Consider the following 72,089-nt stretch of genomic DNA (forward strand, 5'->3'; position numbering starts at 1 on the left):
AAATATTATTTGTAGTCAGGGAAAGTGTAAATTAATGCTCAACATAGGTCAAATATTATTTGTAGTCAGGGAAAGTGTAAATTAATGCTCAACATAGGTCAAATATTATTTGTAGTCAGGGAAAGTGTAAATTAAAATTTGGAAGATGCTATAATTACAAAAGGCATCTGCTCACAAAACATAGTTTGCCATCTGAACTAAATTAAAACAACGTTCATGGAAGAAACTGAGAGTGGTGATGATGCATATTCATGTGGTAACATAGAAGACAGAGATCTTGAAAATGACCCTGCTACAATTTTCATTGTGAGATTGAAAGCCTCAAATCTACCATCATCACTTGTACAGACCATTATTTGTGACACACAAGTATTGATAGGCAATTTTGTTGATGATGTGGAGAAACATATATCAGACATTTTATAGTCATGAATGTTGTTACCGAAAAAAAGGGATCCAATAACCCATTTTATGTGCCAACGTCTCCAAGGAATTACAAAATGTGTAGGTTTTATATTTAAATTTCAATTCCCATTACAGGTACCATGCTCCAATTTATATACATGCAATGCTTTTTTGAGAAATGTTACATGTTCTTACGTAATACACACTAACTGGAACAGGGAAAAGGAAATAAGTAACAGGGAAACCTATTTTAGCCCTCCAAAACTGGATGGGAAGCTGTGGATGGCACTATTAAACCTTTGTTGAAAAAAATTACCCCTAAAACTTAAGTACCTATGCTCTAATTCACAGATCAAAAGAAGAACCTTTCAGTCTTCATGCTATCAATAATACTACGAGGTGTGAAGGGTAAAAGGGGCAGTAGGTTGGCACAGCAATCCGTGAAAAGCTTCATCACTGTTCAGCCGGTAAGTAGTTTATTCAAAAAGGTAAAATTTGTTGGAATCATGCATGAATCAATGAATTTTGTGATCTTAATTTGGAATTGCTTCATGATCTGATTCCCTTTACAAATAAGGTATATTTAATTTGACAGAGATCATGTAGTCAACTAGTAATAAACTTTATGTTATTTGTTTCCCTTTCATGATTAACTTTTAAGAAACTTCTCCACATTAGAGGGTCTAAAAACTGTACAAATCATCCATTTTTGAGAGGTGAATAAACAGACACAACAATTACATCATAGTTTCTCAACCCTGGGTCATTGAGAATTATTTTCCTGGGTGTTGGGGGGGGGGGTCTGTGAGGGCAGATTGGTTAGCAGGGTTGCCAGCCATCCTGGAAAATGGGAGCAGAACCTTTAAAATTAGTTTCCCTTTTTACAGTCAGGAAAAGTTAGGGAATTTGAGAAAAATGCCTAAAAAATCAGGGAAAAGCTAGGGAATTTGATTGGCCCAAGAGAGCAGTCAGTCTTATATATTGGCTCATGTCCAAATTGTGCGAAGACATATCACACTAGAAATAGGTTGAACTAATCATCTGAGTGGTCAGAGCCAACCAGGAGGCGCGGCTCGATTTCTAATCCCAGCCGTGTCATACCAAAACTGTTATCGACCTTCACTGCAGAGTCTAAGTATTTGGTTGAGGAACAAGAGCCAAAGGGCACTGTGGTTCCTTGCTTGGGGTATATGACAATACACATAATATTATCAAGCAAGATTGGGCTGAAATAGTCCAAGTAATTGTGGTCCTACATGTTCCCATAAAAGTAACCAACACTGTAGCAAACACTTTTGTGATCACAAAATACGATCGGATTTTTGATGAAAAGGCACTTTTGAGATCTTAATATGGCGTCGAAAATGTTAGAAATATAAGAGACCTACAAGCGTGTCAACAGATATGATAACATTGGTGACCTCAGATGACATGACCTTTAAGTTTCAAAATGTTCCACCACCCCATTCACTTGTCCCAAAATATCAAGCATGTCACACCTTGGCATTGAGATTTAATTGCATTAAATGTCTAAAAATGAACTTTGAACTTGTATACATAACTTCACACACAAAGGTCACCGGGAGGTCAACCAATTGACATTTTTGATCGGTGAGACCTAAATAGAGCATGACTGTAAAAATACATTTTTTCTTTGCCCATTTTCTCCCCCCAAAATACTACTTTTTTATCATTAATTGACCTTTGGTGACCTTGTAACTACTCCAAAAATATCAACCTTGTCACACCTTGCAACTGGGAGATATTGCATTAAATGTCTGAAATTAACTTTCACCTCATATAACTTCGCACACGAAGGTCACACGGGGGTCAACCCATTGACATTTATGATCAGAAGGTACCTTTGACATCTGAAAAAAGCATCGAAACTGTAAAATTCCACAAAACACGAAAAGGTCACCAGAGGTCAAATTGAGGTCAAGGGTCACCCAGATGTGGGTGGACAATTAGATTGCATTGAAGCAACTCCCAACCCAAACGGAGAATTTTTTCTCAAGTTATCGCAAAAATACTAGTTTTTATCATTAATTGACCTTTGGTGACCTCGGATCACATGACCGTTAAGTTTGAAAATATTCCCCTTTACCATTTGCAACTTGTCTCAAAATATCAACTGTGTAACACCTTGGCACTGGGAGTTATTACACTAAATGTCTGAAAATTAACTTTGACCTCATATTACTTAACATACAAAGGTCACCTTGGGTCAACTTATTGACATTTTTGATTAATGAGACCTAAATAGAGCATCAAACTATACAAATTCAAACATTTTTTTCTTAGCCCATTTTCTACACCCAAAATACTAGTTTTTTAACATTAATTGACCTTTGGTGACCTCGGATCACATGACCGTTAAGTTTTAAAATATTCCCCTATACCATTTGCAACTTGTCCAAAAATATCAACCGTGTAATACCTTGGCACTGGGAGTTATTGCACTAAATGTCTGAAAATTAACAGTTTTGACCCCTAATTGACCTTTGTTGACTTGGGTCACATAACTGTTATGTTTGGAAATGATCCCTTACCCCATTCAAAACTTTTCTCAAAATATGAACTGCATCAGAGTTTGCACCGGGAGATATTGCAGGTTTAATGATTGGAGTTTTTGGACCATAATTGACCTTTGGCGACCTTTGTGGGCACCAAACACGATTGGGATCTTCTTCTCACTATGGGTTATCCATTCACCAAGTTTGATCATGATACATCATATTCTGTTGAGATATCGTGTACACAAGCCAAGCATCACATACACACACATGCCAAGTTGAATGCATAAAGTTCATAGCTTGGCAAAAGTCTACCCCTACTTCATTGACAACTTTGAAACCTGGGGGCTTTCCAAGTCTAAGGCCTCACTGAGCAATGCCTTAAAATGGTCTTATGCATGACTTTTTCCATGAAGTTGCATAGCTTTGTACATCTATATATGTTCTTCAGTTAATGATTACGAAATTTTCTCTGTTGAAAATCACACAATGAACAATACATCAAGTTTGGATTTTCTTGTTCATTTATTGAATGAAATGATACCGAACTACTACTGATTGCTGACAAAGTATGGAAATACAATAAACATTGTATTCTTGTAGTTTAATACAAAGTTTCTTATGAGATAAACATTTAACTTTAAAATACTACATGACATTCTACATGTTCGTATGTTATTTCAGGTCAATAACAGCAACCAGCATCTGCTAATCACATCAAATGAAGTAAATAGGTTATTTATCATTTTGTGGTTTTTCTAGTTGTCTACATTAGGGCTACAGGCTATTACATATCTATCTGTGTAGTGTTCTGATGCGTAATTTAGTGCTTCTGTAAAACATCCTAACATATCAGCAAGCTGAAACAAGATTGAATAACTCCAACGCCGAAATGCTTACTAATCGCTTTGTAAAGGTAGATTGTCATTTTGTGCGATATGTAAATGGTTTTATTGAACTATTACTGTCAATAACACTATGAACTAGAGCACCAATAGTACAGAAACTTGAACAGTAGCAACAATCAGCTCAAAATGGTCCCTAAATGGTGTTTTTCACCTAACATTCCTAAATAATCCTCACATGAAGGCAAGAGCTTGATCACTATGATGAACTTTGATTAACTATTGACCTTAATTTCATGAACATTGCATAGGAAGCACTACCTAACAGACATTTCAACTAACTTTCTTCAACATCATCAATATATTATTGTATACAATTTGTTAATACACTATACTACACTAAATCATCATACTAAGACTATGAAATAGATATTTCAAGATTGGCCGTGCTGAGGTTGCCATTAATAGCCACTAGTTTCCCAGCACATACTTTGATATTTATCGTGGCTGGAATTACTTGCATTAGTCTATCTTCCATGGAAAGCGTTGCATCGAAGTACTACTCACCAAGAGATGCAAGCATAGTATTCATTATTTCCGTTGTTGCCTCATAAGTATTGATGTCTTCGTCTACTTGGCAAAGCAGCTGATAAGTTCCGTCTTCCACATCAAACGCTATTATGGTGAGTGGCATGTCTTCATTTGGGGGTGTAGATATGTAATTAAAAAGAAAGGTTTTTGTATAATGGTTCCGAAATCAGAAAAAGCTAGAGCACCAATCGTGCAGTAGCTTGTACAATAAGTTGTGTAATTACTGATAATTTTCTTCAATAGAAAAATCAGCATATATATATAACCAAGCAGAATTGAATTGAGAATAGGTCCTTATACCCTTCATAATCATTCCTTTATAGCCTTATAACATTTGCCCCCTACAAGACATTTGACCTTTACTTCTTGAACTACCCCAAAAGGAATATAATCAACTTTCATCAACATCCATTTAATCTGTAAAGAAGCATGTTGCTGCATGGATTTAAAGAGTGAACCTGAGATGATCTTTGACCACAAATTCTGAAAAATCATATGAAGCTATACTAAATTATCACCAAACTCAATTTTTGCAAAACATTCTATGAAATTGCTGGAAGAAGCATTTTAAAGATTGTGAAGTATTTTCTACCTATCCCAGATGCACCGTTGGGAAAAGTGGTTAGAGGATACCCCCATTTTGACCTATTAACCTTGCCCAGTGGGCCACAACTCTGCCCATGTTTAATAATTTGTGATAGAATGTTTAATAGCTGTAGCATCCTTCTAGCATATGTCACACACAAAAGTTGTGAAGGATAGCACCATGCAGTTTGCATCTAAGCACTGTTAAAACAATTCAACAATTTCACTGGTTTAATCAATCTCAAATACTGACTCGTGTTACTATGTTCAGGCAAGTTAGTATTGAAGTGTTGGTTCACTATGCATGCATATATACCAGATAACGTACAAAAGCATGCCCATATATTAGGAGTAAGACCAATTACTTTACCTTTATTTTTGTCCTTGAAGTGGTGGAAACCTGCCTCTCGTTTTGGTATTCTGTTGTAACCACATTTTCAGCTGTCACAAAATCCCCCGGCTTCAATTGATGGGTGGCGAAATCCTTCCACAAGGACAGTTTTATGTTGTCAGTCTTGTCCTCGATTACTACGGTACGGACTTGCACATTTGAACCTCTGGCAAAAACTTGTCTTGGGGCTTCATCCTGTCAACAAAATAATGCAAATTTTTGTACTTGGAAATCCTAAAGTCAGTTGGAAGTTTAGTAAAGAGAACATATTTCAGTCCTGGTACAAAATGAAGTTTGATTGGTAGTATTTTGGAAGAAAAGTGATTATGGAAAGAACTAGGTCACAGAACTGTAAACATTTGTTGGTAATGGCAGGCTTCCATGTCAGTAAAATGGCCCCTTGTCACATGTTATAATTTAAACTGTGGTGATAGCTACAGTTCATTTCTGTCCATTTGCAATATAAATTTGACATGAAATGAAAGAAAAAAATCTTTTCAAGTGCTGGTTGACAGGGGGGTCTTTAAGGCTTAAGTGTTGGTCAGCAAAGCAAATAGTAGCCAATTCATTAATCATTCATCCCTAGAACAATAGATCTAATTAGGACAATATAAAATAAAGTATGACTTCCACCTGATCAACTCCAAACAGATTAACGTTATCTAAATAATTCAACCATTTATCATTAATTGGATTTCGATAACAATATTTCCATTATAACAATTCCTTTGACCATAGAGATCATTCAACCAGTACAGCTTGTAAGAATAATTTTCCACATTCAAAGCCACATTCTTGAAGACAGGCAAGGAATACTGTTTGAATCGTTAAGTCACCTATGCAATGTTCATCTACTAAATCTCTTTTTAGAATAATCTACAGGTTGTAACAAAAATATGTCTACCAATCTTCCATCATGCAAACCTTTGACAATCATGTAGTTTAGATTAGTTTTGTACATAAATGCACATCATTCAGTGGCATAGGAAGGTACTTATGAGTGGGGGGCTGAAGACTGATGGCCGACCTGGGGGAGGGGTCTACGGGGAGGGTAAGATTTCTTTGCATTTCCAGGTGGCCTCAGATGCCATTTGGTGCAATATAGCACACTTCAACCAACCCACTCCATTTTGTATATAATTTTGCATTTTCACCTGGCCTTAGATGCAGTTTGGTGCCCCAAATGAGATTTTTTTCTCATTTGGAAATGAAAAAGGGGTTTTCTGACTTGCAAAGCGGGGGGGGGGGCAGAATGATACTTCCGCCCCTCCATATTTTTCACTGGGGGACTAGCGCCCCCCAGCCCCCCGGTTCCTACGCCCTTGACATCATTATTAGCTACCTTTTGATGGTGAGTACCTGTACAGAACAACATTGTAGGAATGGAGTGAGAAATTACTTACTCTTATAACTTTTCCTGTAATTGACTGCATTGATTTTATCGCTGATTTTTTCACAGTTGGAATATCTGAGGGTGGTGGAGTAGGAGGTCTCAGATAATTTACTGCCTCTCTCAAGACAGTGTCGTCAATAGCCATGGTCGGTGCCCGGTAGATTTTAGTTTGAGGTTATTATAATGGAATCCGGTTTTGTAATGTAGTTTTTTAGGATAACAGTAGCATTCTCTTTGACGTGTTCTGTTTTCGATACGTCAAATGTCACTGCTTTCATAAAACCTGTACTGTCACACAGTACAAAGTTTTGCATTTTTTTTTCACACCATCCTTGGTGTAGGTTGTGGGCGGCAACATAGATGGCACGACACACTTCAATGGGAGTTCAAACGGTTGAGACTTCCCTCTCATCTCCTTGATCTTTGCTATGGTGATCATCTGTGTAAAGAATATAGAATAATACAGAATTTGAAGACTGACTTCATTAAACACTCAATGAGCACTAACAATAACTAGTGTTTTGTGTATATTAAGTTTCTATTGTTAGCATCTTTTGCATTTAATCACCTTTAATTATACAAAAAGTGTCAACATTTCAAATGCACCTACAAACATTGACATTATGTCAGTTTAGGTTTATTTAAAAAAAAATCTTTTAAATATCTGCTGATGCTCCTGGTTGCAAATTTGCAACCTTTGTTCAGCAATTATTATACCATTATATATGTGTATGGTGCTTATGGCATGCTATTAATGAGGTCACAGGTATGTAGGACGAAATCTGCAATTGCAAGTTACAATATTCGAATTTGTTATGGTGCTAGTTGTCTGAATTTTTATGTGTAAATAAGAGGGGGGGGGGGGTGGATAACTGATAATGACGGTTATTAGTCATACTCTATAGGTGGATGGGCTATTAGGAGTAGAAAAATGTTATTGTTGTGGTGATCATGTCATGACTGTTAATGAAGTCACAGGTCAAAACAAATCTTACAATTGCAATAACTGTGCAATTGCATGATTGGATTTCTGCAATATTGTTAAGTTGCTATTGGTTGATAACTGACAAGTGCTTGTATATATGTGTTCAATGTTACAAAATGCATATTTATGAGGGACAGTGCTTATCATTATTTACTTGAATATTTGTATGCACGATATCCACAACAAGGAAATGATTTCAACATACTTGGTGTGCACATGTCTCATGAGTGACCATATCATATATTTGAATGAGGTCATAGGGTCGAATATGAACATTTTCAAATAACTATAGGTGTCATACATAAGGTCATACTTGATTTGATGCTAGATAATAACTGACCACACAGATCATAATGATGTAATTGTAATGTTATGTTTATTATTACGGAGGTGTGTAGAGGAAGAGAAGTCTGATGCAATGCATGCAATCTGGATAAAGTCTTTGGTTATGATCCGACCAGTGTTTGATCTATTGATCTGCATAAGCAAACATTGACTGCATAAGCAAACACTACTGCTAGCTAACCAGTAGATGCACATATGCTTATAAATAGTAAACATAGTTAATGTAATATGCATTAATGGAGGTTTTGCAAGGAAATCCATGTTGGTTTGTGATCACTGCAATAGCTCTCAAGAACTCCACTACCAATTATTTTACTTGTAGCAATGTTTGTGTAGATGTGATCTAAGCATGAGTTATAATCTGTTGTAGGAGTAAGTATAAGTTGTTTGTAGTTGAAAGTTTTTGTTAATAGACAAAGAAGGCTGTTTTTGTCTGGTGTGTTTTGGAGCATGTCAACATTGAAATCACCAGTAATCAATGTTGGTTGTGAGTGATCTATGTGACCTAACAAGTTATTTAATGCACCTTGGAATTGCTGCATTGGCACTTTTTTAGACCTGTACACTACTGCAATTTGAAGACTGCCAGCAAGTGTTTTTTTTTTTTGGTAAGGGTAATTTCAACATTGTTTATATTCAGTGTTTGCTCCGACAATGTTGTGAAATTATTCTTAGTGTAGATTACAGTGCCATATGGGGAGTTTGAGAGAGGAGCATGAGATGGGATGTTTTTGAATAGTGTAAATCCTTCAATGTACAGCTTATCATTTCTTATTGCTTCTGATAAATGGCATTCAGTGAAAAGTAGAATATCAGCAGATGTGATTGTGGTGTCAAGTACAATGTCAGAAATGTGTTTTCGTAATGATCTTGTATTTTGATGGATGATTGTGGTGTTGCTGTCAATTGGTTGGCTGTTGATCTTCAATAATCTTGTAGAACGAAGGTCTTTTACTTCCTTGACAACCTTTGGATCAACATTTATATTTGCAGGGTTAAGATGAAGTACGTATAAGCCATTCAGGGAAGTGACTCTACTTAATGCAACATAGTGGATGTGACATTGTGATCTAGCACCTGACATATCAACAACTTTCTCTTTCATTGTGTCTCCTTGACATCTATGGACTGTCTTTGCAGTTGCTGGTCTAATGGGAAATTGTTTTCTCATAACTTGTGCATTTTTGTTACGGCCAATTCTAAATTGTCGACCAACTTGAGATATTGGTGTCCATGATGGAGCAATCTTAGAATTATACAGTTCTTTTCTAGCATGCCGACAGGCTTTACCTACAGAAATGTCATCAAATTGTATCCAGATAATGTGAATAATATGTACATTCTCTACATACTTGATAATACCAGTGGCACCATTAATCATTCCATCTTCAAGTGAAACATTGAGGCAGAGGTCAACTCTTTGATCAATACCCAAGGATAGTTCAGTGAATAATCCCATTGTCTTTTGAGGGTTGTTCGGTATGCAAGTCAGTATTTTTTGTTTCACTGTGTTTGGAATATCACCTACAACAACATCTTTTGATCTAACTTTCAATTTCAGAGTGTTGAGTTTGGAGAAAACTTGATCATTGTGTGCATTAACTTTCATGTTTGTCTGATAAAGATGTATTTGATGGAACACTGTCAACTGTAAACTGTGTAGTGTTCAGCAGCTTTAAATCATCTTCTGTTTGATTGCCTTCTCTTAGTCGGTTTAAAAGTTTAGCAAAGCTCTGGTCATCCTTTTGTCTCATGATTTCAGTCAGTTCAAAGGCCCTAAAATGGTCTTTCCATAAATTAGATGCTAGTGGACCATAATCATGAATTAGATCATTAAATATCCATCCATCAAACACTGGCTTGAGTTGAAAGAGATCACCAACAGCAATAATGCTTACTCCTCCAAATGTTTTCTTACTACCCATTATTTGCTGGAGTCGTTTATCTATGTATGTAAGCATTCCATTACCAACGATAGATATCTCATCAATAAATATGATTTTCAAATTTCGGAACTTCACTCGAAGTGAGTTCAGCTTGTCTGATGTTAATGCTTTATAATGGAATCCTTGACTAGCTGGAATGAGTAAAGCACTATGAATGATACTGCCTTTAATGCCATAAGCTGCTTTGCCTGTTGGTGCCATTAGAAGAATGTGAGTATCATCTGGATCACTTCCAGGCTGGCTAGAATAGTATTTCAAAAGTGCATTATGTAGAGCTTTTAATACTTGAGATTTTCCTACACCAGCTCCGCCAGTTAGAAATGTGTACAGTGGTTCTTGCTTTGTTTTACACCAATGCAGTACATAGTAGAAAAAGTCTTTCTGCTTTTTATTGAGGCTGCGTACTAGAGTTCTATATTCTGAATCAGGCATCATACATCTTAGGGTCTTCATTTTCAATATCATCAATTGCCTGTTCAATGATATCTCCACTGTGGTTATATTCTGCTTCCTTGTCTTTAATCTCGGATTGAACCTGAAGGTATCGTTCTTGGTACGTATCACATGACTCTATGATCTTGTTTTCAGATCTCCAAGGAAAAAACAACATAAGCTGTTCTCTGTAGTATTTTTCAGGGTCAGTTTCCTTGTTAAACCGAACATATCTGATGATCTTGGCTTTGTTTCTTTTCTTAAATTTCAATGCACCAACTGTGTAGTATTTGACCTCATCAGTACTTTGCATAATTTCAGTCATAGGTCATCAGCATTATCATCTGAATCATAGTCATCGTTACCACTATCTTTGTTGAGAAGTTCAGTCATATGAGCATCATCATTATCATCATTGTTAGTACAATCGTTAACTCTTGTTGTCACTACTAATATCATACCAAGCTGCAAAGTCTGCTAAGCAATAATGATGAAGTGCTTGAGGTCGGACAGCATACTTCCTGATAAGTCCCATACATTCAATATCTGTTGAGTTATCTGGCAACTGATGAATATATTTCAATGGTTTGATCAGGATTCTTCGATTTTCTGGTGGCGAGGTGTTCACGAACAGAAATTGCCCGGAGGCTTTCCTCAGTGACATTTGCAACACCAAATACACTGCTTCTTGAGCACTCATTTCAACATGATTTAGGAACTTGTTTCCAATGTGTCGAACTTGTTGTTTAATGTCCATGTTTCCTTCTCTTGCTTCTGTTGTTGCACGCTGCATAAGGTTACTCATACCTCTTTGTCCTTTGCTAATGTAAGATACAATATACATGGCACATGCATATGGGTCCAATATGTATTGGATGTCCATATTAGCTTTCCAAGTTTCCAGCAAAACTGAATTGTAACCATTAATTCTGACCTCTCATGGTGATCTTTTGAGAAGGATTTTGTCTGATGTTATGGATGAACGAATAGCAATAATGTAGTCCTTTTCTGTGGTTTCCAACTTTGCCAGCATATCTTCAAATGTGTCAGTAATGTCTTCAGCAAGTTTAAAATCATCCAAGTAAGCTTTTATGCACTTGTACAATTCTGCAGTTTTGTCATTGCCTTTATCTTCCAATGGTGTTAGAATCATGGTTCTAGGCATTGGTGGGATAGGAAACCCAAAGCGGCAAACACCTTGTCTCTTTTTCCTGCATGGCTGTGAGATTGCAAGTTAACAGTTTGGTTGACTGTGTCCGGAGGTTTGTTACATGTGACATATTGATCAATAAAGGACACAATATCCGTAGCTGCTGCATTTCCATATAAAGGTGCATCTTTGACCCAAACGAGCATGTGAATGTGTGGGGAACCTCTCTGTTGGAACTCTACTCTGTAGAAATGATCAATGATCTCACCAATTGGATGATATGACCTATCCATGAAATCATTCAGGAACCTGCGAAACATGTAATCAAAGTGTCGTGCACATGTAACAGGGTCACTCTTGATAAGATTAGACTTGTCATTCCAATTCATGTTTAGTAGTTCTTCATCTGTGAAATGTCTGTTATTAACTGTTCTTCCAAGGATTTTGAGTAGGTGAAGCCACCTTGTTTCAGCAGCAGAGAATGATAGAAACCATGTTGGGATTCCAAGTTGTCGAATCATCGCAAACAATTCTCTCTTGGACTTTTCCCAATAGGGAGGGGATCCTCGTAACGTTCGGAATACTCTAAATCCTTCATCTAGAGTCAAGATTTGATTGACAGTTCTTTCCCTGTGTTTTCTTCTTTCGCATGCTAAGTGTAACTTTCTGCTGTATTTGGTTTATTTGTAGCTTCTTGGTTTTGTAGAATATGTTAGGGACAGATTTGGCAAATCGTCTATCTTTGTGACGCAATTCCATTTACATATTGTGCTATAGTGTACTTTATCTTTAGTATCACTTCTCGGCTGTCCACAAAACAATGTTGGGAAAGCAAGTATTTCTGAATTAGTGTCTTGAAACAAGCCCATAGGTCTATTTCCCTCACCTGGTGCTACACAATATGCAAGTTGGTTTTGTTCATCAAATTCTGGTGTGAGCATAGTATCTAGTGTACCTGTAGGTTGCATGTCATCATTTTGAGGTTCTGTCCAATCATCATCTGAATCTGGATCAATTTCATCTTTAGATTGAATTGAGGGAGTTGGTTGTGCTGGAAAATCCATGTTCTCTTTTGTGACAGATTGTTCTTGTGCAGGTTCTACGAATTCCTGCCAATCATCATCCATCTGCTGCAATGATTCATTCCATGTCTTATGAATTGTAACTCCTTCATCTCTATATAATTGACTGTTTGCAACAAGCCAATTTGCAGCATCAATTACTTTATTGGGCCTGACATTTTCATTTTGAACAGAGTGCTTATAGGAAAGTTTCCTTTTAAATTTGACAGGAATGGTCATGCTCTCGTCTATTCTGCATGGTAATGTCCTTATTGTACTTGATACATTACAAGCAACATTTACCACATTTCCTTTAACATTCAGTTGTCGTCCTTTAGGAAGTTCTCGTATTTGCTTGAATGGTATTCGAAGGGCAACTAATCTCTCTTCCAGAGAATGTAGTTGCAACTCATTTGGGACAATGGTAAGTCTGATATTATTGTCTAAGCTTAATGGAGGTATCTTGTCAGATTGAATATATTCCTTACAAGTACCACATATCCAAACTTTGTTGTCAATAATGGAAGAATTGTGTAAAGCAATGCATTCAGTGGAGTTTCTAAGTGTGTGTCCGAAGTTAGTCACACTTTCTTTGTACCATAACTGTTCACAACAACAGCACACATTCTGGACCAACTGCAATTGACTTCCAAAATATTTTTTGCAATTGTTGGATTGATGATGTATTCCTGGTAAATATTTTCTTTTGATACATATTGTGGGTCTGTTCTAGCTTCTGCCATTCGTGCTTTGTTTTTTTCTTTCTCTTGTATAGTGTATATTTTGATGCCACGGATAGTTTTCATTCGTTTTACATTTTGTTCTTTCTCATATTGAGAGTACTCGTCTTTTTGTCTTGTCTTTTTCATTCGTTTGATGTTTTGTTTCTTTTCAGTTTGACAATATTCTGTATTCTGTCTTGTCAGTTTCATTCGTTTGATGTTTTGTTCCATTTCTGCTTGATAATATTCTTTTTTCTTTCTTGTCAGCTTCATTCGTTTGCTGTTTTGTATCTTTTCTGTTTGACAATATTCTTCCTTTTGTCTTGTCAGTTTCATTCGTTTCATGTTTTGTTTGTTTTCTGCTTGAGAATAGTTTCTATTTTGTGTTATCTCTTTCATCCTTTTACTGTTTTCATACTTTTCACATTGACTGTATGTGTTATGCTTTCTCTTGGATTTAATCCTTTTTGCATTCTTGGCTCTTTCTTCTTGTTTATATGACTGCTTATTTGTTCTTAACTTTTGCATACGTTTGACACTACCGGAGTTAGCATGGTTGTTGTCGTGATGCAATTCATCTTTCTGTACATACTTTATTTTTTCATCTTTAAGCTTCTTCCACAAATTTTGCCTTTGTTGTTCCTCTTGTATCCGTTCTATAGATGTTTTAGGAGTTGAAGATTCAGGGTTATGTTTTACAAGGCAGAGATCAGTATTCTCAAAACCATATACAACATCATAATGATTACTATTTGTGTTTTCTAGATAAATTGCACGCTTCTTTCTATTCACATTGTCTGTGAAATTGCCAGAAGCTGGATATCGCAACCATTTCCATTGACTACCATATACAGCATATGTATATATGTCAGTTTGTAAAAGTTTGGCAGCAGCCATTATTTCAACTTCAGTAGACCATACTCCATCATTAGAAATATGAGTAGTCTGAATGTAGTCTTTCACAGAACACCAGGAAGGCGGAAGGTGGCATTCCTCAATAGCTTGGACTACTACATGTCTTAAAATATGATAATTAGCTTCTGAATTTGTTATTAAGAATGACAAACTTCTAAAGAAGCAATTGCCATCACCTGTTATTTTCCAAACATTACATGGTTTTGAAGTATTAACATACAAAATCGGACTGTTGATTTGCGGCCAATTTAAATTACAACTGATATGGATATTTTGTGTATATTGTTTCAACAGGTCAATCTTTGAAATACTCCATGCATTATTAACTGGAAAGAAAGCAAATGCATGAGTCTGCACTGAGTGCAAATTAATATCAGTTAGTGCATCAGTTGAATCTTGGACTGACACATCATCCATAATTTGGGTAGAGTTTGTGCCTGATTGACATTCTCGGTTAGTTCTGCTTTGTTGCATTTGTTGTTGATTTGCTTTTTTTCTTTGCTGGTAACTCCTTTTCTTTGTTTGTGGCATGACTGATGTTTCCTGTACCCTTACTATATAAGCCTACTTTTATATATTTTGTCGAATATGGCAATATTGAAATTGAAAATCTGATTGATATGCAACTTATACGGCTTGACTGATATACATGTTAATAGGCCAATTGATATGGGAGTTGATAATGTAATTGATATGCAAGTTGATAAGCAAGATGAATGGTTGATTGATATGCAAGTTGAACAGCTGATTGTTATGTAAGTTGATTGTTTGATTGAAATGCAAGTTTATTGGCTAATTGATGTGCAAGTGTAACGATATGCACGCTAAAAAGTTCATTAATATGTGAAAAGCTAATTGATATGCAGGCTAAGTGATATGCAAGTTGACTGATTGATATATAAGTTGAATGGTTGATTAATATGCAAGTTGAAGAGCCGATTGATAAGCTAGTTGATTGGTTGATTGACATGCGAGTTGATTTGCTGGTTGATTCCCAAGTTGGGTGACTAATTGGTATGCCAGTTCAATGGTTAATTAGTTGATATGCAAGTTGATTGGTTGATTGATTAATATGCAAGTTGAATAGTTGATTGATATGCAAATTGATAGGCTGATTGATATGCAAGTTCATTAGTTGCTTGATATGTAAGTTGATTGGCTAATTGATGTGCAGGTGTATCCATATGCAAGCTATCAAGTTCATTAATATCTGACTTGCAAAGCTACTTGATATGCAGATTGTTTAAATTTTGTTAAGATTTGTTCAAATTGTATTCAAGTTTGTTCATAGATGTTCCAATTTTGTTCTAGTTTGTTAAATTTTGGTTAAAATTTGCAAGATTATTCAAATTTGGTTTCAGTTTCATCAATTGTGTTTGATGTTTGAAATAAATTTAAAATTTTGTCCAAATTTGTTCAATGGTTGTTAAAGTTGTCAAGGTCATAAAATTTGTTCAACCTTGTTCGTATTTTGCTCACGGTTTGTTCAATTTTGTTCTAATATTGTTCACATTTGGTTCAATTTTATTTCAATTGTTCACGGTTATTCAAATTTGGTTCAAGTTTGTTCAAATTTGGTTCACAGTTGTTCAAAGTTGGAGAAATATTTGGAAGAAATCTCCAAATATGTTGAAGTTTGTTCAAATTTTGTTAAGATTTGTTCAAATTGTGTTCAAGTTTGTTCACGATTGTTCAAATTTCGTTCTGGTTTGTTAAATATTTGTTAAATTTGCAAGGTTAATCAAATTTGGTTTCAGTTTCATCAATTTTGTTCCACTTTTAGAAGAAATATCATCAATTTTGTTCCACTTTTTAAAGAAGTATAAAAGTTCAAATTGTTAGTTCCAATGTTCGTTCAAATTTGCTTCAAGTTGAATGGTTGATTAATATGCAAGTTGAAAAGCTGATTGACATAGAAGTTGATTGGTTGATTGATATGCAAATTGAATTGCTGATTGATACCCAAGTTGATCAGATAATTGGTATGCCAGATCAATGGCTAATTAGTTGATATGCAAGTTGATTGGTTGATTGATTGATATGCAAGTTGTAAAGCTGGTTGATATGCAAGTTGATAGGCTGATTGACATGCAAGTTCATTGGTTGCTTGATATATAAGTTAAGACTAGTTGATATGCAGGGTAAGTGATATGCAAGTTCATTGGTTGATTAATATGCAAGTTGATAGGCTAATTGATATGCAGGCTGAATAAATATACAGGCCAATTGATATGCAAGTTGATTGGTTGATTGATATGTAAATTGAAAAGCTGGTTGATATACAAGTTGATAGGCTGATTGATATGCAAGTTGATAGGCTGATTGATATGCAAGTTGATTGGTTGCTTGATGTGTAAGTTGAGTGGCTAATTGATATGCAAGATCAAATGTTGATTGATATGTTAGAACAAAAGATGATTGATATGCAAGTAGATAAGTTGATTGATATGCAGGTTGTCTGAATAATTGATATTCAGGCAAATTGATGTAAAAGTTGATTGGTTGATTAATGTACAAGCTAAGTTGATGCAAATTCGCAGAATGGTTGACAATAAGACTAAGTAAGTTTGGAGTATGACTAGAGTTCTTATGCCAAAGAGAAAGAGTAACAAATAACACAAAGTGAAGGGCAATAATAATGATTGATTGAAACTAAACTAAACTTACAACAGAGCAAAATGCTGGTTGACAATATTGTAAGACTGATTACCTTATAGGAAGTGGGCCAAGAGTGCAAATACAACCAGGAAGTCTAACAGGGAACCTGAAAAGAAAAGAAGGAAGCAATTTTGAATATTTGCCATGAATATATTAGTTTATGGCAATTCTCTAGCCCTATTGTTATATTTACCATAGATTACAAATAAGTGATGAAATGAAGTATTACCAGACTTGTTGTTAAACAGCGATGTAATCATGTAATTTTTTATGGCAATACATTGTTTAATGGTGTTAAATCAATTCTGAAAATGTTGAAATGCAACTGAAATTGTGGATAACAGATTTATCGTACAAAGTTTTGAAAGAAATCGTAAATTACTTGGCAAAGTATTCCCTAGTAGCCTTACTTGTGTTCAATTGTTAGACAGCATAGAGGGCTTGGTTGATGTGATCAGAAGAACTGTCAATATCTCTTGTCACTTCCACATATTTGGGAAGTATTTTCACAATAAACACCCATGCTCTATTTTATTTCTAAAGCACATTGATGGTTATTAGAAGTTCAAATTATTGTGGATGTCACATTTTGTGATTTGGTTGTTTTTAGAAACTGAAACAAACCCTCTATACCCCTTCCAAGAGGCATGCACTAATTGTGTCAGTTTACATTTGCAGAAACCAGGTAGCAAATAAATTTAAAAAAGTGTAATCCATAATGACAGTATTGAACCATACTTTGTAGACCTGCCAAAAATATATACAGCCTACATGATATATGACAATGCATGCGCAAGAAAATTGGGTCTTTTGAAGGCCCAGAATAATTAATAATTAGGAATGAATTAGTACAGAAGGGGACGGAATATAACAGAAGGGGATGGCAACCTTCAGCCATCCTCATGTTGTCCCCTTAACTTTAGGAAGCTGGATTTAAGACCTAAAATAAGCAGTAGTTACAGTAGAAGCGATGTTGTAGCTGTGCTCAGTGTTGTGTATAAGGCTATACTGTGTTACATTGATTTCAATAAGGTAAGAGTGGTACTGGAGTACCTTACCATTCTTAGACCTGTGAGGGTTAATTACAACTAGCAGGTGTATTTGTATGTAATAATCGTTGCATCAATAACCATATAAAAACATGCCAGTAAATTCTGTTGATAGCTGTAGACTATGCTGAGGGGAAGCCATATGGGGAATTCAGCTGTAAATTAATTGTTAGGGACCTATTGGGGGTGGGAGAGGGGTGGGGATGAGCCCCGAGGGTAGGATGAACAGGGGACTGGGAGACTGCGCCCTGAGTATGTATGCTAAGAGAGGCTCTGACATCTGATGCTGGCGCCGCCAATGGTGGGAAGGAATGGTAAGCATGAAACCAAATATTTAAAGCAGTGGGATGGGGCACATGTAAAAATTATCATCTTGTGATTTCTTCATTGATTTACAGCTCATTTTGTCAGTGCAGGTTTAGCTTGCTGGATTATTTTCCCTGTTCCAATTTTTTTTGGCTGAATGTCAAGATGGACTGGCAATATGTTTATTTAAAGTCTTTGGTAGACTCGGGCAGAATTCTAAGCCTGACCTCCCAGCTGGTTGACAGCCTTAAAAAAAGTGGAGCTTCCCAGAGATCTTTTCTCTTTTTTTTCTTTTCCCTAATCAAAATCCCTAAGGTCAAATCTGTGTCTTGAAACTTTTGATATTTATTGGGGCAATTAGCAGCAATATAATTTGAAGCAAATACACAGTCCAGAGGGTCACTAAATAAAGTTGATTGATTACACAAGCCACTGTAGGTGTAGTAACACATTTACTGTCTGGTATCTATCCACTGTCAGTTGATTCAGTTCATTGGAAAAATTATCATACATATCATTTATCATTAAATACCATGTTTAGTTTATACCCTAGTCTCCAGACAATAGAAGCTGCCAGGGCAAAATTCCTTTGGAGATGGTAGAGGGTCAATCATTCAAGCCTACAGGCAATGATAAGCTTAAAGTGGCCATGACACGAAAATTTCAAAGTCCTATATTTTTGGGATCCATCAAAGAATGTTCTCTAGAACATGTATCAACCATTCTGCCAGTTTAAAACTTGATTTTTCAAGTCGAAAATTGAGAATGAATTTACCCTTTTCGGCGTTTGAAACTTTGTTTACTCGAAAATTTTCCGATTCGCATGACGTCATGTGACGTCACGTTTTGAACACATTTACGATCCTCCGAATATACCATTCACGTACACAGTAGACAAGTACACATACTACTAGTAGTTACTAAACAAAACACCGATCACAAGTGCGATATCAAATCAAAATTTCATGTGAAATGGCGGATCCAGAACCAATTGCGGCAACCGAAGTTCAAAGTGATAATGGTTCTTCACTAGGCAGTGAAATTGGGCTATAATTAGAGTGCCCTTTCTCATATTCGAAGCAGAGAGTGAAGGCGATGATCATTCCAATATTGAACCGAACGTTGAGGGTGGAGCGGAGGTGTTAGAACCGTATCAGTTCGATCCTGTTAAACGAGCCGAAATTGAAGCTCCACAACATATCGAAGAAGAAATCCGTTCGAAACCATTGCAAGGAACATACAACGTGGTAAGAATTTATTAACGAAGCATTTAAAAACAAAATCCAGTCCATTTTGTGCATGTGTTGTTGGAATTCGCGGAACACCCTAAACCATATTGTGCGTTGTGTTACGGTAACTTACAACCCATATGTAGAGTGTGTAGTACTAGTTAGGGTTGTTGCATACTGAAAGTTTGGCTCGGGGATGTAAGTTGCATTATGCAGCCATGCTAGGTAGGCATATGTGTTATTTCATACTCATTATTACTTGGCTAGTACTTTGGCCTGGAGTTTTGCAAATCAATTTTCTGAAACAAAAGAATGTTTCATGATACACGGAAGGTGTAAAATCACAACAAATGTAACCATAACTGTACATTGTATGCCTGCTTGTTATTGTGGACATCATGGCCAACATTAATACATTTTGAACTTTCATAAATTTTTTCCCAGGCAGTACAGATACATAGCCTACGGTCAACAGGTTCAATGATACTTGGGGTTCCTAGCAAGACACGTCAGGGTTGTGCTACCATCATGTGCAGTCCAAAGGATCAGAAGTGATTTTCCAGCCAATGGTCATTACACTGGATTCAAGTTGCCAGGAGAAAACTCATTGTATAGGAAGCCTTGGTTGAGAAATTCCTCCAGGAACACCTTTTCTAAACTACAATTGTGTTGGATTATCAACCGTCAGGGTTCCCTCAGTGTTGATATATTGAAATTCAAGACTTTTAATTCAGGATGAAAAGGTTATTTTCCAGACCCAACATCAACAATGAAAGAAAAGGCATGTTTTGAAGCATTTGGACACAAGTATTGGCGTGACCATGATGTCATATAATATGTGCATATGGGAACGGGCATTGACCTTTTTAGGGGCATTTACCTCCCAGATGTTTGATTCGTACCTTTAATCTGGAAGCCAAAATATCCATATCACCAATGATATTTGACAGAAAAGTCATAATAAAGACCAATGGAGGCAGCAGAACTCTTGAATGTTTAGACTTTGTTTCTTCAGCAGCAGTTGGTTTGTTTTGTAGTCTTTCTTCAAAAACTCAGCAGTACACCCTGTTAATGGTCTTCGATTGTTTTAATGCGTGTGATGCTGTGTTTCACATTGCCCATCAGTGTTGTACGTGTCGTCGTGCTTGTGTAACATTTTTGCATGTGAGTTACTTCGTGCAGTGTTTCTTGGTTTAAATAACCCTTTATTGTATTTGATTCTGGATTATTCTAATTAATTTGTCACAACAATGATTGATAGCGATGGACATGCAACTGCTTTGTAGGCTTAAAGCAAAAAAAATCATGTAAGTTGTTTTCTTTTAACCTCCTTTGATGTCACAAATCACATTAGTGTAATTTAAGAATGATAATGTTTATGGAAAGTACAGTTCTACTTTTATGTCATATAATACAATGATTGTTCTTAATGTTAGTTCAGATTGTCCAGAATGACTGTCTAGAACTGATATTGAATAAATTTTGTTCAATGATTTAACACTTGAACTATGTTGTGTGAATTTTTGGCTCTGTGACTTTAAAATAAATCGCTTTGAGATTTAATTAAACACCCTTTGGAATAAAATCTTTTTACCTACCTATTTTGACCCATCCCCATTACCCCCACTCCCTCCACAACATAAAAAATGGTTTTCCTGGAATAGGAATAAGAAATTATTGCTATAACTAACTGATCCAGCATATTCCAGAAATAAATTGGGGCACTGAGATTTGTTCACAAGAAGATGTAACCCATTGCTTCTGAAGCTAACCTCATAGCTTATTAGTATACAATAGAGCAATGAAGGGGGTGTTAATTTAGATGATCACAGTAAAATCTCTTCGTCTATTGCGACTTCAGTGTAGTAACGCTAATACCATAGTACTACTAGTGCTCGGCGCGCTACCTCCTAAGGATCGCCACTTGCCCCATTGGAGGTTTCCTGTTCCCCGATCTGGTCTTCAGAGTAGTTTTTTGCGGATTACTTGACAGAAGAATGACTCTTTTATGTGGAACCGTTAAAGTCCATTTGTTTTATTTCATAACAAAAAGGAGGGATCGTAGTATGCTTCCGTGAAGTGTTCGCTTCATTCGGAGCTGCATACTGGCTAGGCCCAGTGAAATCGGCGCTGGTGTTGTGCACTAACTTGGTCATAATCGCCGTGTTTTTTTCGTCCTTCAGCCATGGATGAAGGCTAATTGCATGGGTAATGATATTTATGCAGCCCCCAACAACACAACGGACCGGCATTTCTCTCGGATAGTTTACAACAGTTGTAAAACAAACTTGAAATTTCTAACGATATAGCGTAATACAGTGGTTGTTCTCTCAGTGTAAATGTGCGTGTATATGGAACGGTATGATCGTCGCGTATCCGATACATGCCTGGGCTTTGCACGTGTGTTCCTAACATGACGTCATCATTGTCTTGTTGTGAAATCGCATTCTCAGATATCTATTTTCGGATGCGAATATTAAAACGTTAATTACTAATTAGTCCTTGAGGTTTTGAAGGTGTTGAGGATAGTTTTGAACATAGATTTTCTCATAGATTCAGAGGAAGTTACTCTCGATGAGTTGGATTTTTCGTGTCATGGCCTCTTTAATTAACATTCCCTATTATATTATATGACTGACTAAAAATGAGTTAGTTACAGTGTATTAAGAAGTAGAGTAAGTATTCTGATTTCTCCAAGGATGCAATTAACACCAGGTTTCCTTCATCAGTTCATTGAATTTCAGCAAGAAACATTGAATTTGATTTGTATTCATAATCAAGTGTATGATTTGAGTCACCTAATTTTCATACAATTTAGTTGAATAATTTCTTAGAGGGGTACATGTGTCAACATTTTTTTACAGTGATCGTGTGTAATTTGGTGGAATCAGTTAATTCCAATAATTATATTGTTGGAATTGTAAACCTGATTCTACAATTTTTATGAGTACCAGATCCGAGTGGGGGGTTGAAAGGGCAAGGGAAAAAATATGAGGGGAGAAATAACCCACTCCCCCTATAACGCCACCACTGTATCTCACTATGTCCATGGATAAAGAAGTTAAGTCATGTCCTCGGTACCCTGTGTGTGTGAAACGTCTAGGTGCTATGTCAGAGGAGCTATATATATTGCCTATATATATATATTATTAAGTGGAAAATAGAAGGGATATAAGTTTTTATTGGAGCTTGGTATTACGTCATGTTTACCTTGTCTGTGGTTAAGTATCAAATTCATAATGTCACCATAAAATTCATATATTTACTATAGGTGATCTGTCAAAAATTGATACAAACATTCAAATAACCAAAGAAAGTACAGTAATACCAGTCAAAAGTCACCCAGATGCAGGTCAACTATTGGATTGCAATAGCTAACTCCCAACATTAATGTCCAACCATGCATGCATTTTATCAGTCATCACTGCTGATAATAATCTGAAGTGGAGACTTCTGCTTGACCTCTCAAGTACAAAAGTTAGCAAATTGTCCAAAAGTCAAGTTAAATATTTGGATAAAGCATGAGGTTTTTCACCAGTAGCAACACCTGCCTAAGTAAACCAGGAAGGAGTTTTTTTTGGGGGGGGGGAAGGGGCAACGGGAGACAAAATAGATTTTTGGGAGGTGTATCGTGTATCAAATGGGGACAACTGTTAAATATCTAACCTTTGAAAATACTGCAATTTGAAACCTGATTAGAGAAATTTTAATGAGTACTAGATCTGAGTGGGATTGGGGGGTGGGTTGAAAAGGGCAGGGGTAAAAAATCTGAGGGGACAAAGGACCTCTCTTCCTGGAGGCTGATGTGATTTTCTGTGCACGTAATGATTGGTTTACGATTTAATTTGTTATCTAGAACACAACAAAACTTTTCACTGCAAGGTGCCTTATACACTTATTTTGTTAATACTCTTACTGAACAGACTTTGATTTCACAGTATTCAAGTTATTCACTTTCAGTCTAATATAAAATGATACTGGGACAAATGAACTTTAAAATAATATGTCCTAAATAACGTATACCTACTATACACATCTGAGGCATCAGGGCCGGATCCAGGGGGGAGCTGAAGGTTGTACGCCGCCCCCTATTTTTTGCAGAGCAATGTATTTTTGGCCAAATTAAATTTGACTTCAAATGATGCTAAATGTTGCACTGGATTGCACCTAAGGGTACTTAACTATTCAAAAATTTAACCAAAGGTAGCGGGACCCCTCCTCTCTTAGACCCCTCCCCTAGGACTGCAATCACTGGAGGCCACGCCACACTTTTCCAGAAACCTGGATCCTGGCCCTTGCATGATTTGTTAATGTTCAAAGATTTGTATAATTGCCAGCTAAAATGTCAGATTAAGTTTATACATTTTGTTAGACAGGTTTAGGTTTTTCTACCGAAACCCCTAAACCTAAACCTCGCCTGTAGATGTATCTTCTTTTTGGTTGTTACATCACCAATGGTAATGAAGTTGCAGATTTAGCAATAACAATCTTAATATTGCATGATATGCTGCCTCAGTAGATTTTTTTAGTGCCAATAACATTAGTCAGGTCATGGGGTCAAACATCCACATTTTAAAATTGTAATAACTGTGCAATTGAAAATAAGAAATTATTCGAATTTGACCTAATACCAAATGAGCAGATGATTGATTATGATCATTTTTGGTCCAATTGTTAACAGCTATGGTCATAATTATAGAGCCACCCAAAGCCTTTCTATACCAGTTAGAGACACTGGATATATATGAATATGGATAACTGATCAGATTGTTCGTTCAATTGATTGTTGAGAAAATTAAAGAGGGTGAGTTTGGGGATATGGCTATGGGGATATGGCTACGTGGTCAGTAGATAAGTCATAGTGTAGTAGATGATGCGTAATATGTTTAGTTCTTATATCATCTATATTATGGCCCCTAGAATCAAACATCAAATTGTTAGAAATTGCATATTTGCTATGTTAAGTATTAAAGTTGCCTACAAGTCCATAATTTAATTGGCAGAATTTGATGATGTTGAATAAAAGAGTTTATGTTGGTGAGAGAACCAGATCCTAATCTGCCGCACAATGTTAAACACAGCCAGCTTGGTGACCACATAACATAATTGCTACTGACACATTTGTGAGGTTGTATTGAACATGAAATAAGAATATCAAGTTACAATATTGCTATCCCCATATTATTTATACTCGTACTATAAACTTGCTAAGCTTCTTGAAATCCCTGATTAAAGTCTTCATACAATATTTAGAAAAGATACAGACCTCAGAATAGCACAGTGTGACATAAAACAGGTAATAGTAGTCACTTGTTTGATAATTGTACAGACCTGCAGCTACACTACAACCTGAGTACAAGCCTGTATCCTTTGGATACATGTCTCCTGTGTGATTAGCCATAAACATTTTGGATAAATTGTATGAACTATCATGTTTGTTTTTTTATTAACTACTTGACTTTGAGTATGATACTGGTTACATCTCTATGTTCGGACGTCTCTATATGTTCCGACAATACCAAATAATTTGTGGACTATATTTTTGTTTACCCAAATTTTTTCGGACCGAGTTTTTTCAGACCAAATTTTTTTTTGACCAACATGTTTTTCGGACATTTTTTCGCTCCAAAATTGTTTTGGACCAAAATATTTTCTTTATACTACAATTTTTTTACCAACAATTTTCGGTCCAAATTTTTTTGTACCCACATCTTTTTGGACCAACATATTTTCGGACCAAATTTTTTTGGACCAACATGATTTCGGACCAACATGAGTTCGGTGATTCCGATGAAAATGGGGGTACATATAAAAATTGAGTCCCCAAAAAAAATTTTTTATCAAAAAATTTACTCCCAAAAACATAGGGATGTCACCATGATAATAACCTACATACTACTTATAGATTAAAAGCTACAGTAGGAGTACTTTAGACTGAGTAGGCTGTTAGTAAGTAATATCAATATTATAGCAATAGTACTTGACCAGCTGGTTATACTTCAAAGTTTGTTTTTTCACAAAAGTAAACTGATCATAATTCCATTACATGCAAAACAAAGGTATTACCTTACTGCAGCGACGCTAAACAAGTTGAAGCATGAAGTTGAAATGAAGTTAAGTGGACTGTTGATTGTCCCGTGGACTGTACTGAAGGCTGTATTATCAGTCTGTGTCACTTTCAGAAGTCAGCAGAATAAATTCCTGAAATTGAAATTCAATTACGATTTTCTTTAACACTGATCAAAAAAGGCATAATCAACAGCTATAAGACTCAGTCTAAGAGCAAGAAAGTAAAATTGAAGAAAATGTTCATGTTGGAAGAGCTACCTGAATGCAGTGCTATGCCTATGTGTTGCCGGGTATGACGGGTGGATGTGCCCTCTCCAGAAACATTGTGCCTCCTCCCCCCAGATGAGATGTGGAGTGTTAAAAAAAGTATTCAAACCAAAATTTAATTTTCTTAAACAATAAATTATTTAAAGTTGCAAAATATAGCACAAGATTGCATCTAAGGACCCTTGATTTATCCAAAATTTCTCAAAAAAAAAGGATTAATTGCTATTTTTGGTATAATTTTTTATCTGTCTCAACTAAAAACGTAATTCCAGACAGATTAATAACCCCCAAAAATAAGGCAATTCTTGAACGTAAAGTTACGTAAAGTTTCAAATATAGCACCAGATTGAATCTAGAACCCTTAATTTATACCAAAAAATATCTAAAAAGTCAAAGGATTTATTTCCATATTTCTTCTTTTATCTGTCTCAATTAAGACGAAACTTCAGACAGAATAACCCATAAATAATACAATTCTTGAACATAACTTATAATTGAAAGTTCTTGAAGCCTAACTGTATTCATTATGAAAAAATTAGAAAAGAATTGTTTACATGCTCCATGGAACAGTATGGTAGTTGCATACTTCTAGACTAACCTAGTACTAATATTACTAGTAAACTAGACTAGACAGTTCTAAAAACTTGTAAATTGGTTGAATATACTGGCCCTGGTTCCTGCCAACACTGTATTACTAGAAATTACAAATTAAAACTTGAACTGAAAGCCTAACTATTATTATGAAAGGATTTTAACACTAATAGTACTAGGCTAGCATACTTGACTAGCTGGATATACTTCAAAGTTTGTTTAGTCACAAATCCTGATTCCATTTCAAACTTATCCAGTATCCAGTAATAAATTTACATTAATATACATTTATATTAAATGCAAAACAAAGGTACATACCTTACTGCAGTGAAACAGAACAAGTTGAAGTTGAATTGAAGTATTAAGAAAGTACTTCAAGAAGACTGTCCTCTAAGCTGAATGCTGAGTTATAGATGTAGTATTGTTGAGTCTGGCTCTTTCTGAAGTCAGCAGCAGAGTGATCACCTGTTGTTCGATACTACTTTGTAAGTACTACTTACTAACTCCCAATCAGGTCACCCAGGGGATCTGGTAGTTAGAACTCCCTGGTAGTAGGGACACCAGCATCTTCTCACTCAACACAGACTCAAATTGAAAACCCAAGCACTCTATCATTAGACTCCTTATAATTGATGATAATAGTTTCTGCATTATACCCTATCAAAGGGTCAAGTTGGTCCAGTACACAATCAAGATGGATGTTTGTATAAAACATCTGTGAAAGTATGATTAATGATTATGGGAAAGTTGAGTATTTCATGTCCCTTTAAGGGGGAGGGGGGATAATATATTGGCCTGCAGTATGGAACTTCATTGGAGGTGTAACAAAAGGAAATATTTTTACTGACCATGTTTATATGCATAGGTATTGCAACTGTTATTTGTTTCACAACTCGTCCCAATACATCAGCCATGTTGGACTTTGTCAATTAAAAAATTAACATCAGTGGGCATTTTTCTGTCAATTAATAAATTAACATATAAGTGGGCATTGTTTGCCCATTAGTGACCTTAAATGACCTGACAGTTTTTATCAAAAATGTTCCTCTCGATGATGTGCATTCTATCCTAAAATTGTTATGTGCTCTAATATACACACACAATGTTATTGCTAAAAAGGTATTAAAACTAGCCTTTGGAACCTCATAACTTGAGAACCTGATGTCCGATTGAAGCAGGAGTTGGTTTCCTCTACATAGCACACAAAGCTGTATCTCATATCAACGTATTGACAAAGTTCTTTTCTTTGCCCCCTTTTCCAATGAAAATGAGCTTATTTTTCAAGATTTGTCCTTTTAACCTCATAGTAGGATGTAGTTTGACACACTGATTCAAAAAAGTTAACATGACAAGTCTGTACGACCATCCTAACCACATGTGCTTATTAAAACCAACAAAACCTTTAACCTCTGATAATTTCGCACAGGAATGTCACACAGGGGTCAACGCATGAACAATATTGATGAAAAGGTACCTTTCAGACCCAAACATGGCTACGAAATTTGTATTAACCAAAGGAAGCAATGTAGGTCGCCTGAGGTCAAACGTCACACAAATACAGGTCGACTATTGGATTACACCTGTACTTATTAAAAAAAATGGTCTCTTATAACTTCGCACACACGAAGGTCGCACAGAGGTCAACCTGGGACAATTTTGATCGGAAGGTACCTTTGAGATCCGATTATGGACACGAAAATCCAAAGAAACTGATATAGGTCATCGGAGGTCAAACTGAGGTCAAAAGTCACCAACATGCTAGTCAACTAATGGATTACAATAGCGTAACTCCCAACCTTGACGGATATTTTGTCTCAATTTATTGCAAAATTACTAACTAGTTTTTGACCCCAAATTGCCTTTGTTGAACTTGGATCATATGACTGTTGTTTGGAAACGATCCCTTACCCCGTTCACAACTTGTCCCAAAATAACAACCATGTCGGACCCTGTCAGTGGGATTTCTTTGCCCATTCTTTGCCCATTTTCTCCCCCAAAATACTAGTTTTCTAACATTAATTGACCTTTGGTAATCTTGCATCACAATACCGTTAAGTATGAAAATATTCCCCTATACCATTTACAACTTCTCAAGAATATCAACCCTGTCACACCTTGAAACTGGGAGTTATTGCATTAAATGTCTGAAAATTAACTTCGCACACAAAGGTCACACGGGTGTCAACCCATTGACATTTTTGATCGGAAGGTACCTTTGGTATCCAAATCTAGCATGAAAACCAAACATTTTCTTTTTTGCTCGTTTCCTCAGAAAATAAGCAATTTTTTCTAATGTGACCTTTGACCTTGGTTTCAAAAGTAGTTTAATATCCTGATTCCAAAAAACAAAACGACAAGTCTGTACAACAATCCTAACTCCAACCGAAAAACTTTCACCCCATATAACTTTGCACATAAAGGTCACACGGGGTCAACCTATTGACATTTATGATCAGAAGGTACCTTTGACATCTGAAAATGGCATCAAAACTGTAAAAATCCCCAAAAACACGTAAAGGTCACCGGAGGTCAATTTGAGGTCAAGGGTCACCCGGATGCGGGTCGACAAATGGATTACATTGAAGCAACTCCCAACCCTAACAGACATTTCGTTCTCGAGTTATCGCAAAAATACTAGTTTTTTATCGTTAATTGACCTTTGTTGACCTTGGATCACATTACCATTATGTTTGGAAATGATGAAAATTATCAAAATATCAAACATGTCTGGCCCTGTGAATGGGAGTTATTACTGTTTTTAATATATTGGTTTTTGGCATCTAACTGACCTTTGGTGACCTTTGCGGGCACCAAAAACAATAGGGATCTTCCTCTTACTATGGGCTATCCACCCACCAAGTTTGATGATGATGCATCATTTCCTTATTGAGATATCGTGTACACAAGCCAAGCGTCACATACACACACACACATACACACGCATACATGTTTGGGGCTCCAAACGGGGCAGTAGGTTTTTAAGGGGATAATCGGGGATATTTGTTCTAAGGGTCATATGGCTTAAATATTAGCTGCACTGGCGTCATTACCCTCTGACTCTTCAAGGTGGCTATTGAATCAGTCCAATTTATGCTTCCTTCCATGAAGGGTCCCTTACCACCCAAGTGTGGACACACATAGTATAGTGCCCTTAACATGAGATCGGGGCTTGTCCCCATTTTGTATGTTACAGTCATTTTAGTGTAGGAAAGGTACCTGTTACATTCAAATTGAGGACATCCTATTGTTTCATTGTTCCCTCTGACCTATATCTCTTATCACAAGTTTAGAAATAAATGTGAGGGCTGTCATTGCATGGTTGTCCATATCATGAATTTACATGACAATGTTGGGTTTTGTAAGCCATTAATATGTCTGCATGGCAACCTCATGTTTACATATACTGCTTGGCATCCAAGGAGGGACAATGAAGAGGTTCTCCTTTGGAGTGGTCCCCTACGTGCCTATATGTATCTTTCATTGTCACATGTTTGGTACATACTGCTACCATCAGTAAATCTAGACCTGGCCTGTTATCTCTCATTGAGACTTGCTCAACATCTTACATGAATAGTCATATTGTGGGATAATGAAGTGTGCATGCTCCCAATGAACATTTAAAAGGTAAGCTGTATCGGCCCTCGATGTAGCATGCAACACTAAATAGGGATTTATTCAATGAAATAAAAACAACTATGGAAATAAGTGTTCTTCATTCTAGAACAAGCAAACATGTATTTATTTTAAACTCAACAAAGATAAAACACATTTAAGAGAAAATAGATAATGGTTGTGTGCACCATCCCATGGTGTCAGAGAATAGTTGTTGAAAACTCAAAGAAAACATAATTCATAGAAGCTATGACAGAACATGCATGGAAATGCTGAGGATGCTCTTAACAATGATAAACTGAAAACCAAAATCTGATGGATTAGCACCACAAACATATTTACAAGGTTTTGCCAGCTGAATAAATCACTAATTTAACATGCTCTATACCAATCAATGATAAACATGTATTATGTTCAACCTAAACAGCAGGCTACCTTAACTACTTTGGTTCAACACATTGACTCTTTTTAATGTATGGTTATGCTACTTTTGTGGGCCAGTAAAACTGACCTTTTTGAAACATATGTACCTGTGTTGCAGCAAGTAAAATCCAACTATTTCACTGTAAAACACTGTTAAAAAAATTTCATGCTTAATTGCTTTCAGAATAACAACTTTCCTTCAGACAGTTACTTAAACCATTAAAGACATAAAGTTAATGAGGAACAAGCACATTCAGAAACCATCGTTTTTTTTTTTCTTTGACTTTGCTTAATTATTGAACTACACAAACTCAAAAACTGTGTCATTCTGCAACAATAATGAAACATTTGTTATGAGCGTAAAAATGTAGAAGGTCGTTAAAAATCCAACAGAAAACATAATTTATACTTTCTAACTTAAACCAACAAATCAAGTCATCTCTAAAATAACAATGATGAAATAAAGCACTACATGAGATTTCTTCATCATATTTTTGGTCCTGGCAGTTATATTTTGTGTTACGTGCTGAGTGGTTTTGAGGTTTATTCTCAATTCCTTTGAGAGAACATGCATGAATAGCTTTCTTTTCAAAAAAATTTTGCTGAGAAATGTGTTCAACCAGATGACAGCCAACACAAAACTACCTTTATCACCACCACACTAACCTCACTCAAACAATCATGAAGTCCTGTAGGCTGTAACATATAATCAGAAGGTTGAATGAGGAAAAAAGCTTACAGAAACTAAAAGTTAAAATTAAAAACATTGAAAAAGAGTGAAAGACAAAATTTAAGAGCTAAAAGTAATAATAGTGTTATCAGTATATGCATGACCTTTTCTCTCTGTAATTAAAGGCCAGGTAGTTGTACTCAACTGAACTTGCATAATTTGTTAACTACTTAAATGGTAAAAAGCAACAATCCTCCTTTCCCAATTTGTTGTCACAAAGTATGTTTGAATCAGTTTACACTGATTCCACCACCACTTCACCAACAATAGGCTAGGGATGACATTTGATGTCTTCCAGTCATTTAAGCTCCCAGAGGTGGTGAAGTGACCTATTCTGGTCATTCTAGTATGTGTGTAAACTATACTCAAAAGTAGTAAGTCATATTAGGAACACACACAAATAATTTAAAGCACCCTGGAATGAAACTGGGGATATTAACAGTGCTCCCCATTTCCAGTGTGCGGTGACCTAGCGTGTTGTACACCTCTGGTACATTCACACCAAGGGTAGTGCTAACATCAGTTTAGACAAAAGTTGCAAAACTGTCCACATAATTCACTCTAATACTCCGTGCTCCTCTAACCCCCCCCCCCCCCACCTCTTGCTGGAACACAAAGGAAAAGTGACATGGCTTCCAGTAGAGAATAATACAAGGTAACCATCCAACTGGTGGCAAAGTTACAGTAAAAAATTAGGTTTTTTCCAAGCTTTATCCCTGGCATGATAGTCACAGCAGCTCTCTTGTAAACTCCAGCAGCTCTGATCATCTTGTTCTGTACTTAAGGTCCTTAAGTACATCAACATTCACATTGGGGACACCATGCAAATCTGTTTCATACTTGTTGGCATACAACTGCAGACATGTAGGACCAGAATATAACAGTGCTCCCCAATTTCAATGAACAAAACTTGTCTAACTCATATTCACACCTTCTGTTTACATTGTATTTCAAACATCACTACAGCAGCATCATGTCATCAACCTTAACAATGTGTTGAAAACTGATTTCTCTTGATCGTGTTTCAATTAGCTACACAAATGTACGTATTAGCAAAAGACATACACATGTCTATGAACCCTAGCACCCAATGGGGATACTTATAACAGTGCTCCCCATTGTCAATGTGTGATCACCTGTGTACTCATTCCTCTCATTGGCCCACTTTTCATTTGAAGTCTCAACCTCTCAAAAGCCTATAAGACTGTCCCTAACGTATGCCTTTTATTAAAAATGTTACCATTTTACATTCTCACTGATGAAGCTATAAGTTACAGTTTCACTAAGGTAACTATGAAATCAGTGACAGAGACCTCTTCCTGACTTTCTAGCTCTTGAAGTTATGCTGTTTCGTACAAAGTCCTTAACGTTTCTCCAATTTCTTTTCTGAAGACACCTCTCTTTCTTCAAAGTCGCCTGAATAGCTTCCTTTCCTGGCAGCTTTTGCATAGCTATGAAGTTACCCAGGTGACGCTTAACTGCAGCCTGTTCTTCTTCTGACCAAGGTACTTTTTTGGGTCTAGAGGGCACTGCTGTTTTGAACTTATTGGCTGTTTCTGTGAGGGGTGACTCCTTGAATTTCTTCCTTATAGTCATACTTTCATCACTGACAAGTGGATGTTTGGTCCCTATATCAGAAAAAAAGAGAGAAAAAGTAACAATAAAAAAGTAACAAATAATAATTGGCAGGGGAGGGGGCAGTTGCTTTTTGTATTGTGTTTTGATATATTTTACTTTGCATGGTGAGTGGCCCTACTTGTTAAGCTTTGCAAGGTTTTCTAGGCCACTTCCTCAATTATGTTAGTAATTCTTTACTGTTAAACATGTACATTGAGGAGGGGAAAAAAGGAAATGAAATAGTTAAATGCTCTTCGATAAAACAATAAACAAAATCTGATTTTGTGGTCTTCCAGAGGGTTACTTTCTTTATCCTTAGACTTGTACTGTTTTTCATTACAGGAAAAATGTAAGTCATAGAAAAGTGGTATTTCTAACAAAATGACAAATGCTGGGGATGGAAGTTAGATTTAAACTTCAGGTATTACATAAGTGGTAGTTTTGCTCTACATACAACATTTTCCCTCAATGTAAAATTCTCTTTTCTAAGAAGTGGCATTTCATAATAGCCTCATATCTGTAACATAGTAAAGGAGTAACACAATTGAATGTAAAAAAGGCAACTGAGTAACTGCACTTGATTGAAATTGAAGCAGCAAGGGAACCAAACACTAAAGCAAGATGGAACAAATAAAATTAAAAGTAATATTCCTCTCAAAGGGTTTTGTGAAATCATATTAGGGATGGACATAATTTGCTCAAAACCAACTTGAAAAAGAACTAGAGTAAAACAGCATTCTTACATCAAATTAGGAATAGTATGCTTTCCTCTTTGGTTTCATTTTGGACACAATGTTTGGCAGATGTGGCATAAATAAGAAAAGCAGGATAAATTGAATGCATTCAATACTTGCAAGAGTAGCTTGGTATTTTAACATCTTAAGGATATAAAGCTATGCATCTATATCATGAGATAATACACACCTGTTCCTGTTTGCTTGGCTTGCAAAAGGTCACTTTGTTCTTCTGTTTCTTCTGACTCTTCTTCAGATTCATCAATCTGGTTCTCTTGAATTTCTATTGGATTGAATAAAAGATTAGATTGAATAAAAGATAAAAGAATAAAAGATAAAAGATAAAACATATTAATTAACAATTTCAGCATTGCTGATAGAGAGTTCAAGTAACTCTCTGTGTAATCCATCTGCTACATGAATTTCATTCAAGCTTTACCTACATCAATTACATCAATAATATGACATGGAATTGTCCACAGAAATTTAAATGCAATCAAGATTACCTTCATCTTGGTGTAATTCCAATTCGTCCAGATTCCTTCCTTGCAGTAATGCTCCAGGATCCCCAGAGTTACCTTCTAGTGCAACAAGAAGTTTGGAGACCTTTGCTACTTGAATTGCAGGATCTGGGAGGCGGTAAAACTCACGATGAATTCTTACATCGTGGCTAAGAAAGTTTGCTAAAACATCTAATTCATTCTCCTTCAAGGCCATAACCTGAGACATGACAGCAATGTGTTTTCTTACCTGTGTGGAACGAAGCAGATCTGGTCGCTGTGCACCACTTAAAGAAGATAAGGTACGCAGTGAATCACAGCCACGAATATGATGATTTGATCCCTCTAAAACAGCAAATACAAATTGGTTGCTGCTACTGACTCCCACATCACTCCTCAACTTCACAAGTTCATCCAAGACTTTTTTCATCTCTTCTGTGATAAGCACTGGCACAGTCCTTCCCCGTTTCCCCACTATTTCGACTCGCCACATCACTTTCACAAGATCTTGTTCAAACTTGCTCAATGATTGTGCATCAAGGACATGAGATGACCCTTTCTTGATGTTGGAATAGTCTGCCACTGAAAGTTTGGATATCTCTCCTTGCCGTTTCCGGTTGAAAAGCATCACTTGTGTAAGTACAACATTTGACAACTTCTTCCAAGCATTCTGAACCTCTTCTGGAGATGTTGCTGCAGCTAAGTCGTTCATGCTGTTCTCTGCCTCTTCTTTTAAGTACTTAGTAAGTAGAACCACATCAGAGGTCAAGGGAAGGAGCTTAGGATTATTTCTTTTGCCTTGGTAGATTGTGCGTAATGCATGCGAAGACACCTCCACATCCCAATTCTCTGTCAGTAGTGTATGAACACTCCTTGCTTCTGTTTATTTTGTTGTGTTTCCTTCAATCAATGCCTGGCTTACCAGCATCATTGCCACCTTCTTTAATGTATGACCAATCTTTATTGCCAGACTTGGTTTCATGTAAGTGTGTGTTTCATCATCAAATCCAGATAAGCTTCTTACTGCTGCGAGAACAATGCAAAACCTTGGTGGGAAAAACAAGTCCAAAAGGCTAGCATCTTTGATTTGGCTAACAAGTCTGAATTCTAATACCAGACGTGCTACTTGTCTCAGTTTTGTTCGCAAAGGGCCAAACTGCTCCTGGTCATGGCCATGTTTGAAACAAAGCTTCTTTGCCAAATCCATAATCAGTGGATCACCCTTGATGCAAAGAGACACATCATCTGCACGAAGAGTTCCTAACAACTTATGTGCACTGCCTCCTTCTTTGCAACCTGGAGGCGGTGGCAATAGCTGACGCGACTGTTTGATGAGACCTCTTCTCTTTTCCTCTTTTACCTTCTGCTTCCTGAGTTTACACTTGTGTCTGTAGAACTCGTGACGTGAAAAGTAGCCCAAACAGTCTACACATGGTTGATAATCTGATGGTTCAGCCCAGCCACTTGGTCGATATACTACAATCAAGGGTCCTTCACCTTCCTTCAAAACTCTGTAGTTGTGTAAATGGTTTCCTAAGTTCCGTATTTTTGTCCAGAGTTTTTCCTTCTCGGTTCCTTTGGCAGCTAACCACTGAGCGACAAAAGATTCCTCACTATGTTGTGTCATATGTACTATCAATTTTTTGTGAGGATGAGAGCACACATAGCAGTATGCTGGCTTATCATAGCTTCTTGAAGTGCTTGTGTTGTTTGTTTTCATGACGTTAACTTTACTTTCTTGTGCAATAGATAGTTTTACTGCTTTAGCTCCTGTTAATTCTTCACTATCCTTAGAGCAACCAGCTACACTTTGATTAACAGAACTTTTTCTCATAGTCATTGTTATCATTGGAATAACTTCTGAATGATCTGAATCACTATCTTCTGAATCGGGCACAAATGACTCATCACCACTGTCGTCACTACTTTCCTCTGAAGAATCCACATCTGATTGCCATGCTTCAGCAAGAGTCGGGTCTACGCCACCAACTGATTCCGTTTCACTAAATTCATACTCCATGTCTGCACCTGTTGAGTTATTAGGGTTTGCATGTGATGAATCGATAGCATCCTCTATATCTAAACCTGATGACAGGCTCTCTTGTCTTTCACAAGATGGTGTGATAGAATGCTCAGTAACCTCCATATCTGAACCTGATGAAAGGCTTCTATCAGCTTCATCACATGATTTGATAGCACAATCCATGTCTTGACCTGATGATAGGTCCTTTTCAGGTTTTTCACGTAGCGCACTGAGAACATCCTTCATGCCTTGAACTGGTGATAGGCTCTTGTCAGGTTTCTTACAAGACAAATCAATAGCATCCTCAACATGTGGACCTGATGAAAGGTGCTTGTCTGGTTTATCATATGATGAGTTGGTAGCAGACTTCATGAGATGAACTGGCAATAGGCTCTTGTCACATGATAAAAAAATAGCATCCACCTTGTCTTGAAGTGATGATAGGCTTATGTTGGGTCCTTTCCATGATGAATTGATAGCACCTTCCATGACTTGAACTGGTGATAGGTTCTTGCCAGGTTTCTTACATGACAAATCGAGAGCCTCCTCAACAAATGGACCTAATGATAGACTCTTGTCAGGTTTTTCACATGATGAATTGACTCCACCGTCCATGTCTGGGACTGATGATAGACTCTTGTCAGGTCTTTCACATGATGAATTGACTCCACCATCCATGTCTGGGACTGATGATAGACTCTTGTCAGGTCTTTCACATGATGAATTGACTCCACCATCCATGTCTGGGACTGATGATAGACTCTTGTGAGGTTTTTTGCATGATGAATTGACTCCACCATCAATGTCTGGGACTGATGATAGACTCTTGTCAGGTTTTTCACATGATGAACTGACTCCATCCATGTCTGGGACTGATGATAGACTATTGTCAGGTTTTTTGCATGATGAATTGACTCCACCATCCATGTCTGGGACTGATGATAGACTCTTGTGAGGTTTTTCGCATGATGAATTGACTCCACCATCCATGTCTGGGACTGATGATAGACTCTTGTCAGGTTTTTCATCTAATGAATGAACTCCACCATTCATGCCTGAGTTTTCTGTAGGAAAAGACAATGATAAATCATTGATAATTCATAAGTGCAGTTAACCTGTTGCAAAACAATGTAGTACCCAACTAGCAACCACTCCAAAAAAATTACCCCTATCTACTTCATTCAAATCGATTTGTGTATGTGGCAAATGGGGATGAAGAAGCTCAACATATTTTTTTTGGCATTATGAACAATCCAAATATGACATCACTTCTGATGTAGGAGCAATTTAAACTTGATGACCTTTTGAATTTAATTTAACCTAAGTCTTGTTTACATCTGGCATATTCACAGCTGTGGTAGACTAATTCAAGTCTAGTCATGACCTGTACAAAAGTGTCTATTTGATCCACTCTTTGTCATGCAAACATACTGTACCCTTTCTCAATGAAAATAAACCTAGATGTTTGGTAACAATAACTAGAACTTGAAAAAAGTTTAATACAGAGAATAACAGATCACATCACAAATGATTGTAAGGACATACTTAAAAATGTAAACAATGCAACCACCAAGAGTTGAGATTCCTTCCTACCATATTTTCTACAGCAGTTCTGTTGTGAATTTAGCTCATTAGATTTGCCAATTGACTACAAAATGATGCATACTGCAGGTACACCAAGACACATGAAATGATGCTTACTGCTTCATGGCAACTATCCCATTGAATTATCTGCTATGGTAACATGGTTACCAGCATTTATTTCTTAAAGTTGCAAAGGATGCAGATTCTACCCTGATATAACTTATTCAAACGGTTCCATAATGCCTTATAACAAAATTTTAAGGGATTTTAAGCCCTCCGGGATGGTGAGCAGAAAGTAAGAAGATACTTGAGTTGTCCAGTGATTGACAGGCAAAAACTAATGGGATCCTTTTGATTGCTGTACAATGCTTATTTATGTACACCCCTTCCTTTAGTAGACTGCACAAGTTGGACATTATTCACCATCAGGCCAAACACTGGAAAATCTGAATAACTTTAAAGTCCTTGTTCTTAGTGGGTATTAGAAAATTTTGCTCCAGTCACTTATGCACTGCAAGCAATTTATCCTCAATTGATGTAGAGGGTGATCATGCATTTCATTATACCCACATTAACCACTAACTTGATTGTCTAAGTTATTTTACTCAGTACTTGCAGGTATCATTTAAAGGGCAAGTGGACTCAGCTTCGTGCTAATTCCCCAACTATTAGAGGATGAGCAGCAGCAAGCATATCCACATGCACCTATCTCACAAAATTGCACTGGTATCAGTCATAACATTTCAGCTAGTTGCAGCTTCTCTGTACAGCTCCCCAGAATAACAGGCCTTTGCAGATTTTATTTTTGGTAACCACTCCTAAGAAATTTAGTTCACATATTATCACGATGAAGTACTTTTGCACACTAAAACAGTTCCTTTGTAAAACCGAGCCCATTAATATTGAGACGAAAAAATATGCCTGTCCAGTGTTTTACAAACATATAATGGAGGGAACAGGTAAAGTATAGTGATTAGTATGATTGTATGTAGCCAACTAGTAATAACAAAGAAATTTAGACGACCAAGATATCTGTCAGATACAATGTCATTATAATGGAATGCGCAATTAAAATTTTAATTGGCCAAAGCCACCTTACCTGCTTCAGTAACGGCTATTCGTTCATGTTCAAATGTGTGCTGTATGGCATAATATGAAAAATATATAATAAGTTACCTTTTCATACAACTCAAATCATTTAATGTAACCCCTGCCCCTCAAAATTAGTTTCTTGTTTTGCTTTGGAGTCTTGTCTGTTTTGAGTGTCATACTAAATTCATACAACCATGACTGGACTTGATTTAAATAGAGAGTATGCTGGCTAACACAACTTGTAAACTGTAAATCACAATAACATCAGGGTGAACAAATATTTCGTAAGCAAACTTGTGTGGGAGGGATCAGGCAAAAGCTACAACCTATCTAACAAGCATACTACAACTCCTAAAACAAATTAATAGTCAAACAGAAACTTCAATCAATAAATGCAAACATATTGGGAACTGAATTTTACCTTTTTCTTCCAAGGCAAATTTGTGACTCCATAGTCATACAATAGCTCTTCTCCTTTATTTATGTCTCGTAAGGCAAATAAGCACATTGCTGGTGTGTCGTGGAAATTAACAATTTTTGTGTTAATTTCTTGTCTTTCCCCATGGTTTACGAGTCGGCCAAGCATGGGTCCTTCTGAGGGTTCCTGGGTTGAATCAATGCTGCAAAAATAGCATAGAACATAGCAAATATACTACCAAAAAAAGGTCATTCTGAATAAAACATTAAGCTGTAGTCACACTTGCACTACAACCTGTTACTGACATTGCACTTGTTTGTTGACATTTCTGGAAAGACATTAATCAGATCATCTTGAAGTTAATGACCTAATGTAGAGCCATTTATCAATCGGTAGAAGTCATTTTTAATTTTCGATTACTAACCAATACCAATTTCAAAATTATTTGTAAATTATTTCTTTGCAAGAAAGAAATTAAGCTGAAAATGTTTCATGTGAATTAATGTGAAGCAGCAAACTTAACCCACTAGTCAGCTGTGTTTCATAGTTCATACCAGCACCAACAATTGAAATGAGATTCTTGGGTCATCTGCTTAAAAAGTTTGGCAAGTCTTGACAGATTCTTTACAGCCATTTTAAATTGCTGAACCACGACTCTACCTGCAAACTTTTGTTCCTTACACACAACATACCACATATCGCACTTACCAATACTTTTTGCCTTTGAACTGGAAAAAAAATCTGAAACCACTGGAAAGTTTTTCTTCTAGTGCATCTCCTTCTTTCCAGGTGCAGAGTTTTCCACTGTATTGCAGCAGAAACTGTCCCTTTGCAAATGATGTGGTGATAATCACCCCTCTACCTTTAATCAAAATATTGAATGCCGAAGGATATTGTTAATAAGAAACCAAATTCATGAAATGCTGAAAAAAACAGAAATTTTAAACATAGCAACACTATATACTATATGGCTACTACAACATAATCAGCCCATTTTTTGCCCTACTTATGGACCCAGGTAAGATCAACTTCCTGGTGACAGCTTATTTGTTCCTTGGTAACCTTTTATGAAGCTACTATTTTGTCTAAATCATATCTGAAAGATGCTTCAGTTACTTTAAATAGTTGAAGAATTGTTATACTGTGGATACTTTTCAATGATTACATTGATGGAAGTATTAAATATTCACCTTTCTGTGCTACTTGCAGAACACAAAAACTAGCTTCTTTGTCTTTGACATTAATATATTTTAATGCCTCCTCCAGTGGACCTCCACTTCTTCTGGTCCTGGTCCTCATCATATTAACTGAAACAAAGACGTAAAAATGTTTTCCAGAGTTATAACTTGCATGATGAGACATTTGAAATATCACTCAAGGTGAAGCGCAAACAACTGTTACTACAGGAGTTTGTTTCATACATGCCCTTGTTACAATATCCTAACTCTATGACAGTAGAGTTAGGCCTTTTTACTCAATTCAATTGAGCTAAGTTATACGCTACTTCCAGTTCTCAACGTATGGTTCGAGCTCCTTAAAATTTTGACAAGGAAATTTTTGTTTTGTCCAAATTCAAAATTGCTCACAACATCCCAACCCCATTCCATGGCGTTACATTAAATCAGAACTTGCCCACAACAGTGACACTTCTGCTGTAAAACTGTGATAAAAAAGGCCTTAGAAATAAACTCCATGCATGTCTATAGCAGAATACATGTACTCAAGCTTGCTGCTAGCTCTACTTCAGACAATGTCATGACGCCTATTACAGGTCACTGCAAACTTTGTGGGCCTAATAGTATTAACATTTGTTCCACATATCACTGAGAATTATGAATTGGCTATGTTCCCTAATTGGATTAAATATCCTAATAACTAGGTACAGGACTCTATGCAGTGATAGAAAATAACTAACCTCAAACTTAATTCACCAGCTCTTTTCTCAGGCCAACTCTTAACTTAAGATAGCCTAGATATGGGCATGTTCAAAGTTCAAGCAATGAAAAATGTTGAAGTTGTAGACTGAAAGGAAAGACGATTCATCATAAACAAAGAGACACCATTCTTTGAGAAAGTCACAGTATAAGCAGTTGTATCTATGGCCAAAGTGACAACACATCTCTACAATTTTGGCCATGTCACTTGAGCTCTTTAGTATGAAATGCCCAACCACTGCTGATGCATCAATATATGACATGACAACTGTGACATTCTAACACTTTAATTTCCAAATAGCTGTCACACTGCTCACAGTGACCCTAAAACTCAGTAGTTTGTCAGCCACTTGCAAATAACTTAAGGAAGACCTCACTACTAGTGCTACTATAGTGTGTCATTGTTGTTAATGGCAGTACCCTACGTAGAAGAATAGCTTAGGTACTCCTAGAGTCCTAGTACCAACCTAGTATGATAGGCTAGGCCCAATTGTACAGTAGTACCAGTAGCCTAACGTTGTATCTAGTTAGGAACGTGTAGACATGTGCTTTGACATTATAGCATGTCTACTGCAGCTGTAATAAGAATTACGGTACTAAATAAACTGCGCGAAGTAACGATACAACTACAAGTAGCCTACAGCTAGCTCCTCCGGTATAGGCCTTATGACAGAACAATGTTAACTAGCCTAACCTTTTACTAACCTATCATGGGCCTAACTACTGACGATCGGTGGAACTTTGCAGGGCTTAAGCTTACTGAGCAAAACCCTTAAACTGCTGTGGGATTTCTGTCAAACATTAATTAAGAAAATCACAAGTGATACCTACCTTATGTAGCTGACAAGTAATCACTTGGATGAAATCGGGGACACACGTGAAGTGGTCATCATCTCTCGCGATCGGGGACGGAGCTTTACGGGTGTGTGGTAATAGAATATATGCGACACTTACACACTTAACACACGCAAAAAGACGTTTTGACGGCCAACCGAGGATAGTGCTCAAACGGCCCCGAAAACTTGAGGGCGTGCTCCGAGAAGTCTAAAAAGTGCTTTCCGAGTGAAAATAGAAACGGGGATATCCCCGTTCTGCGCGATAGCCCCACTTCACGGGTAATTTTTCCTGTGTGTATCCCCAATATACGCCGTTTACAAACCCACACACACACGCCAAGTTGAACGCTGAGGTTCCTTGCTTTACAAAAAGCAAGGAACCAAAAACTAGTAAGATTACTGTAATGTATCAATGTTCAAAGTTGCTACATGAAATAAATACTAAAGGGCATCATGACCAAAAGATTATTCTGAATCTGTGTAAAGTTGCAAGGTCACCTTTGTTATGAATGTGAATTTATGGCTACTATGAGAGAAAATATCTCGTGCTTCATGTGACGGAAATTTGTCTATTCTGGAATCTGGTCAGAGATGCTGTTAGCTGTGTGTGCTCAGCAGTTACATTCTTCTTGTTCTGTCTAGCTAAGGTTAGTACTACTCAGTACGAAGGTGTCACCGTCATATTCTGCATTGGATTTTTTTATATTTGAAATGTCCCTCTCACAGAACTAGGAACAAATGACAGTAACAGTCACGAATAAATTGTACCTTTTCTTTTATAACTGTAGGAGGATGTTGACATAGAAGAATACGCAAGGACTATCGATGTGGACATGACGCCACAGCCCTTTGTAGTGTGCAGAGGCACCCACCTAACACCATCCCAGGCCTATGTTATTCTCGAGAGACATGCTCTGCCACAACCATCCCTACTGTAAGTAATAGGTGTTTGCTTTAAAGGGTGTGAAGACTCGCGCAAAAAGAAACGTCTAATGCCAGTAATCTGACCTAGTTTTGACTGAGGTGTAACAGAAGTGTTAGGCACCACCATCGATCCCAGAAAATACACACACAGCTTGCTACCGTCAGTAATTAGACACTAGTATACAGTCAGTACATACAGCTGCAGTCAATGCCCACAGCACAGTGTATAAACGATACAGCGATGGACATCTCAGGTCCACCTAAAGATAAAAACGTATCACGTTTTATTATTGTACTGTCTGCATTTTGTAGCTACACGAACAACACGTCACTTGCAAGCAACAAAAAGTTAACTTTTGAGCCGCACGCGGTTTGGGGCGAGTCTTCAATGCCTAAGGGGGTGTATATCTTCGATAGTGAATTCCAGCGACATTGCAAGCTGACATCAGTGAAATGGAAGTTTCTTCAAACCTTCATATACGAATTCTTGGACGCAAATATTTCAAGCAGCATCAGAGATCTTATGGCATTTATTTCTTCTAAGCAATGACTTTTCAGTGTACTGGATAGTTTAATCTGTTTGTTACAGTTTTCTTTAAACAAAAAGTTATGACTTCTTGGATCCGGACCTTGCTGCTTTTACTCATTTTATTGGTTGAATAAGTAAGTTGGTTTTTGTAACTTAAAATTCTTTTACTTCTTTGCATGTTATCATTTTTCATAAACATGGACTGACTTTATGTCTTCATGGGAAAAAATGTTTGTATACGTTTGCTCATCAAATTCATCTCATAATTTTTTCCATAACGTGTACACATTGATGTTGTTTAGATCCTGCTTATGACACAGTTTGAGGGTCTTTTTTAAGTCAAATGTACAGATGTGACTATTCTTGAGAAGGGAAGCAGGTAATCAAAAATTTACACTATAACTACTAGGGCTGGATTTCAAACAGATTTGTGATTGTCATGCTTTTTCATGATGTATGCAATGTTTAACATTAAAATAAGTTTTAAAGAGAACTGGTTAGGGATTCATATTTGATATGTGTGAAAATTCCTTGGTGCCTGTGAAATATACAATCTTCGATATGTACACTATGTGCATTGGCTTGAAGAACTAGGTAAACCTGCACCATCATTGACCTTTCCTTTTATATCTGTAAATTTCATATCATTATACTTACAAATTGTGCTCAAATTACAAACATTTAAGACATTAAAGACATAGAGAGGTTTGTATGTGTAATACCATGTGTGTTCCATTCAAGTCACTTTGCATTGTATAGGTAATATGTTTAAAAAAGAATATGTTATAGCTGCACAAGACTGCTTATGCTGGAATTAACCATTGATATATCATAAATAGTCCTCCTTTTCTAACATTGAGCCATATTTGTTTCCACTACTAGTTATATCTATATAATTATGATGATATAATTATGAGGACTCGCTATTTCCTGTTCAACTCCTTGCTTCTGTGCTCAAATTTCTTAGCACTTAATAGAGTGTCTAGTGAAAACAATCACTGCAAAAAAGGCTTAGCTGTAAACAACACTTGTTACAAATTGGTCAGTGGGCAAGAAGCAAGCAATGTTGTGTATGTTAAGGTTAATTTTATCCATGAAGAGATTAAATTGTAGTTTCATGATGAACTTGTATGTCAATATTGTACTTTTGTGGCAGACAAATAAATAAATAAATATACAAATATTCATGTTCCAAGTCCTAAAGCCAATTTGCAAAGCATACATTGATACATTTTCATGATGAACATATTGACACAATATGATATAAAGTAAGTTAATAGATTACTGCAACCAAGAATACCATGTTGCTTAATTCTCTGAAACCATTTCATGTGTTGTTAGTTCTAGTGAAGCTTTTTGAAGCTGTTTACATCAATAAAATGAGAATTTAATACTATTTTATGCAGGGTTCTGCCGCTGCCGGTCGGGCCCGACCAGCACGCTGAATTACCGACCGCCAGAATCTGCCTGAGTGACTTTTCCGACCGGCACTTATTTTCGATAGGAACTCCAAAAAACAGCTCCATAGCCGGAGGGTCGAACGTACAGAAACAATCTGTTTGAGACTAGGGGAAATCCAGTTCATAACTGTTCAAAATATCCAACACATCACAGTGTCATACTTAGTAAAAATGACCACAGTTCCGCAGTATGGTGGTTGTTAAACAGACTGGAATTGTTTTTGGTTTTGTTGACCTTTGGTCCGTGTCCGTTTTTTCTTTGCACGTAAAAAGCAGTTCCGCATTCCAGATCAATGACTGTTTTCCGTTTCCAACTCCCGATCTTACTTTTGATAGTTTCATTTATATCTACTTTTATCGCGCGAGACACAGGCACTATCCAGCTAGCTAGTACACATACGGCCGTTAACCTTCGTAGCGGGTGAAAAAAAATCGGACGAAAAAAAAACACAAAGGACAAATAAGTACATCTATAAAAAAAAACTGAGAGTAAAATTTCACAAGAAAAGTTTCAGAAACAAAAGGAAAATGTTCAGAGAGCGTCCTAGCAATTTTAGTCACAATACCAACGAGTAATGATGTGTCCCCAACCCACTTACAATGGCTATTTCGCAAGCTTCAGGGTATACGTGTCACACGGTCCAGCGCGGGAAGGTTGCTGTAATAAATCAGCCTCGCGGGAAATGTTTTCAACAATATTGCCATTCCACGTTCTTTTATATTTGTATTGTATGTTGGTTAGTAAACGTTTTCTTTCGTATGAATTTGACTTCAGTTCAGTGTTCCCACTAAGGTGCGGGATTCCCTTCAACTGACTCAGTAATCCCGCAAAGAAAACATTTGTCTGCTGGAAATCCCCGCATCGTTTTTTGCATTCGCGATGAGTTTATACTCAATGTACAACTTATTCACTTGACCGTATAGAGAAAAAATGAAAATCAATTGTGTACCAATTGTGTACGGAAAGGTGGTAGGCTACACCTTTCAAATTTTACGAAAGATCGAGCAAAGCACTTTGGAAAAATTCACGCCAAACTTGCTAGCGTACTAAATGCAACTAACGTCATGTAAACAAGGCTCTAGTGCATCCATTTATGAATATACCGTAAGACCACATCTGGTGTTAAGCGGGGGGAAAAGAAAGTATTTACTAGCATTTCCAAAAATACCGAAAAAATAATATCCTACCATAGTTAAGTGTATAGCAAGTAGCCTAACCACCTCGGCGGTTATAACGGATCTCACGTAACTACAAAATCAAAACTAATTGTATTTTGCGGAGTTTACGTTTTCTACAAGAACATGGAAACAATATTTAGCATTGAGTTAATCATGCCAAGGGGCCTAAAACATGTGATTGCTATGCGTGTATGGTATGGACTGTGCCTCGTGTTTCATGGGGTGTGCATGCGGAGGAGTCAGTTGGCTTGAGGTGTGTTTTACCTAAATTTAACGGGGATATTTTACATACTTTTCTTGAATGTCTAAGATATCATTTCGAACTTTACCGATCCTTTACTGACTGACCTAATTAATTGTAGAGTGGAACGAAAAAAGTTTACTCCATGAAAAGTTCCCTGACAACATGTCAAAAAATGTTAACAAACAGGTTTTAGACATGGGATGAGCTCACAGTTGTTTGGCAAGGTACCTGGGAAAATTCGCGGCACATGTAGCCTGAATGATTTATTCAATAATAGGCACCACCGGCTGGTCTGTACTCTGGTGCTCCAGATATTTGTCCTAACTTTTTTCATTAATTATGAAAAATTCCAGACATGAGATCTCATTTCAAAGCTGTCTACATGTGGCTCAGAATACTCGGGAAGGGCCGTTTCCGGCCATCTGGGGGGTTTCCAAAACCCAAAATTTTCTTGTACGCTCCGCGCCAACCGACGGTGGCGCTCCGCTTAGATAGTCCTGCCGGCACTCAATCCACCCTGGGCAGAACCCTATTGAGTAAAACACTCCAATACAATTTTATTCATTAACCAATCTTGGGCAACAAATTGCCCAACTTACTTTATGGATTAACCAATAATGAGTAAAATAGTTTACCCAACTGCTGTTGGGCAATTTTTCGCCATTTTTTGAGCGGTTACATATGTACCCAGTGTTGGTTAAGTGTTGGTCAATATTTTTACCCAACTTTTTAAGAGTGTACTGGTTAAATACAAAGATTAATAATACATTATTTACATGACGTAGTCCTTCGCCCAGACAGGTTTTGTCTTTAGTCTAGTGCTTCTAGACATCTCGTCACTAGTCTCAGTATTCTCTCGGCCTTTTGGCTAAGATCATGTGTAGTATCTGTTCCCTTTCGAGGGGAATGGTGATGCACGTCGATGATTACACAGTCACAGTCCCGTTGCAAGGGGACTGGGGTTGAGGGCGAACAAGTCGTTTGGTAGTTTGCCCCGGGCGACTTTTCCTTAAAAAAAAGTATTCTCTCGCATGTCTCTCTCCTCACTTTCCGAGTCAACAAGCTGCATGCGTAGCTTTTTTTAGTAGTTTTCCTTAGTTTTACGGAGGTGTTTACGGTTTCGACGATAATTTGTACCGTCAAGTGTTTCGACATTGTATAACGGGGTTGTTTAGTTCGAGAAATCACTGTTGCTGGGACCCAACTCTTTTCTGTTTGCATTCGTATGTTTTGACCGGGATATAGTTGGGGTAGGGGTCTTGCTTGCCTGTCAAAGAAGGTTTCTTCGTTTTTCAGCAAGTCGCATGTGACAATCCGCCCTTTAGTAGCACGGACGTTCACTAATGGACACTGGCCGTTTCTGCACCATTCAAGGTTATTAGTTTGGAAAGTGAGCTTGTATATTACGTAACTATTTCCCTCTCATGTAGTGTGATTCACCTTAGCCATACACGCAAATTAAACATAATTTTTACGTTTGATGATTGTTTTAATATTTTAGGAGCCTTAGCTGGATCATTTATACCATATTTAGTGGTCGAATTAACCAATTTGATGCAGTATTCATCAAAATAGGTCAGTTTGAGAAGTTTAATTCTGATGTGAACGTTCAAATTGTGCCGATCTCTCAGCGTGCACCCTCCCTAGAAGAAAAACCCGCGTATTTCAGTTCCGGCGCGACCAGCGAAGCCCGGCGATCGTGAATCTGATGCACTGCAGCGTTGTAAACACTTTGCCCTTGGTCTAAAGATTTGGTCGCTATCAAGTTAAAATTAGAATTAAATGCCCTTATTTATGTCTCGGCCCTTTGATCAAGTAGAATGGTACAGAAAAGACTTCGATTGAAGAGGGCAGTACTACGCTATATAGCCTACAACTTCTAGTTAGAACTATGCTACGCTTTCTAGCCTAGGCCACAGTCACTCGTAACGTTATGTAGGTGTATAATATATAAACATGGAGATTATATACTATACACTTACATAACGTTACAAGTGCCTGTGGCCAAGGCTTGCCCTGTATCACATTCACATCACTCCAATCCTTGTTTCGTTTCAGGTTTGACAAACTTACTAATACTAGGCGAAGCATAGTCGGAACATTAGTTAAGATTATCTAAAATGTTAGGCCTAAACGATTCAAATGCTAAGGAAGCTTAGATATAGGCTAGGTTCTATGCCTTTGTTTATGTTTTGCATCCGCGAAATTTGTAGCCATGCGCATGACAGTATTTTTTTTGTGTATTATAGCATAGGCCTAGCCTAATACTAATAGTAATACTACTGAGAACACTAGCCGAGGCCTACTTGTAGTTGTATTGCAAGAACTACAGTACGAGCTTAGTCTAGAACTACAAGTAGTGTGAATGAGTTAAACAATGTTTGGACAAGTATATACTTTAGGCCGTGGCTATTCTTACAACTAGTCGTAACAATTATTTATAAACTATTCTTACGACATCGGCGAATTCATGCGAATTCAAAGTAAATAAAGCAACTGCGCATGAAGTAGGGGTAACCCTAACTGTAACCCTCAATCCAACCCTAAACCTAACCCTAACCGGAAATTATTGTTACTCCTGGTCGTAAAAATAGTACTCCTAGTCGTAAAATAGCAACTGCGCATGCGCAAAAGGGAATTATTGTTACAACTAGTCGTAAGAATAGCCACTTTGTATACTTTAAGCATGATAATCGGTTCTTATCTTTTGTGCCTTCAGGTTTTTTCTCTGCCATAGGGTGATTGATGTGTATTTGACTGTCCCTCCTGATGCTTTCTTTATCTAAACTTACGAGGCTAGGCCGGGTCTTACTAGCTGTACCCTAGCCAAGGTGGAGCCTAATTAAAATCAGTATTCACTTAAAATCCGGTACTTTCCAAAATTTGTTCTCAGTTATTATCAATGAACAATCAAGGTGACTGATGTCTAGAGCTGAGGTAAATTGACCAAAGGTGACCATATTTGAATATCTGGCATATATAGGGCCAATGCCATTTTGATGCATGCACAAAATGAGTGCATCCATACTAGTAAACTCTAGGCTCTGACTAGGCTAAGCCTAGTTCCATGTGCCAGGTCAGTTTTTAGTCTTTATGGCTTGTAAGACCGTTTGTATAGACCTACAGGAAAAAGGACTTTGCTTATCATGAGAGTTTTAAGTTGGGTTGACATATTTTTTACCTAACGATAATTAGTAGTTGTTCTGAAGCCACATTGCAGATAAATTAATTGTTCTGTTTAATAACAAAATACCAAGATCTCTCGCTTTATGGCAAGGGGCACAATTCTCAAGAGTAAACAGCCACCAACTAGTTTTTAACAAATGAGCTAAATGATCAATTTACAGGAGGAGGAGGCTTGTGACTACCACTGCACTCTATTGTACCGTATATATAATTTTAAATTTTGGGCTCAAATCCCTTTCAATTAATGCATGACGTCGCACACCCCGCCTCTCCATTCTCCACTTTTGAAAAAGGATTGTATCTTGTGACCATAATGCAGCAGGACAGTTCGATTGCAAAAGGGGGGGGGGGATATTTCAATGAAAACATGGGCAATGTATTGTTATCTCTGGTAGGGTCAAATAGAACCCATTCATTAATAGACACCATATTGACTTTTACTTTTCACATGGCACAGTTGAGAACTACACAGTTGGCACAGTTGAGTTGAGTACCACAAAAATCTTCAGACAAATCATTACAACCCCACCCCTGCCAACCTAATTGAATTGGGCCCATACAATAGAAAACTTTGAAACTAAAAGCCAAGTGACAGATTATGATCTTTACCCACTGTTCATTTATTGCTTGTTTTTCTTGTAGAACTAACTGTTGGCCTTGAGAGGAATAGAGAAGGAGAAAGTAAAAAAGGAGCAAAGCTAAGCAAATCCAGAAACAAAGTAGACGCTCCGCTTAGGAAGAAGTGAGTTGTGACAGAAAAGTTCTGTCATGGATGGCACAAAACTACTTGGAAGAATGTCCTGTCGTTCTCCATTTCCCGGTAGTAGCCAGAGCTTGAAAGGCCAACAAAGTGGTTGGAAGGCTTCAACTACCAGCGCATAAACTGCCTGACAAAAGTACAGGTGATGGCAATCCTTCAAATACAAGGTGCAGATGTAATGTTAAAAAACAAAACAACATTGAGGATAAACTTTTGGATGGGTATATGGAGTCGAGGAAACTAATATTTTCATTTGCATGTGACCCATTTGATTGAGACAATGAAGATAGTACCTACCATCTCGTGCAGTGTGAGGATCATTGCTTTCATTTTATTTGCCAGCAGACAACCACCAACACCTTCCTTTCCTCTTAAGTTTAAATACCCTAAGAATAGGCTGCTTTAGTGTTATTGGAATATACAACTATTGGCAGGACTATCCAACAAATAGTCTAATATAAAATTAAAATGTCGTTTGCATAAGGAGACTGTTATGTGTGAGAGCTTTGAGGCAGCACAAACCACATGGTCACATGCTTTTCGTTTTTGCAGTCAATCGCTGAATACTGTATCATTGTGAAGTAGGTCTGGTTGCCCTTTTTCACACTGAAGGTATGGCAATTCTCCAAGTCAAGTCAATTTGGCCCAACCCTCCCCAAACCCACAGCTACAGTACAAGTATGTTATCAAGGCTAGTCTACAGTGAATCTCATTGAATGACACTAATGTCTGTAGGTTTATCCCAAGATAGGTCTATGTATGTATAGTAGTTAAGTTAATATGGTTTGCCTAAGGTATTGTCAGGCAACTGGAATAAGTGAGAGTGTGAAGGCAGCACACACCATATTGCTTGGTGTGAAGATTTGCCACATACTCTTTACTGTTTCTGTTAGTGGCTTAATAAAACTTTGTAATACTTAAGGTTTACACTGGGGGCATATATCTAATTGATCAGTAGACTATACTGTATATGATAGGCAATTGGCCTAAGGTATTGTCATGCAACTGGAATAAGTGAGAGTGTGAAGGCAGCACACACCATATTGCTTGGTGTGAAGCTTTGCCACATACTCTTTACTGTTTCTATTAGTGGCTTAATAATACTTTGTAATACCTAAGGTCTACACTGGGGGCATATATCTAATAGATCAGTAGACTATACTGTATATGATAGGCAATTGGCCTAAGGTATTGTCATGCAACTGGAATAAGTGAGAGTGTGAAGGCAGCACACACCATATTGCTTGGTGTGAAGCTTTGCCACATACTTTTTACTGTTTCTGTTAGTGGCTTAATAATACTTTGTAACACTTAAGGTCTACACTGGGGGCATATATGTAATAGATCAGTAGACTATACTGTATATGATAGGCAATTGGCCTAAGGTATTGTCATGCAACTGGAATAAGTGAGAGTGTGAAGGCAGCACACACCATATTGCTTGATGCGAAGCTTTGCCACATACTCTTTACTGTTTCTGTTAGTGGCTTAATAATACTTTGTAATACTTAAGGTCTACACTGGAAGCATATATGTAATAGATCAGTAGACTATACTGTATATGATAGGCGGTTGGCCTAAGGTATTGTCAGGCAACTGGAATAAGTGAGAGTGTGAAGGCAGCACACACCATATTGCTTGGTGTGAAGCTTTGCCACATACTCTTTACTGTTTCTGTTAGTGGCTTAATAATACTTTGTAATACTTAAGGTCTACACTGGGGGCATATATGTAATAGATCAGTAGACTATACTGTATATGATAGGCAATTGGCCTAAGGTATTGTCATGCAACTGGAATAAGTGAGAGTGTGAAGGCAGCACACACCATATTGCTTGATGTGAAGCTTTGCCACATACTCTTTACTGTTTCTGTTAGTGGCTTAATAATACTTTGTAATACCTAAGGTCTACACTGGGGGCATATATCTTATAGATCAGTAGACTATACTGTATATGATAGGCGGTTGGCCTAAGGTATTGTCATGCAACTGGAATAAGTGAGAGTGTGAAGGCAGCACACACCATATTGCTTGGTGTGAAGCTTTGCCACATACTCTTTACTGTTTCTGTTAGTGGCTGAATAGTACTTTGTAAAACTTAAGGTCTACACTGGGGGCATATATCTAATAGATCAGTAGACTATACTTTATATGATATGTATATGATACAATATAGGTTTCTCTTAGTTATGAGAGTGTTAGTATATTTCAAGATATCACTAGTGTGTAGAGTAAGCAATAAACCACCCATCCCACCCCCCCCAACCCAGAACAGGCTATTGTACAGTACAAATGTCAGCAGGCCTACACAAAGAATAGCATAGGATTTTAATGTGGTGTGCAATATCAGGTGACTTATTCGTGAGAGTGTGAAGGTAGCATATACGGTCTAGTTAGGCTTCAAGCTTAGCCACATGCTTTTCATTTTGCAGTCAATGGCTGAAATATTGTATCATTGTGTAGATTTTGCACCACAGTATGTTGCCCTTTTTCACATTGAAGGTATGTCAATATATTACATTTTCTTGTTGTGCAGTTTCCTTCCAAATGATCTATCCTTTTCTCCCCCTAAAAATTAAATTAAAAGCTGCCTCAGTTGTTGAAATGTTCCCAAGATTTTTTCTGTATTGATAGAAATATCAGTTTTTGGTTCCAATGATAATTTGTAGTCATGCAGGTGGATGAGTGACGTGTTTGTGATGCGTTGCTTTTAAACTTGATATCTCAAGAAAAGAAGCTTGGACCAATTTCATATTAAAAACGTTGTTGTGACATGTTGAGTTCAAGAATCAAGAGATATTGTTTTTGGTGGTCAAAGGTCATGTGTAGTCAGAATGTGAAAACCTTGCAAACCATATCTATATGCTGAGCACAAGAAGACAATAATTTTGGTCATCAGCTGCCGATGTGAGTATTAATTGTCACGTCTCAATACTCTTTGCTAATTGGTCTAATGCAAGCGGCAGCAACATTTGGGATCGATTTAAAGCAAGAGAAGGTACACATTTTCATGCACTTAATCAACAGTCTTTCTCCAACATGGAGAAGATTGTAATGAACTTGGTTCCTTGCTGTGGAAATTTTCTCTTCAGGTAAGTGTGTGACTTGTCTTTCTCTTTTTTTTTTTAATAAGCTGTACAGGTTTTTCCTCACAGAAATTACTCATTCTCTGCAATTGTGTTAACAAGGCAATGGTCATCTGATGTCAGTAGAATGTGATTTCAAATCCATGTGAACAACATGATATTATTAACTGGACTGGATTTTTTTTTTTCATTTGAATATTCTTGTCAGAATCAATACATGAAATCATAACAGAAGGTGAAAGTATATTTCTGAACAAGAAATGCTGCTAGTGAATATTGTTTACCCTGTGAGCCTATAATATGCAGTTTTTAGTAGTTGTCATTGTTAAACATAGATTTCCCAAAATCGTGTAAAATAGATTTCAAAACAATTCAGAACTTTTGGTATTTACTGTACATAAGTGCAGTGAATGTGTTTACATCTAGAGGCTCTCACACAGAGCAACAATTTGAGTTCCAGTGACCTATCAAATGGAAAGTTTTAAAAAGCGCTACAAAAGATGTCAATGATGCCATCTGTGATCTTTCAAAGCAACGCTAGAGTCAATCAGACCCCACCCCCCCATAATAAAAGTTGTGCCCCTCCCATGAACAAATCCTACCCAAAGGAAGCTTGATGTTTATGCTGAAAACCTTTATACCTTGCCTTCTTCTGCTGTTCACTGTGACAGGACACAATAAAAAGAACATAGCAATGATAAAATCTTGTTTGTTATCCTTTTCTTTGTGCTTTTCATTATTTTGCCTGTACCAAACAGTGTCCCTCTCCACCCCACCCTGACTGCACGTAAGAGGGAACTAATGACACTGTTAAGGTTCATCACATACTACTAGTCAGAGCCTGACAATGTTCCACTCTCCCCCACCCCCATGTTTTCATGTGGGACTTATTGTGTATATAAATAATTTTTGACCTTTCACATGACATTTCCAGTCACAGGCCCTTTTAATTTTTTCCATTGTCCCCCTTCTCCTACTCAAACAAAGACCAGATGTGCTTTTGTAATCGACTTCTACAAGCTTCCTAGGAGACGATAGTAAATAATTTGAAAAAAAAAAACCACTCCTAGAAGCAACAATACCCCTCCCCAAGCTGGTATTTAAAAATCCTGTGAACCCACTTACTAACAAATAATAAGTTTTGGGTAAAATCAATTGCTGATTTCTACATATTTATTTGACATTATTACAGTACAGTCATGGTGAGATTGAATATCTGGGATGATGGTCTAAAGAAAAAATGCATGATGGGCGATGTATGGATAAAATGATTGTTGCTGTACATAATAATAAGATCATTTAAGCAAGCAAACCCTCTTATTGTAGCATCATATTATTAAATCTATGGCTGATGCTATAATATTACTAGTGACTTAGTTCAAGCAAAGTTTCTGTACAACTAGCCTATTATGATAATTTAGGAAAAATGCAACATCAAGCAACCACTTATGCTATATATTAAATGATAGAAGTTTCGCCTTTGAGCCACACTTCGCAAATCACGATAGGGGTATATCGTTGCACAGTATGGTATGATTCATGGATAGGTATGGGTTCCACTATTTCTGCTAGCGCAAGTTAGCTCTATACATTTTCCCCGCTGACGCACGAAAGTTCTGTACAATATGATGTAACATTTATTTTTGGCATGTTCGATGTTGATAAACGATGGGGGAGAGTGGTTTTTAGATAATCCTTTTATTAACTGTAATGCGTTTAAATCATTACATAAATTAATGTCAATCCCTTATAAATCATTATTAATAATGAAAAAAGGGGAGCTTAGAATCATATCAATCTCTTCAATGGCTTTGTCATATTTCAATTAATAACAATGTATATTCTCAACACCAAAAGATAATGGTACAGTCCAAGTTGAAACGGACGAGATTCAAGCCAAAATAAAGATGGGGAGGAAGTTTGCCGTGAAGAATATCTGTTTTGAATTGTAAACCGGATTACAAGTTTTCGTGAAAAATGCTTTATAGACGACTATTTTTTCGTTTTAAGGGTGCAATTTCGTACTAAATCGTTCGAGCATTTCAAATTTTGGCATCCTAAATACCAAAATCGAGTTTCGTCTGTCGGATAGAAAAGGAATGGAGCATAGTCAATAGCTACGGAAGATCAAATTTCCCGCGAATACCGCAAGAATGCCCGAGGCAGCAAAAATCCTTATGTCCGTACCACTAAAGGGCGGATTTTCAAATGGTTTGGTTACAGTGTCGGGTTTCAATATACGGGGTTGCAGGAGCCGTTCACAAGTGGGTAGTCTTGTTTAGTTCTGCGTGGAAATAGTCGTTGGGCGGGTGCCCCGAGGATGTCGTCTGTGGGGGTATCGCGTTACTCAAGCAGTGCTAAATATTGGTCTTCACCATCCTCTTTTGCCTTTGTAACAAACGCTTAGCTATCTGTACAGTCATTTCGGCTATACGATTCGACTGAGGGTGGTACGGACTAGAGACGTTGTACGGTGAAATTTAAACAAATGTGAAAAACAATTACTGCTTAATTGTGGCCCTTGTCACTTACAAGATTGTCTGGTATCCAAAGTCGTGCAAATTGAGACTTGAACTCAGACAAATTTGTTAGTACAGTTTCGCTTTTGGTGTTTGGGAGATGTGCCATTGCAAAATATCCAGAATAGTAATCAATAAAAATTAAAGAATCTTTACCTTTAATCTTAAGAAATCTGCACAAGTTTTGTCAATGCATTGGCAACTGCCGCATGATGTTACAAATCTCACATTTAGATATAAGATATAAAGATGTTAAATCTCTGACCGCTATGAATTTCTACAAGAATATCACGCCTCATTTTAAGTGCAACAATAACTTTATCACCCTGAATAGTATGTCGCCATTTACAGTAATTTCATGCTTGTAGCTCCAATGAGGCATTGCGCAGACTGGCAGTTCTGACCGTGTATCAGGCCAACACTCTCCGATATATTTCGCAAGTGTTTGCAAACTAATGCCTTCTATTGTTAGTTGTCTTAGTTTCATTAAGTTATCATTTGAAATAGCAAGCAACATTTCAAATTCTATTTCAAATTCTTTCTCTCCTAGATTATCAGCCAAGCTACACCTAGACAACGTAAGAATGGGATGGTTTGGTAGTGCCGTTTGGCCGTGACGTTTTGTATCCCGCATGGCGGGTCACGTAAAAAGCATATTCGTGCAACCTCTTAAAGGGGCGCACTTTCTCTGGACAAATTGGCAATAAATGTTGCCACATAGGTAACTATACCCATGAACCTCCGGAGGCTCTCCTTGTTATGTGGAGGCTCCATTTCACTTATCGCCCTTACCTTTTCTGGGTGTGGCTTCAGTCCATTAGAAGTTAACACATGTCCCAAATATGAAATGTGTGGCTTTCTTAATTGACATTTGTCCGTGCTTGACTTAACATTTCTGTCTCTTGCCAGTTGCAACAATTGTTCCAAACGTTGGTCATGCTCAACGTCGTCTTTTCCCCACACAAGAATATCGCCGGCTACGATCTCAATGCCTTCCAGATCTTCAAACACCTGACTCATCAACACTTGGAAGATAATGGTGTCTTGCATGTTCACAGGTTGGTACTTTCCTCGTCAAGGTTGACCTGCCTGAACCTAGAGCTGGCGTCCAGCACAGAAAATACTTGGGCGTCTGGCATCCGTGAAATCACCTCTTCTATCGTGCGCATTGGGAAGTGTTCCCTTTGGAAGGCTTTGTTCCAATCCCGTGGATCTATACAAATCCTAATTTTATTACGCTTGATTACGGTGACCACTCACCCATGCGAACGCAGTAGTCCATCGGGGCAGGCTCGATATCCTTCACTGTTGCACATATTTAGTACCAAGGTTTGATCACATATTATGGTGTGTTTTCATAAACTTATTACAATTCTCGATGTTGGATGGTTCGGTAAGTGTTATCTTAAGAGTAAACAGCAGTTTAAGACGGACTCATTTAGTCCGCTTTGCGTTGTTAGGACTTCTCCGAACGCAGCGATTTTTTCACTCAAGAGCCAATCAAAATCATTATTGTATGGCATGTGATATGTCAGCTGATACAGAAACTGCTCGGCTCGGCGTGATGTTTATGCACTGACTGGTTTTGTTGACCTTTGGTCCGTGTCCGTTTCTTTGCACGTAAAAAGCACACACGTTTATACGTGTTTACAATTAGTCTGCATAACGTACTGCATAACAAGAGAACGATGGGCTGAAAATCTAACGAAATTTACAGCCAACAGTTGGCAAACCGACGTCAACTGTGCCGAGATATGAAGCAGTATTGAGGGTGGCAAATTTTCATACCTAGGAGGTGCTTCCATGATTCAGTACACGAACGATGAAGGTAATTCAAGGCCTGTTACTAATACTCATGTTAGAGCATTACTGTGACAAGAAAACTTCCTCAAGTGATACGAATGCCAACTATGACAATTTAGGACAAGGCTCTTCAATACTATACTATTACTAATTTGCCTTAGACTAGAAGTGATTAACGTAGCACCTATGAAGGATAGATCGACAGCTACTATATACTGATATCTGTTATATTTATTTCATGTTTTATTTGTCATGAAACAAAGAAATGAAATCAACACCTGTGTAGGTTCGATAGGCAGACTAACGTTAGGCCTATCAATATTCAATGTCAGCCTAGGCCTATGGTCTAGCCTCTAGTCTTGGATTAATTTGTCAAAACAGGGCCTAAGCCCAGAGCATGTCTCCATGGCTGCTGGTAGTACTGGCACACACACAAACAAATGTAGCGTGTAATGTAGCTTATATACAGGCCACTAAGTAAATAGGCCTAGGCAATGCTGTATATTGCCTAGTCTCAGATCCCTTCTTGTATTTTGTACACCTAACAAAGCGAGTTGGCATATGTAAGTTTCCAGCTAATTTAGCATCAGCATGGCACTCGATTTAGTTGCACCTATAGCCTTATTACAGCTCTTTAAAAATTTGGAAAACAAAAATTCATATCAAAGCATCTTGCTTGGTTTATTTTACTTTGATGCATGTATGGAGAGGCCTTCTTTTAGTATGGGAAATCCAGTCAAGTAGCATTGCATGTGTTCTGAAATCTTTGAAGTGTGTGGGTTTGTAACTATACCCTACCAAGCTCATGGCTCCAGACTTACACTGAAATAAATTGAGGCATATTAGTCAGTTGAGTTCCAGTGTAGGCAATTAATGTGAACCAACATTTTTTTTTGGATTTGTTGCAGATGAAAGTGCAGGCCCATCGGCGCCAAAGACAAGGATATTTGCGGTGCTCCCTCTACAGAGATTTCTCTGGCACAATCAGGACTCAAGTTTTCAAAAGGAAGATCCGTTAGGGGGCAGACAGAATAGCTGTCTCAGTGTCTGACACGAGATGCTGACAAACAGCTCAAAGAAGCTGCTGTGATGAAAGGATGACAGTGCCCAAGACATTCTGTCTACTTCTTCCTAAGCAAGTGGCTTTGGGTGTTGGTCATGTTGATAGTGACGAGGAAGTCATATCACTCAGAAAGGATTGTTTGTGTAACCATGGTCAATGTTTTGTTGATAATTTTCTTTCATTCATTTGATCTTTTCCGTTCTTTTTCTTATTTTGTTTTATTCATTTCACAATGAATAACTTACTGTGGTAGATTGAGGAGTTCCCTAAACTTTCACTTTTATGCTACTACTACAGGGCAACAGTTTGTGGTCAGGTGGCCCTGTGTGACCTTTGTCATTTTTGAACATAGTTATTGTTTTGTGTGGCCCTTGTTTTCTAGGAATACATGCGGGAGAAATAGACAGTTTAATAGCTATTTTGTTTTGGTACGAATATTCTTGGTGATGGATGTGTAACAACAAATTTATTTAAGGACACTGATGAGACCCATATATAAGTTTAGATTCGGGTTAAGTAATGTGCCTGGTAAATATTTAGTAACTTAATTGACAGCTGGTAGGTCAATGGGCCCAGATACCAGGGAGTGAAGAGCAAGCTGATCAAGAGCCGTTCAGTGAGCAAACCTACCCCAGAGACTTCCCCCAACAGAGTGAACCTGCCTCTGATCGAAGTAACCCAAGGAAGTAATTATATTTCGCGACTTTTAAGTTGGTTGACCTGCGCCGCGATTGTGTTCTAACTTCGGACTTTTAGGCAGTTTTTTTTCAAATAAGTTCAGTGGATTTCTTGTTAGACGTAACAGCTCTGATCTGTTAGTTACCCATTTATATCATTTAAATTTTTCTTTAAGTTTAAGTGACCCCATTGTTTTTAATACAAGATTCATGTGCATAGTAAACCTACTATTTTTCCTTATGTTTACTTTTGTGTGAGCGTTACGCCTTTTCAAGTTGTCCCCATGATCTCAGAGTCATCCGGTCCTTCTCTCATGAGAAGGTGCTACTTGTAATTTTCCCAAACCTAAAAACATATATTTTTGCCTGGTGACTGCGTTTTTGACCAGCTACATTTGCGTTAAAGGTGAGTCTCGAGGCAGACTTCAGGAGACGGACAGTGTTTAAAAATGCATATGTTCAAATTATGCTTAACACAACATAAATTTGTTGTTTTCGAAAAATAACACTGCTTTAAGAATCCAACAACTCTTAAAATATTCTTCGGACATTCCTCTTTTACTTCAGCCAACACATCCTGGTTCTTAATACTGTGTTTAATTATTTTATCATCTTGCTGTGACAAGGAACTGCTGTTTAATTGTCGTACAGTAAAACGTATAAGAATGACGTTATTTGTTTATTGTTTACTCTTTACATAACACCTCTCTTAGCACCCAACAACTGTTAAAATGTTCTTCAGACGTTCCTATATAGCTTTCAACCAACATAACCTGGTCCTAAGTACTGTTAGTGAAGTTAAATTATGTTATCATCTTGCTGTGACAAGAAACTGCTCTATTTTCATGATAGTACAACGTATAAGAGTGACGTCATATGTATATTGTTTACTCGTAAAATAACACCTCTCCTAGCACCCAAAAACTATTTAAATATCATTATGATATCGCTCCATTACTTTCAACCAACATATCCTGTTTCTAAATAAGTCCAAGAACAATTAAATTATGTCGTTTCCATGTTGCTGTTACAAGGAACTCATGAGTTTTGATTGCCGTCCAACCTATAACAGTGACGTCATATGTTTACTGTTTACTTGTAAAGTATTACCTCCTTTAGCATCCAACAACTCTTCAAGCATTCTAAGGACATTTCTTTAGAACATCCAACCAACAAACCTTCAAGTTAGTTCTAAATATGTTCAGTAACATTTAAAAACTATTATCATGTTGCTGTGAATAGTCGTTGCTGATTTTTAATTTAGCCCACACTTCATAGTGAGGTAATTTGTTGTTTACCAACAAGATAACATCTCTCCAAGCATCCAACAACTCCTAATCTCAGATCATCCCTCTATACCTGTCAACAAAAGCATCTTGGTTCTAATAAGTTCAAATGCATTTAAATGCCGTTTTCGTGTTGCTGTGACAAGGAACTGCTTTGTTGTAATCGTCGTACACCGCATAAGAGTGACGTCATTTGTTTGTTGTTTACTCGAAAAATAACACCTCTCCAATCATCCAACATCGTGAAAAATGTTCCTAGGACATCCCTCTAAAACTGTAGGCAAACTATCTGTAGGCAAACTATCTAAACGAAGCGCCACCATGGGTTGGCGCGAAGCGTACAATAAAATTTTGGCCGAAGATGCCTCCCAGATCGCTGGAAATGACACTTCACAGGCCTTGTAAGTTGCATCTAAGCATTGTCTATTTTTAAATTACTAGCGATATCATAGAGAAAATTTGCTCGGGGGGGGGGGGCGGTCGCCCCTTCCAGAAATGCGTCATGTTTCCCGACGACTCGGTCGAGTTCAAGACCAGCCACAGTTTGTTCCATTGCACAATTGTTCAAGCCGTCCATACACACACACACGTTATGCTAGACCATATATTATAGTGTATATATATAGATACATTAGTGAGAGAGGAAACATGGAAACGTCAACTAGAGCACCAATGGTGCAGAAGCTCATACCTTTTCGAGTTTAAAAATGTAGGGCCCACAAAACTTTATGGCCCACCAAATTTCAGAATACAGCAGAATACTGGCCACACCACTGGCTATAATTCTTATATCCCCCTTTAAATCCTGTTTTACCCACTCTCTCAAACAATACCACTGACCTACCCTATTAAACTTCCTCCCCTCTACCTGAGCAGAGCTGAAGTATGGAACGCGAAAAGGGCAACCGTATTTCGTTGCCTAAACTAAGTTTGTTGCTGTCTAAACTAAAGCTGTTGCTGCTAGTTTACCATGTTGCTGTTGTTCGTTGATGTCTAAACTTACGTTGATGTCTTAAGTCACGTTGACGACTAAACGCGCCTTAATGTCCAAACTCACGTTGATTTCTATACCTTACGGTTGATGTCTAAACTCACGTTGATGTCTAAACCTATCGTTTCTAAGTTAGCTTACGGTTGATGTCTAAACTCACGTTGATGTCTACACTTTCGTTGCTATCTAAAGTTCCGTTGTGAACACATTGTGAACGAACATCATTCTTTCTTTTCCAAAAAATTATAACAATCAACCGCAAGTTGCTTCCGTGCAGTGCTAACAACATATATCTATTACAGAGATTTTCATGCTAAATACAGCCAATGATGTTTTTCAAATTTCCCGAGATTTGTTTGGTTAATAGTCCTTACCCATTGTCTGCAAACATGCTTGCATCTTCAGTGCTCAATTAACGCAAAGTATGATGGTTTAACTACGTAACGCGAAAAGGGGGGGGGGGGGGAATCGTTAATGTCCTGCCGGATTTGTAGCAACAGCCATGTAAATATCCTTAACAACCGGATTTGTTGAACAAAATCACGTTGTTAACGATATTTACACGATAGTTGCTACAACTCCGAGGAAGTTATTTACATTTATATTGTTAATGTCACATTTGAATAATTGTTTTATCACAGAAAGTTTTGAGTTAAGACAATCTATAAATTTTGCGGGAAGCTACCACAACATCTCTGATACTGAAAAGGACTTTTCATCTCACAGTATATTATGTTCTCTCAGTTCAGTTCTGTTCAGTTCTGTTCTCGTGGAGTGCGGACGTGTTTTCGGCTGCTCTCCACCTTTCGTTGACCACACCTTTATTGTGTTTTTACGTTGGCCCTTCATTAGTTTACAGTTGTGTTTTGGATTTGTTTCGTTTTGGTTTGGACACCCCTAGCTGTCATGGCGGCTCGCCGTGACAGCAAAATCGTATTGTTCAGTTTTTCGGGGGAGGCTAAGGTCGTCCCCGTACAAGTTTTTTCAGTTTTGCGTTCTGTTGGTTTAAAGGTCCCTGGAGAGGTTGACGCGCTTCAGCGTAAACCTCTCCGGGGTATGAATTGTTTTGATGTACGGTTTACCTCGGAGGCTGCCCGCGTCCGAGGCGTCCATGTGTTGGAGGGAGTTGAGGGACTGAAGGTCACACCGTATGACAGTTCGGTGTGGGTGACAGTCCTCCATCTCCCTCTGGACATGTCTGAACAGGTTGTTGTGCGGACACTGGGGCGTTTTGGAAAAGTGACCGGCTACGAGGAGCCGGAATTCCTTGAATGTAAAGGTGTCAAGACCGGGACTAGACGAGTTAGAATCGAACTCAAGTCCGATATCCCCTCTACCTTGTGGGCTAATGGGCACAGGGCCCACATTGCATACCCGGGCCAGCCTCGCACTTGTTGGAGGTGTGGGCTGGAAGGGCATGAGGCCAGGTTGTGCCCGAACAAGCGGTGTAGCCGCTGTTTACAGGTTGGGCATACCCTGGCCGAGTGTAAAGGGGATATCGTTTGCAACTCGTGTGGGAAAACGGGCCATCTCGCCCGTTTATGCCCGGCCTCTGACACCGTACCACATGATGCTCTTGTCATCGCCTCAGTGTCCGACACTAGCGCCCCGATGGAGGCTTTGTTCCCCCTTTCGTGTCCGACCTCTCCCCTGATCGAACTTGCCGAGACTGCCAGCCTGCCCACTGAGGCAGAGCAGGACAAAACGGCGGAGATGGTTCTAGCGGAGTGGCACGTGGCGCAGGATGCCGCTTGTACTGGTTCACCGGTAGCTACGCCCGCTATCGGTGATACTAGTCGGGCCCCGAGTCAACCGGCCCAAGAGACATTAAGTGGCCCAGATTCTGACTCGCCAATGGAGGACTGCACTACAGCCTTATTAGTTGTGGCTAAGGAGTCCTCCGATTGGTTTGATGAGACAAAACAGGCCACTGATCTCATTGACTCGAGTGGCCCTACCCGCAGCCGCTTCCGCTATACCGGACACGATGGTCGCTAGTGGACCTCCTGTTCCTGACAGGGAGGTCCACTCGATCAAGGTTGACGAGGAGTTAAGAACTCTGCTCCCTCGTAAGAAAAGGGGGAATACTGTTAGGGGCTTGAAAAGACCCGTATTGGGAAAATTTCGCAGGTAATGCGCAAGCCTGTCGTCTGCTATCGGGACGGCGTACCCCGGATGAATTTTGGAGTTAGTTAGTTGTTACGTGTGGGGTGGGGGGTTTGTGTGGTCCTTACATAATATGGGTTGGGGGTTTTCTGTTTGTGGTTTGGTGTTGGCTTTTTGGGGCTGGTTTGTGGAGCTTTGTTTTGGTTCTGTTAGCCTTTGGGTCCGTGTCCTTTTCACGGTCACGTTAAACGCTATATTTTATACATTTGTGGGTTAGTGAGAGATTTCTGTTTGTGGGCCTTTCAGTTGGGTTTTGGTGGTTGTTAAACAGACTGGGATTGTTTTTGGTTTTGTTGACCTTTGGTCCGTGTCCGTTTTTTTTTTGCACGTAAAAAGCATTATGTTCTCTCCCTTTTGAGAGTTGATAATGTAAAATGTGCATTTATACCAGTTATTTCTTCGTTGCAAACTTGCCTAAAGTTTTGCGGTCCCTTTGACCACGTGCTTCAAGTCATGATTCTGGTGCAACACTAATTCATGTGCATAAACTACTGCAGTCATACATCGTCAAAAGTAGTCATTGAAGTTTCGACATTGCGTACAAATGTTATTTAAATACTATAAGTTTCGTGGAGTTGCTTGTTTCCAAATACTGAAAAGCATCCAGGGTAAATATTGGATCAGTTGCTCTATGGTTGGATGTAGTCTGCGCTTCGTGAGTAACAAGAGGGTCGTCCTTTTGTGTTTTTTTTAATGTTTCAGAGGGTGGTTGGGCGGTTTGTCTCTACAAGTCGGTGGGCGTATGTACTTTTTTTGGGGGGCTCGCTTGACCTGAGTTTCGTGACGTTTTGTATCCCGTACGACGGGTCACGTAAAAAGCACAAGAGGGGCACAGTATTGAAGTACGTAGGCAATATGACTCACAGAACTAGTTTACTAAACCCGCCAAGCAAGTTCATTCGTAACACCAATCCAGTTCGGAGTTTCGATTTGCGAAAGGGATTGTGTTGTAAATGGAATATACACAAATCTCGCTCAGCATTGTTAAGAATTTTAGACCAAAAAACCCGCTAACATGTTATGCAAGAAACGAATTATCCAAGATACACTCGAGTTTTGACTAAGGCTATGTGTTGTAGGTAAGGTGATATGATCTTTTCTCCACAAATTTTCAGGATATGCGCATGTGCAGTTCAAACTCCGAAGTTTGAACAGGCTTAATACAAATTGCGTGGAATTTAGCGAGATATGCACACTACCGGGGATATTTGAAGAGTCGGGGTAGCTGGTCAAATCGCTGCAGGTCGAAGCATCGAGGTACTATATACGGAGTTGGAGAGGAGGAAAGAGTGGCAGGGCAGGCGAAATGAAGGTCGGACGGACGCCCTTGTAAAACAGCGAAGCTAGGGCACTGGATGGCATCAGCCATATATATATTGTGTGGAGCATTCACAAAGTACAGGCAGTAATAAGATCGCATCTTCTCAACTATAAACACTAGTAAAAGTATAGGTCATATAATAAACGCAATTGGTGTTCGATCGGGACGAAAACATTTGTCTTTAGTAATCTTACTGTCATTCGTTTTACTTGATTGCCGACATTCACAACATATCCAGTATTTCATGCTGGCATTTTGTCTCGACACTCGTTTTACTTGATTACCGACATTCCCAGATTATCTCTACACATTGTTGGAGGGGCTCAATGAAATCAGTGCAGTATTTTTATGCTGGTACTTTGTCTAGACACTCGACGTTGTACTTGATTTCCGACATTCACAGCGTATATGCATAGCCTATAAGTATAACATAATAACATTTTAAAAGTTGTTTACCATGCAGCCTCCTATTCGTATGAGTTGTGCTAACGCACATGTTATCTGATAGGCTGGCTGTGGGAGATACGGTAGCTTATAAAAGCTACTCCAAAATGGACTTGGACCTCCAAGACCCCTATTGTTTTTGGTGCAGGTGTGTATAGCCACGTACAGTAGACTGACCTGTGTTTATTTAATGTATCAAAATGGTGGTTCGGGCCATTTCTATAGTAACAGCTAGTTCTGCTTTCGAGTGTACTTTCTAGGAACACAGACAAATTGACGGGTCTAGAGAATTTCACTGAGGACGCAGAAAAAAGAAAAAAAGAAGAAAAAAGGGAAAAGGAGGGAGAAAAAAGAAAAGGAGGAGAGGAAGGAAGGGAGAAGAAAAAGGAAAAAAGGAGGGAGTAGAAGATAGCCAAGACCTAGGGAAGAGAAAGAGGAACAGTCACAGTTAAAGCGCTGATCCCTATAATATACACAGGGTAGCCAGTGACAGATCAAGGATTACGGAGGGGGTGTGCGCCTCACCCTACCCTTTACACCGAGAACTCTATTTTAGACGTTTCCATTTTTCCTCTCACTAATGTATCTATATAAATACTATATATGGTCTATCATAACGCGTGTGTGTGTGTATGGACGCCTTAAACAATTGTACAATTGTGCTATATGGAACCAACTGTGGCTGGTCTTGAACTCGACCTTCAGGCCGGTCTTGAACAAAACCAAGTTGCTTATTGCGTAGCACCAGGTGAGGGAAATAGACCTATGGGCTTGTTTCAATACACTAATTCAGAAATACTTGCGTTCCCAACATTGTTTTGTGGACAGCCTAAAAGTGACACTAAAGATAAAGTACACTATAGCACAATATGTAAATGGGAATTGCGTCACAAAGATAGACGATTTGCCAAATCTGTCCCTAACATATTCTACAAAACCAAGAAACTACAAATTAACCAAATACAGCAGAAAGTTACACTTAGCATGCGAAAGAAGAAAACACAGGGAAAGAACTTAACTGCTAAGCATTTCAAAACAAGTGAAAGTATCAATCAAATCTTGACTCTAGATGAAGGATTTAGAGTATTCCGAACATTACGAGGATGCCCTCCCTATTGGGAAAAGTCCAAGAGAGAATTGTTTGCGATGATTCGACAACTTGGAATCCCAACATGGTTTCTGTCATTCTCTGCTGCTGCAACAAGGTGGCTTCACCTACTCAAAAACCTTGGAAGAACAGTCAATCACAAACATTTCACAGATGAAGAACTACTAAACATGAATTGGAATGACAAGTCTAATCTTATCCAGAGTGACCCTGTTACATGTGCACGACACTTTGATTACATGTTTCGCAGGTTCCTGAATGATTTCATGGATAGGTCATATCATCCAATTGGTGAAATCATTTCTACAGAGTAGAGTTCCAGCAGAGAGGTTCCCCACACATTCACATGCTGGTTTGGATTAAAAATGCACCTTTATGTGGGAATGCAGCAGCTACGGATATTGTATCCTTTATTGACCAATATGTCACATGTAACAAACCTCCTGACACAGTCAACCAAACTGTTAACTTGCAATCTCATAGCCATGCAAAGACATGCAGGAAAAAGAGACAAGATGTTTGCCGCTTTGGGTTTCCTATCCCACCAATGCCTAGAACCATGATTCTAACACCATAAAAGCAATGACAAAACTACAGAATTGTACAAGTGCATAAAAGCTTACTTGGATGATTTGAAACTTGCTGAAGAAGTTACTGATACATTTGAAGATATGTTGACAAAGTTTGAAACCACAGAAATGACTACATTATTGCTATTCGTTCATCCATAACATCGGACAAAATCTTTCTCAAAAGATCACCATCAGAGGTCAGAATTAATGGTTACAATTTTGCTGGAAACTTGGAAAGCTAATTCGGACATCCAATACATATTGGACCCATATGCATGTGCCATGTACATTGTATCTTACATTAGCATAGGACAAAGAGGTATGAGTAACCTTATGCAGCGTGCAACAGAAGCAAGAGAAGGAAACATGGACATTAAACAACAAGGTTCGACACATTGGAAACAAGTTCCTAAATCATGTTGAAATGAGTGCTCAAGAAGCAGTGTATTTGGTGTTGCAAATGTCACTGAGGAAAGCCTCCAGGCAATTTCTGTTCGTGAACAGCTCGCCACCAGAAAATCGAACAATCCTGATCAAACCAGATATTGAATGTATGGCACTTATCAGGAAGTATGCTGTCCGACCTCAAGCACTTCATCATTATTGCTTAGCAGACTTTGCAGCTTGGTATGATATTAGTAGTGACAACAAGAGTAACGATTGTGCTGATAATGATGATGCTCATATGGCTGAACTTCTCAACAAAGATAGTGTTAACGATGACTATGATTAAGCTGATGACCTCGATATGACTGAAATTATGCAAAGTACTGATGAGGTCAAATACTACACAGTTGGTGCGTTGAAATTTAGAAAAAGAAACAAAGCCAAGATCATTAGATATGTTCGGTTTAACAACATTGAAGAATTACAAATGGTTACATCTCTATGTTCCGACGTCTCTATGTTCCGACGTCTCTATGTTCCGACAAATTGTTTGGACTGTAAATTTTTGTGACCCAAATTTTTTCGGACCCCATTTTTTTAGGACCCAATTTTTTTGGACCCAATTTTTTTCTGGCCCAATATTTGTTCACCCAAATTTGTTTGTGGACCCAATTTTTTTTCGACCTCATTTTTGTGCACCCAATTTGTGGGGACCCATTTTTTCGGACTTTTGGGACCCATTTTTTGGGGACCTAATTAGGGGGTCAGGGAAAAAATTGGTCATAAATCATATCATGTTGGTCCAAAAGTTGGGTCCCGAAAAAGTTTGGTCCAAAATAATTGGGTCCCAAAAACCATTGGTGAGAATAAAATTTGGTCCGAAAACATGTTGGTAAAAATTTTGCACAAAAAAATATGGGTCCCAAAAAGGTTTGGTCCAAAAAAATGGGGTCCGAAAACAAATTGGGTTACAAATGGGGTCCGACTAAAATTTGGTTAAAAAAAATTAGAGTCCAAACAATTTGTCGGAACATAGAGACGTCGGAACATAGAGACGTCGGAACATAGAGACGTCGGAACATAGAGACGTCGGAACATAGAGACGTCGGAACATAGAGACGTCGGAACATAGAGACGTCGGAACATAGAGACGTCGGAACATAGAGACGTCGGAACATAGAGACGTCGGAACATAGAGACGTCGGAACATAGAGACGTCGGAACATAGAGACGTCGGAACATAGAGACGTCGGAACATAGAGACGTCGGAACATAGAGACGTCGGAACATAGAGACGTCGGAACATAGAGATGTGCTTTTTACGTGACCCGTCATACGGGATACAAAACGTCACGGCCAAACGGCACTACCAAACCATCCCATTCTTACAAACGAAACTCAGGTCAAGCGAGCCAAAAAAAGTACATACGCTCACCGACCTGCAGAGACAAAACGCCCACGCCCCCACTGAAATATTAAAAAACTACAAAAGGACGACCAGCACGCAGCGAAACAAAACACCCTTCCCCAGCACACCACCGTCCAAAAAAGGCAGCCCTAGATAAACGGCGAAAATCGCCTTCAACCTGAAGGCGAATGTCACACTTCACCGCCTCCAGGACTGCCTGCCAACTGGCAAATTTCCCCCTAAAAACAACATCACATCTATTCCTCCAAATAAGTTTTTTTACAACAGAACAAACATAAATAATACGCTGCAACACAGCAACGGAACAAACTGGAGGATCTAATCCATATAAAACAAAACCCTGTCCTACCGACCAGGAACGGTCTCCCGTTAAACGGTCGGTCCAGGACTGAAACCACTCCCACAAGTTGAAAACAAAGGGGCAATGCCAAAAAACATGGGCAGTACTCTCTAAGCTGTCACAGCCGGTCCTCGGGCACAGTCCATCACCCAATCGCCAGTGATACCTTTTCAGATTGGTCACCAAGGCACCGTGTGCAATTCTCCATGCAAGATCACGGAGCCTGCAACCATTCAGCCTTGAATGCACCGGACGCCATACTTCGACAGGATGACGTCCCTGTACAAAAATTGCATTCAAGGCCCCTATCCCGCAAGGAACTGAGAACGACGGCCGGCCGTGACAGGTCAACAGGGGGCAACTCAATAAGAGCGGAGCAAATGACACGCACCACTCTGCTTGGTGTGCTACTATGCGGTTCTCTGTTGCTAAACAGCGCCGGAACCCATCGACGCAAGTGCAACCCGCCCCAAAAACGTACAAAATATGAACAAGGCAACCCTGGGTCAGTTACCGCTACAAACAATTGCTTAAATAACAAACAAGTTAACTTACTTCCCAGATGAACCACCCCTAGTTCCCCCTTCTCCAGTTTTTGGTACAATATCGCCCTCTTGACCAGCTCTGTACCACCAGACCATATGAATGAAAAAATCGCCCTCTCCAACCGCACCAGGACGCGACGCGGAATTGGGTACACCGCGCCCGGGTACCACAAGATGGGCGAAACGAAACGATTAATAACGGTGACTTTCCCCAAGATCGAAAGCCAGCGGGTGCCAAAGGTTTCGAGTCTGCTCTGAAATACCTCAGCCCTCTCGCTCCAGGTGACATCACAAGGTGCATCGTATCCGAACCATATACCATTAATTTTGATATTCTGATCCGACCACGACGCACCGAATGGTAAGTCTCTGTATCTCCAGCTACCAAGACGAAGGCCCTTTGTCTTTTCTGGATTCAACTTCGCCCCGGTAGCTCTCTCAAAAATAGATAAATCCTGCGAGAGTGCGCGAAAGGAGCCCAGACTCGAAACAACACATGTCACGTCATCAGCATATTGAATACATTTCACTTTGGGCACCCCCTGGCACAACGAATGGGGCAAGTCTGGAGTCCCTTTCCAAAAGACCAGAGAGGGACTCGCTTAAACAAAACATAAAGTAATGGAGACAGAGGGCACCCCTGGCGCACCCCCCTCTCCACGTTAAAAACCTCCGAACAAAACCCATTTACGATAACAGAACTGAAACTTTCTTCATACAAAACAGAAATCCATTTACGAAAATTTGGGTGCAACGGAAACGTCTCCAATACATTCATTAAAAAACCGCGATCCACCATGTCAAAGGCCTTCTGCTGGTCCAGAGACACCAATGCACATGGCAGATCACGCTCAATAACAAAGTCGGTCAAGTCGCGCATCAACCACAAGTTCTGCTGGATGCAATGACCCTTCACTGCACAAGTCTGGAGATCACCCACAAGATGCGGCATAGCCAGTGCAAGGCGGTTGCACAAAGCCTTAGCCAGCAACTTGTAGTTGGCAGTTGGCTTTCGTGGAGTGCAGACGTGTTTTTCGCTCTCGCTCTCCATCTGATACAGCTACTTTCTTACCGTACTGTACTGTGCTATACTTCCCGCCAGGCGGGTGTGTGCGTTTGTCGTATATAGTTATATAGTTACCGTATATCGTTTTAAGTTTAAACCTGTCCTTAGTTTGTTTTTGTTACTCCTCTGTGGCCTAGCCACCTTCGGTATCATGGCATCGCGCCGTGATTCCAAAATTGTTAAGTTGACCTTCACCGGTGAACAAGCGGTTCCACCGGTGCAAGTTTTTAGTATTTTAAAGAGTAAGGGTGTTGTTGTGCCTGGAGAGGTTGATGCTTTACAAGCTCTCCAGGGTCGTAATACGTATGATCTACGTTTTACCAGTGACGTGACCCGGCAGAAGGGTGTCACGTTGCTGAGTGGGGTTGAAGGTTTGACAGTTACTCCATACGAACGTTCCGTATGGGTAACTGTCATCCACGTAGGATTAGAGGTGCGTCAGGAACTTGTCGCAACTGTTTTAGGTCGGTTTGGGTCTGTCAAGGCCATCAAAATGTGCTCCTACGCACAGGCCCCTGGGGTGTTCAACGGGCACCGACAGGTTCGGATCGACCTCAAGCAGGACATTCCCTCCTTCCTTTTTATTGCCGGGCATAAAGCTCACGTGCGTTACCCCGGTCAGCCCCGTACCTGCTTCAGGTGTGGGGAGACCGGGCACGAAGCCAAGGGCTGCCCAAATAAAAATTGTGGGCGCTGCCTTCGTCTTGGGCATGATACCTCTGCTTGCCCAAGCGAAGTCGTGTGCTCACTCTGTGGGAAGGAGGGACATGTATTTCGCGCTTGTCCCTCCTCTTATGTCTTTATGACAAAGAGTGGGGGTCAAGCAAAGGCGCCAAGTTCTGGCGCACCTACTGCACCGGAGGAAGCTCCACGCAAGGAGGGGGAACCGGGTGAGGATTCACTCTCCGCACCTGGTTCACCCTCCCCCGTAGTTGCAGACCCCGTGCCCGCACCGAGAAAGTCTCCACCAGCTTCCCCCATCAACCCCGTGCCCGCACCGTCTCCACCACACAGCGAAGCGGACACGGGGTCTCCACCAGCTTCCCCCA

The 72,089-nt window shown here is 38.4% G+C and overlaps 2 protein-coding genes and 1 long non-coding RNA gene across 6 annotated transcripts; all 3 read right to left on the reverse strand.

The window, feature by feature from the left end:
• Positions 1-1,704: 1,704 nt before the first annotated feature.
• Positions 1,705-27,207, reverse strand: LOC139984732 (uncharacterized). Of its 2 annotated transcripts, XR_011799164.1 has the most exons (5): positions 25,852-27,207; positions 25,591-25,725; positions 16,993-17,046; positions 6,737-7,165; positions 1,705-5,528 (listed from the first exon to the last, which is right to left on the reverse strand). It is a non-coding gene; the product is annotated as an uncharacterized lncRNA (long non-coding RNA). The 2 variants fall into 2 exon arrangements; XR_011799163.1 differs by lacking the exon at positions 25,852-27,207 and having other exon boundaries at positions 25,591-25,793.
• LOC139984474 (uncharacterized) lies at positions 13,227-15,085 on the reverse strand. The gene has a single exon (XM_071998390.1). It carries the CDS (start codon positions 14,811-14,813, stop codon positions 13,227-13,229), a length of 1,587 nt encoding a protein of 528 aa, XP_071854491.1. The 5' UTR covers positions 14,814-15,085.
• Positions 27,208-29,761: 2,554 nt separating the features above from the next.
• LOC139984713 (uncharacterized) lies at positions 29,762-42,281 on the reverse strand. Of its 3 annotated transcripts, XM_071998737.1 has the most exons (7): positions 41,950-42,281; positions 40,375-40,491; positions 39,893-40,046; positions 39,188-39,386; positions 38,774-38,813; positions 33,758-33,850; positions 29,762-32,844 (listed from the first exon to the last, which is right to left on the reverse strand). In XM_071998737.1, exons 2-7 carry the CDS (start codon positions 40,484-40,486, stop codon positions 32,516-32,518), a joined length of 927 nt encoding a protein of 308 aa, XP_071854838.1. In that variant the 5' UTR covers positions 40,487-40,491; positions 41,950-42,281; the 3' UTR covers positions 29,762-32,515. The 3 variants fall into 3 exon arrangements, with proteins under 3 accessions (XP_071854838.1, XP_071854837.1, XP_071854836.1); XM_071998736.1 differs by having other exon boundaries at positions 40,375-42,281; XM_071998735.1 differs by lacking the exons at positions 38,774-38,813; positions 39,188-39,386; positions 39,893-40,046; positions 40,375-40,491; positions 41,950-42,281 and adding an exon at positions 34,074-34,873 and having other exon boundaries at positions 31,799-32,844.
• Positions 42,282-72,089: the final 29,808 nt, after the last annotated feature.

This window comes from Apostichopus japonicus, chromosome 17, assembly GCF_037975245.1.
Source record: "Apostichopus japonicus isolate 1M-3 chromosome 17, ASM3797524v1, whole genome shotgun sequence".
NCBI lineage: Eukaryota > Metazoa > Echinodermata > Holothuroidea > Aspidochirotida > Stichopodidae > Apostichopus > Apostichopus japonicus.

Coding starts and splice junctions, on each gene's coding strand:
- LOC139984474 (XM_071998390.1), bottom strand. CDS start 14,813: ATGCCACAAACAAAGAAAAGGAGTTACCAGCAAAGAAAAAAAGCAAAT.
- LOC139984713 (XM_071998735.1), bottom strand. CDS start 34,779: ATGAACGACTTAGCTGCAGCAACATCTCCAGAAGAGGTTCAGAATGCT. Junction 33,851..34,073: donor GGAATTACACCAAGATGAAG/GTAATCTTGATT, acceptor TCAATCCAATAG/AAATTCAAGAGAACCAGATT. Junction 32,845..33,757: donor AGCCAAGCAAACAGGAACAG/GTGTGTATTATC, acceptor TTTCTGATATAG/GGACCAAACATCCACTTGTC.